This window comes from Cornus florida, unplaced genomic scaffold, assembly GCF_030987335.1.
Source record: "Cornus florida cultivar Cherokee Brave unplaced genomic scaffold, ASM3098733v1 CherokeeBrave_3.0.0_Hap2_Chr04, whole genome shotgun sequence".
Classification (NCBI taxonomy): domain Eukaryota; kingdom Viridiplantae; phylum Streptophyta; class Magnoliopsida; order Cornales; family Cornaceae; genus Cornus; species Cornus florida.
The window spans coordinates 39,525,419-39,597,507 of NW_026775574.1; the positions used below are offsets into that span (position 1 = coordinate 39,525,419).

At 38.3% G+C, this 72,089-nt stretch overlaps 1 protein-coding gene across 3 annotated transcripts; it reads left to right on the forward strand.

Annotated features, from left to right (window-relative positions):
* Positions 1–35,752: 35,752 nt before the first annotated feature.
* On the forward strand, positions 35,753–44,591 carry LOC132303176 (uncharacterized). 3 transcript variants are annotated; one of them, XM_059800328.1, is made up of 12 exons: positions 35,753–35,914; positions 36,536–36,661; positions 36,755–36,990; positions 37,093–37,380; positions 37,515–37,861; positions 37,992–38,340; positions 38,505–38,705; positions 42,178–42,579; positions 42,704–43,065; positions 43,175–43,457; positions 43,752–43,937; positions 44,026–44,591. In XM_059800328.1, exons 2-12 carry the CDS (start codon positions 36,544–36,546, stop codon positions 44,326–44,328), a joined length of 3,075 nt encoding a protein of 1,024 aa, XP_059656311.1. In that variant the 5' UTR covers positions 35,753–35,914; positions 36,536–36,543; the 3' UTR covers positions 44,329–44,591. The 3 variants fall into 3 exon arrangements, with proteins under 3 accessions (XP_059656311.1, XP_059656312.1, XP_059656313.1); XM_059800329.1 differs by having other exon boundaries at positions 35,753–35,865; XM_059800330.1 differs by lacking the exon at positions 35,753–35,914 and having other exon boundaries at positions 36,522–36,661.
* The last annotated feature ends 27,498 nt before the right edge of the window (positions 44,592–72,089 follow it).

The window sequence follows — 72,089 nt, forward strand, 5'->3', positions numbered from 1 at the left end:
ACTGAGTCCCAAGCAGAAAGTTATGCCCCAAACAAGTTCGACGGCAACCGGGGCCAAAACCCTAAAACTGGAAAACAACGACCAGGAGGAAATTCTATGAGTACACGATTTGAAGAAAAGTGAAAATGAATCCCGTACGAGGATTCAGGCTCAAAACAAGGCATTTAGCAATAACTTTCATTAATTGCACAATGGCCCCTCTAAAAAATGAAAACTGCACTAATGGCCCAGAATGAAAATATCTTCCAAAAATATTTTCTTAAAAACCCCTGAAATAAAATATCTTCAAAAGATATTTATGAAAAACACCCTAAGAAAAAGATTCTAAAAAACTATGCATCCATGCGCCTATGGACACCGGGAGCAACCAGAGTACTTTCTTACAAAAGTAAAGATACGTATTTCGTGGAAACCACTTAGAATAAAGATACAAGAAGTCAAAAACTAACTCTGAATGCAAGAAGTGTGGTTTGGCAAACAAAGTGACAAACGGGGATAAGGCAAAATAGGGAAAATGACGAAATCAGAAAAATGAGGAAAAGTGAATAGTGTCGAAAAACGAAAAATGTGGAAATGACTCTGTCCTCAAAGGAAGTTGTCAATCTAAAGAAAAGAGTCTCGAAAATCACTCCAGAGCACTCGAGACGACACTAAGCGACGAGGAACTGAACTCAGAAAGGAAAAGATCAACGGAAAAAAAAAATATCCGTGAAAATCTGAGAAAAGAGAAAGGAATGAAAATGACCGGGTCATTACAACCTTCCCACCTTAAAGGGATTTTGTCCCCGAAATCCAGCCCCAAGAAAACAAAAAGGCGAAACAAGGATAACTACGGAGTATATCTCCGAGTATCCCACAAAATATGCTACAAAAGCAATCCCCAAAACTGAAAGACAACGTACAAGCAAATGTCATTCGCACTCACGTGCTCATGACAGGACAACCTCTCAAAAGAAAAATGACCACACAGCCACACAACAAGCCAAGACTCACACATAGAATCCAAGGTCAGACAAGGGAATGGAAGATAATCACCACAAGCATCCCTCCTGACGAACCATCATACCGATCCAAAAACAACCACCAAAGGAACTCCAAAATATCCACGTATCAAATCAAGGTACCGAACAAAGATGACATGGAAGTATGAATAGCGACCAGGACCCGCCCACGACGTACTCAAATGTGTGGTAGCAATGACAGTACCTAGTGCCCGCCCACACTTACTCGTCAGTAAGGTAACATCTTCGGTAACTAGCACTCACCCACAACACACAACTTTATACGGTAGCATGACAATATAAGGCACTAGTTCATAACCTGCCCCCCACTAGGTCTACCCATAAAACCTCTCGATACAAATGACATCAATGTCAAAAACAATCATTACCAAAAGCACCACAGAGGCCAGACATTTTGTGAGAGTTGAGATATGGTCCAAGGACGTCCGGCCGGACCATCCTGTGATACCCCCGGATTTTCATATGCGGGTTGGCTAGGCCCATGCCCGATTACCCGAGGATATCAAACCAATTAGCATAATCGAACACAGAATACAATTAAAACAAATGAGATAAATAAAATTTGCTGAAATGAAAACTAAAAATGATAATCCAATAATTGAAACCTCAGAATAAATAATTCCATTGATAAATAAACTATTCTGTTACAACTAATCCTCCACAAATACAAATCGTTCTCTAAATTATACAACTCGGGAATCCATCTAGTGGACCCCTAAAATATCCCACTGAACTCAAATGACTAGAAATAAAACTAAAGCCTAAAACATGAAACAAAGTCTTACAACATTGGTGGAGTGAATGACTGTATCTGCTCAGCGCGATCCAGCTCTAAGACTAGAACTAACGAACACCTGTAAAAATTAGAGTGGGTCAGGCCCACATGCAAATTCTTTTTTAACTATAATCCAAACAGTGACCCGATATGCAGATACACCCTAGATGTCTCAACAATAGCTATCTAGTCCATATATATATATATATATCCACACTAATGGACATTCACTGGACTACAGTAGGGGTCTCAACCTGAATAGAAGGTAACATACGAAAACGCACCCAAAGGTGGGCATGAGTACCTAGACCTAACAGGGTACACCTCAACCTACTATAGCCAGCTACGCATCCACTGCATATACGCATCCTAACCAACAAGTCTGAGACTCAAGCTCATCTCGTGGTACCATAACCATATATTTAAAGTCGATTCATATCCATCCATAGGAACTCCAATAAATCGTTCAGCTTATTCAACTGCACAGACTTATATAAGAGATCCAGTAAGTCGTTCAGCTTATTCAACTACACAGACTTAAATATAAGGAGAATTATGTTTTTTTTTTTTTTTTTTTTAATTCGTATCCTTATTCCAAAATAGGTAGGACTGAGTATTTTGAATCAGTCTATCCCTAGTATGCCACCATCCCATACCGGTGCATCCAATCCACAAAATTCATATAATTGATCGAATAGGTAAAGTTGTTCACCAATTAAAATCTATAAGGTAGGAATTAATGTTTTGAGTTAAACCATACCTAGTATGCCACCGTCACATACCGATGCATACAATCCTCCATATCCATGTAAATTACAACATATAAATAATAAGCAAGTAATTTACAGTCCAAAACCAAATATCCATAGCATTGCAGAAAAGTATTTTAAGTTTCAGCAATTTAAATCCAAGAGTTAAACCATGTATTGTTTAACAGTTCACAACTAGCATCCAAAATATGCATAGATCAGTTTTAATGAATCAACTACTCTATCATGCATTTAAATAAGTTTTGTAATCATGTTATAGTCCAAACAATTGCTAAATTAATTTAAGCAATTTAATTCTTTCCATCCGGTAACAGCATACTAAGTTCTATACTGGTATGTTAACACGGAGCTATACACTATGCCCCAAGTCCAATTTGTTAATTAAAAGACTACCGTGTATTTAAATTTTAATTTGGAATTATGATATAGCACTTTAAATTTCAAACCAAAACTAGACAACAAATCTCCTTCCAGCCGTTAACCATACGCACAGTTGTTAAATTAGCGCACTGTTAATTTCATTCACTTAGAGGTCAACCTTACCCAATTTGAGGACTTAATAACACTCAAAACCAACCCTCTAATCCCTCTGTAAAACCCCAGAGTCAACAAAACAGTTCCCATGCTCCAACAGTAACCAAACAGTTCATAAAAAAAATAAAAAAAAATTTAGAAAACACTATTGAAAAGAGCCTTCTCTAAAAAAAACTGGAGAAGGCTCTAAACCACCTAGAGCCTTCTCCTAAAAACCTGGAGAAGGTTTTAAGTTACAAGAGACGTCTCCAACTAAAGGAGAGCCTTCTCTAAGTTTTTCAAGAGCCTTCTCTTTTCCCTACTACACGTCTTCTGCTTCATCTCCGGCACATCCGACCTTACTGTTCTTCCTCTAAATTGAACTTACAAGTCTTAAATTACATCTAATATTAATCTAGACTTCAATTTATTGCAGCAAAATTCAATACCAAAAATAACACAGTGGTGACTTCTATGTTAAAACAGAGACGATAAAAGCCATACATGACAGAACTATTGCAGACAAGTTTTCCCAAATAACAGATGATTAACGTCAAATATAAAAATCATGCATTTTAAACAAGATTTATATTTGTGCTATAATCCAACAAATTGTTAAAATTAAATTAAACAATTCAGTTCCTCCCATCTATTAACCGTATGCTAAATTGTTTACTTTTATACTGTTCCATTCTTTTACATAGGACATAAACCATGCAATAAGAGATTTTTAAAAACTCTTAAAACTTCACTTAGGAACCCCAGTACACACACAAAGCAGTTAAGGAACATTAAACCATCCAAACATTGCCCAGAAAACTTCATAAAACAATTCCCGTAGGAGAGCCTGCTCTAAAACTTGTAGAGCAAGCTCCAGAAAACAAAAGAGCAGGCTCAAAATTCTTGGAGCCTTCTCTAGATAGGTAGAGCCGGCTCTACAATGGGGGGGAGCCGGCTCCCTCCTCTTGGAGCATGCTCTCTCCCTCTCTGAGAGCCGTCTCTTGCGTCTGCACTTTCTGCGACCTTCTTCTTCAACGCCGGCCACTTCCAATCCTTTCTATCTGGTTTTAAATTGTTCCTAATAGTCTTAACTGTGTCCAGTACAATCCCCATGGTGTGTTTATTGCAGTTGAAATCCAATACAGAGATTACAAGTTCTACAAACTAAACATGCTTTATGAACACACTTTAAATCAGACATGCACGAACTATACTTGAACAGATTCAACACATACAGTGCATCAATATAGCATCTAATATAACTGTAAAACTCAGTTCATGATTAATTAAACCCTAGAGGCTACCTAAGTGCACAGAACACAAGCCAAAGGGAAGGAGGAAGAAAAGAACTTGCCTTTATAGTTTTGGATTCAAAACTCTATTGCCATCTTTCTAAGTTTTTCCCGACGATCCAATTCACTGTTCAAACTCTTATTGCTCCATCTTCCTCTCTCCTACGTCCGTCCTTCAAGCCATGGCCAAAACCTCACCAAAGTTGCTCTGTTTGTTTCTCACAACCTCTCTCTGTTCCTCTTTATTTTCTCTCAACAACTCTAAACGTAAATAGGGTCTATGTTTGCTAAAACCCTAAGGTGCCATACTGTTATATATATATATATATATATATATATATATATATATATATATATATATATATATCTAGACTTAATAAAACCCTACTCCCTATAGGATTAAAGATAGAGCCCTAATCTAAATCCTAGCCGGCCCATAGAACAAAACCTAAGTTATCATCCACGGCACCTAAATTATAATCTACAGCTCCACATACGTGACGTTCAAAAGACTGTAAGTAATTAAAGTAATTAAAATACAATTAATTAATGTAACCACCGAAAATCAAAATACAATTAATTAATTCAAATAAACACAATAAAAAAAACAATTCATTTAAATAAAACAATTAATTAAAATAAACCACTATTCAAAAAAAAAGAATTTGACACAAAGAATTAAATTTAAATTCCAATCTTATCCTTTGGAAAACTAAGGGTATTACACATCCTGGACAATCCCAAACTCTGACAACAATGCCATAGGTACCGCTATGCTTTAGGCCTTAAATCCTCAATACAACAAAACCAACAACTCCAATGTCTCAAAATACTTCTATTAACAACATCAATTAAGAATTCAAAGCCCGATAAGTGAATCAAACCTCCAAAAACCAAAATGAACCCTATCACAAGACATTTCATCGAAAGTCCTACACATCTCCTTGAAACATATCAACCACAAGACTACACTGAAATCAAACATCGGATCCACATCCCTATCATGGATAACTAAGTCCTCAAAACACAAGTCCACCAAGTAGCACACATATCAAAATTCTGATAACTATCAAAATCACAAAATGAGTCTCTCAAAACCGTACTTAGCAACACCAAGTTAAGTCAAAATTCCTCAATTCCATCCATAAACAATCACTGGAACTACGATTCCTTAAAACTATACCTAGTCACAACTAAGATGAGACGACTCCACAAACAAGCCATATCCAATAGCGATCCTTCAAAACTCCTCCTAAGAGTCAACCACATCAAGGTCTCCAAAACTGACATAAGTCTCCAAAAGACATTCTCAAAAGATTATCGAGCTCACCTCACGAATCAAACAAATCCTCAATCAAATGGACACAAGTCTCCGTAAAATGATCTCACACCAATCCACTCACTCTCAGCACCTCAATTCCATCAACAACCACTGCAAAAACTCCCCAATGGAAGACACGAAGGAAAAGGAACCACCAGTCCTAAGAAAGACAACACCACGACTTCATCTCTGAAATGAAGGACAGCAATGTCAAAGACTTTACCCCCTACATGGAAGTAAGTCGACCAAAATCAACCAAATCCTCACCAAGGACTCAAGACAACAATGGAGATCCTCACAGACCAACCAACCCCAAAACCGCGCACAAGGTGACGAAGAGAAGAGACTCACTCCTTGTGAAGTCTCTTACTCAAACCAAGAAAAGAGGAGAAACCCTATTCCCTCCCACAAGTGTCAACACGACAAACGAGAAAATAGAGCATTCTTCCCACCTTAAGGAAGTGGGTAGCTCAAGATAAAGCAAATGTGACAACTCCTCTACAAGGAATCTCACAACGAAACCCTTACGGAAACCCACATACATACTACGTGCAACCGAGGGGGAAACAAAAGGGAAAAACTGAACATGGAAGTCATACAAATAACAAGCAAATGCAACTACCAAGAAAGTAAATCCACTCATATAGATAAAATCAAGGGTACATGTGGCACATCTCCACGTAAACACAAAATCATATCACTAAAATACAGTAACAATATGGCATCTCTAAGCATATAAGGAAGGCAAGCTAATGCCACGCAACGAGAAAACAAATGTAGACATACCTCTACCTACTCATGCATCGGAATATCATATATCAAACTACTAACATGGTAGTAAACGAAACTACAGAAAATAAAAATGATGTAACAATGAACCCTATGAACATCGTGTCCTAGAGTGTCTAGGTGAAAGGAAGGACCAGTCCTAGCCATAAACTGACTCCAAAAACCAACGCGACTACAACTTATCTCAAAACAAATGTGAGCCCTTACCACAATGGTAAGACTCTAACAATTCATCTCCGAATCTAAAGGTGACACTACAAATGATACTAACAGTGCAATGCTCTCTCTACCCAAAGCATCAATCAATTGACTTGATCCCAAAAGCGTCATCAAGCAAGGAGAACTTAAAGAAATGGTAACTATAACCATATCAACAACAACCAAATCAATCACTATGACTGATCCCCAAAACAATCATCACCGTCATCGATCAAAACGACAACGCCTGTCAAAACAAAACCAACACTGATTCCATCCGAACTGCACATGTAGCTAACCAGTACGGTAGCATGACAGTGCCATGCACCCACCCACAACGTACCCACCCACGAAAATTGCAATCCCAGAGGAATCATCCCGAACAATAAAGGATCCTAAGAGGCCCATAACCTCATCATGGCTCAAAACCAACAAATCCAGCACTATGGCAATGCCAAATGACTCACCTTACAAGAGCCTAAACAAAAGGTGTCTCACCACCTACACTACCATAAAATTATGTGGACAATCACCAACAACCTCAAGGAAAAGTGCCTAAACAAAACCAAACACATCAACCATCGTACTAAGTGAAAACTCACCAAACGACTCAATCTCAACTCAAACATCCCATGACTAATCCCAAGTCCTGCCAAATATGCAAAACAATCATACATATATAAATCAGATCTAGCATACATCATATGTCATGCTCTTTACATAGAATTTAAATCATTCTAAACTAACGGCATACCACATGTAGCACATAAGCATATAAACATGTTATCAGACCAAAACATATTATCATGAAGCATATAAATACATAGAGTATGGCAACACAAGCATGACATGCACCCAAAACCCGTCGTCCTAAGGTTTTCAAACCTAGGAGCTCTGATACCACTTGTGACGGCCCAAGTTTTTCAACCTAGTGCGTCAGTGATGAACCGAAAGTTGACCCGATAAAGGATCCGAAATGCGGAAGCGAAATAAAAAACAAGACCTGTAGAGATATCAATCATCCCTAAGACACCCAAATGACTTTCCATGAAGTCATGATACTCAAAGAAATAATCAGAAGCAAAACTAAAGTAAAAAGGTCAAATGATACCCTATGGCACCAATGACGAGTAAAGGAATGAGATCTAGTTCAAACTAGACTACGTACACCATTAAATGGCTTAAACGAGATCGACAAGGTTATATTGGAACAAACAAATAAAGCCAACCAGCCGAAACAACTGACCAAGCAAAACCCACAAAACAGCTCCATTTTGGTCGACCGAAATAGAGCTTCGGTCTGCCGAAATGGACCAGGAAGATAAAAGAAATGAGCCTTTATTTCGGTCAACTGAAATGACAAATCGGCCGACCGGTTTGTGGCTCGAAGTGAAAAATGGCTACTGGAATTGGACTTTTACTATTCAATTGAAATTCAAAGGTCATCGGTCGACCGAAACAGGTAGAAATGCAAAGAATGAATCTGTTAAGCACCAAAACTGAAAAGAAATTCCTAAGTCTCAAATGGATCCCCCATTGTATGATCAAAATGAATTGTATGCAAGTGTGTGATGATGTGGACATACACGCAAGTGTAAAATAACATTTTAAACATGCTAAAATGGCCCATGGCCTTATTACAATTCATTTACAACATTTGACAAGTCAAACCTCCAAGTTAGAAAAATTACATTAAATAGGCAAAACTTAAACATTCTAACACTTGCAGGTGAACAAGAATGTTTCTAAAGAAACTTCAATTCTGCAAATCACCAAACCAAGTGCAAATCTCCAATCTTATATCCTGTACCTGAAATATGCCCTAGTAACTTCGGGGTGAGCAACATAAAGCTACTCGTAGGAAATGAGCATACATTGACCTAACGTTTTACAATTTTATCACCTTAAGGTGAAACATGCTAAAGGGGCTCATGCCACCTAATGTTTATGTCAATATGAGACTCAGGGAGCATCCTAAGCTACCCTAGATCATTTCTAGTATCAATCACATCATCCATGCAATTCAAACCACATAGGTGCATGCTATACAAAGCAACATGATATAGATTCTCAAAGTTACCAACTTGAAATCTAAAGTGCGAAAACAACCAAAGTGGGTCATGCCACCTAACATTTATGTTCCAAATGAATCTATAGGATCACTCCTAAGCTACATTTGAACAACAAAACACAATAACAATATCTATACAATTTAACTAACATAAAAGCATGCTATACCAAGTAATAAGATATAGATTCTCAAAGTTATCAACTTGAGATCTAAAAGTGCGAAATCAACTAAATATAGCAATTTAGTATAATTAGAATATCTAATACCACACATCAAGACATAGATTCTCTAGGTTATCAACTCGAAATCTAAAAGTGCGAAATCAACTAAATATAGCAATTTAGTATAATTAGAATATCTAATACCACACATCATGACATAGATTCTCTAGGTTATCAACTAGAAATCTAAAAGTACGAAATCAATTAGTGGAACACTTGGACATCTAAGCTTGGAATTCTGCCGAGACCTCAACGGCTATTACGGGTGTGATAGCCCAAGTTTTTCAACCCGGTGCGTCAGTGATGAACTGAAAGTTAATCCAATAATGGATTCGAAATGTGAAAGAAAAAGATAAAACAATTATCCCTAGAGGTAGGACACATCTCTAAGACACTAATATGATCCTCAATGAGGTCACGAAACCAAAAGAAAACAAGTGCCGAAATGACGCTTCAAAAATGGACAAAAAGGGACCTAGGGGTAAAATGGTCATTTCCAACATAGAAGTGAGTGTTATCAAGCACACCACTAGAAAGAAGATGAAAAATCAATGAACTTAGACTCAAGAATCACTTGATTCGGAGTCCGGATGAAAAAGTTATGGCTAACGGAAGAAAAAAGGGGCAAAAAGGTCAAAAGTAGCTAACCCTAGGTCATCTAACCGGTTACAAGGCCTATCTAACCGGTTAGAAGGCTAAAAATCACGTCCAACCCACTTCCCACACACATCTAACCATTTAGATAGCCCTATCTAACTGGTTAGATGCAAAAAAAATAGAATGGTGGACAAAAGAAACTAGCAGCAGGGGTTTCCAGCAAAAAATGAGATTTTGAGGGCCAAGATGACATTTTCTGAAAAAACACAAAAAAGAAACCCCCCTCAAAATTGAGTTTTATATGTGGCTATAAAGGAAAAATGAAAAAAACCATTGTTAAATACCTAAAATTCTCCTGGAACAGAATAGGGTAAAACTCCCTAAAAATGCTACTTAAAGTTTTTGTTTCCACAAGGATGGTGTTGTTTGCCAAAGTGAGCATGCAAGCATATGTAATATGATAAAAAAAGATGTGTTGCAATGGCCTATGGCCTCATGGTATGTCATATGCAAAATAAAACCCTTCAATGCATTAATCCCATAATTTCCATAGACAAATAATGAAGTTAGGCTAGCATACTTGTCATATAATTGTTCTTGGCCCTTGGCCTCATTACAAACACATCCATAGAGTATCAAAAGGTGCACTTAAGTACACACTACATGACTTGAACAATAAATACAAGTTTTTGACATAGTAAGCAAAATGGAACAAGATATGCTGACATGTGCATATTCTAACATAGCAAAAAAAATACTCCAAGTAGTCTAGCAAGTCTAAGATTGTTGTGCACCCCACATTATGGCTTCTTTACTTGAAAAACACCGAGTAACTTAGGGGTGAGTAAACAAGTTTACTCGTAGGGAATGCATAGGTTTATCTTTGTACCAAGTTTGTAATTCATTACAATTTAATTCATGCTATCAAAGTGACATTAGAACTTTCAACATAGCACAATGAGATGTAAATTCACAAAGTTAACAACTTGGAATTTAAATGCGAAATCAAGCCAAAGTGGATACTTGGATATTGCCCGGATTAAAACCGTACTCTTGAGATCACTTTAGGGCTATTAACCCATGGGTACCTTCCCCTAGTGCGCACTATAGTTGTAGAGGGACAATCCCCCGTACTAGAACCAAGTCCTATCCTAGTCATGTTCTTCATAATATCCTAAGTTTCCAAAATCAACAAGTAGAGCAACAAGTCATGATATGTGATAAAACATAATGAGTTTCATGGATTACATGACTAAATCATTAGTTTAACATGGTAGAAATTAAGTAGACCAACTAGGTAATTTCTCTAGATTTCAAGAATTGTCCAAATGATTCCAATTTAATATATGACATGGAGTAATTCATGGACATGCTTTATATCAAGTCACAAATGAATTACAAGCATGGTATAATTAATTTGAATTTAAATCAACATAAATCAATTAATCCTCTAGAATTAAAAGCTCATTTAAATCATGCCAAATTAATACATAACAAAGATTAAGTCATGATCATGCCATTTATCAAGTCTAAAGTGAATTTCATACAAGTTACAATTAGTCAATTATTTCTTATTTCAATACAAGATATGCATATAACTTGGATATCACTATAAGAACAATTAAATTACTTGGAAGATAAATGATAACACCTCCTACCTCACAAGAGGACTGTTCCTCTTGAATCCAAGGCAACCGAGCTTAAAAATGAAAAACCAAACAAGGGTTTTGTAGAGGAGAGTGAGAAGAATCTAAAGTGTTTTAAGCTTAAAGGTCTAGGGTGAGTGGAAGGTAGCCAAAAATGAAGGTCAAAGCTTAAGGCTTCAAGCTTCTTCCATAGAGGCTAGGGTTTTCTTTACATGAGAGGAAGATGATGGAGCCAAGTGTGAGAGAATGTGAGTGGAGGAAATAGAAATCCTCCACTCACTATGTGGTCTTACACCATGGTCAACACACACTAGTTTGGTCAATTGCACAAAAACCCTTCTTTAAAACCATAACCCAAAGTAGCCCAAAAGCAATTTGCAAGACTAAATGTGAGACCTACACTTGTCATCATCCTAAGGTTCCCTTCTAGGTTTAATCCTAGGCCTACACTTGTCAACCATCTAAGCCAACAAGTGATCCAATCTTAGGCCAACAAGTAGATGAATCTCCACCCTCCATGTGTCAATAGACTATGGTTCCAAGTCTCTCCACCCAAATGCCTACAAGTGGCACCATAGGAAAGTGACACTTGTTACATTTTTGGAAAATTGCAAAAAGGTCCTTTTTGAAAATATCTTCCAAATTAAATTGCGAAATGGTCCCTAAGATGAAAAATATTTACTTTATTTAATTACAAAAAAACCCCTCAAGTTTAGAGTAATTACCAAAAGTAATGCATTTTTGCCCTTTACAAGAAAAGTAAACATTTTACATGCTTTTCTACAAAAGTAAAAATGTAGATACCTTGGAAATTAAATATCATGGATGTGTGCAAGGCCGGAATCAAATCCGAGCACCAAAGATGAGGTTATGCAAGTAAAAGTGAAAAATGAGAAGAAGACGAAATAAGGAAAAGACGAAAAAAGAAAATTTCTGAAAAAATGAAAGGAAGTAAAATGACCAGGTCGTTACAACCTACCCTCCTTAAAGGGATTTCATCCCCGAAATCGAACCGTACCTGAAAGAGAAAACAAATGGGGATACCGAGAGCGAACCTCCTATTTGAGCTCCCAAGTAGCCTCCTCAACACCATGATATCTCCACAAGACCTTAATCAAGGGAATGGTCTTGGTCCGCAAGACCTGCTCTCGTGAATCAAGAATCTGAACCGGACCTTCCTCGTAGGTCACGTCCTCATCAACAACCTCATCAGTCCACAGCAGAACATGTGATGGGTCTGGCTCGTACTTTCTCAACATAAAGACTTGAAAGACATCGTGAACCCTATCTAGGTCTGGCGGCAATGCCAAACGATAAGCAACTTCACCAACGCACTCCAAAATCTCAAATGGTCTGATGAACCTAGGAGACAACTTGCCAGTCTGTCAAAATCTCAGAAGCCCCTTATGCGGAGAAATCTTAAGAAAGACATGGTCCCCTACCTCAAAAGACAATAATCGCCTCCTCCTGTCAGCGTAACTCTTCTGTCTACTCTGTACGGTAGCCAACCGCTGCGGAATTAACTTGATCTTCTCTGTAGTCTCAATAACAATGTCAGGACCCAAGGCAACAATATCACCGACCTCGGTCCAACAAACTGGAGATCTGCAAGGTCTGCCATACAAAGCCTCAAAAGGTGCCATGCCAATACTAGCCTGGTAACTGTTGTTTTAGGCAAACTCAACCAAAGGCAAGTAGTCCTCCCAACTACCCCCAAAATCCAAGATACAAGCCCGCAACATATCCTCCAATACCTGAATGATGCGTTCCGACCGTCCATCAGTCTGAGGATGGAATGCCGTGCTAAAATGAAGCCCCGTGTCAAGAGCCTCCTGAAAACTCTACCAAAAGTGAGATGTGAACTGCGGATCCCTATCCGAAACAATGGATACAAGAACCCCGTGAAGCTTAACAATCTGTCTCACATACAGTCCACTCAGTCTCTCTGAACTATATGTCACTACCATAGGTAAAAAGTGAGCCGTCTTAGTCAACTTGTTAACTATGACCCAAACGGCATCATTTCCTTCCTGAGACATCGGAAGTCCCATCACAAAATCCATAGTGATATGCTCCCATTTCCATTCAGCTACTAGTAATGGTTGCAATAACCCTGCCGGTCTTTGATGCTTTGCCTTCACTTACTGATAAGTAAGGCATCGAGCCACAAACTACGAGATATCCTGTTTCATGCCCTGCCACCAAAACTATCGCCGAAGATTATGATACATTTTCGTACCACCAGGATGAACTGCGAACCGAGAGTGATGAAATTCTCTAAGAACGTCCTCACGACAAGACAAGGGAACAAACATCATCCCCTTGTACCTGAGACCACCGTCTGAATGGAAGGTCCAACCCTTTACATTCTCGCCGCCTGAAATCCAAACATGGATGACCTTCATCTCCCCATCCTCCAACTGTGCCTCAATAACTCTACTAACAAGTGTCGGTTGAGCCACAAGGCTAAACAAAATAGCCGGTAAAACATCCTCATAACACTGTAAACCAAGATCTGCAAGCTCTTCGAGCATCTTCCATCTGTGAATGGAAATGCTAGCAAGAGTTCCCCGTGACTTCCTACTCAATGCATCGGCCACCACATTGGCCTTACCTGTAACGACCCAGGTTTTGATTCAACCCGGTACTACAGTGATGAACCGAAGATTGACCCGATAACGGATCCAGATGCGGAAGCAAGAAACAAAATGATGGTCTTCCAAGGCACAGAACACCTTTAAGACCCTAGGATGACCCTCCATGAGGTCACGGAACTCAAAGAAATAAGGTGCGGAAGCAAAGGACCGGAAGAATGACAATTTAAGCCCCCAGGGGCAAGGTAGTCATTTCTGAAAGTATGAATTCAGGTGTCACCGAGCACACCACTAGAAAGACAATGAAAAACTAATCAAGTTGGACTCAAGAATCACATAATTCGGAGTCTGGACGAAGGAGAAACAACAAGATGAAAAGAAGCAAGCAAAACCCTTTAGTCAAGGGCAAAATGGTCAATTTGAAATTAAGAAGGGATATTTGACTCTAAACAAGTCAAATAAGGTCCACACAATCTAATCCAATCATTGCACAACATTCCAAGAGGTTCTAAGAACTTTGGACAAGAATCCCACGAAATGCCCCTACTCGGTTTAAGTAAAAACTGACACCTTTCACTAAAACATGAATAAATTTCACCACAATTGGAGTTTGAATGTATGGTATGTGTCATTGGAAATCTAACTTCAAGCTCATGAATTTAGGCTCAAGAATCACCCCATTTGGATTAGAAACAAAGAATTTATGGCCATTCAAAGTCGGAGCAGCAGTGCTGAAACTGAACTGAGGCTACTCTCGGGATCAGGCTATTTCGGTTTACCGAAATAACCCATTGGACGATCGAAATGAACTAAATTCATGCTAAAAACAATTTTCTAAGGTGAGGTTGCTTCGGTAGACCGAAATGGACCATCGGTAGACCGAAATAGGTCCAAACAGTGAAGAAGGCTACTGGAAATAATGGTTGTCATGCTCAAATGAAACCCAAAGGGCTTTGGTCGACCGAACTAGCATTTCAGTCGACCGAAATGACTTGAGGAAGTGCAAATGAACCTGTTATGCACAAAAAGCTGAAAGTCTATATAAAATCCCCCATGGCATGTTCAATTTGCATTATATGCAAGTGTGTGATGATGTGAACATACACGCAAGTGTAATATGGATATTTAAACCTCTTACAATGGCCTATGGCCTCATTACATCCCATTTACAAAATTTGACATGTCAAACCTCAAAAGTTGACAATATACATTTTAATGGCAAAACTTGAAGTTTAAATTACATATATACGAACTTAAAGGTTTGCGGCCCTTAGCCTTATGTCATATATGTCAAATACATTAAAAAGAGTGTACTTATGTACACTTTACATACATAGAATCAAGAATACAAGTTTTGTCATATGAAGCCACAAATCACCCAAGCAATGAAATCTTCAAGTCTTGAGTCATGTACTAGAAATATGCCCCAGTAACGTAGGGGTGAGCAACATAAAGCTACTCGTAAGAGATAAGCATGCATCGACCTAGCATTTTACAATTTATATCACCTTAAGGTGAAACATGTTAAAAGGCTCATGCCACCTAACGTCTATGTCAAGATGTGACTCAGGGAGTATCCTATGCTACCTTAGAGTATAAACAACAAGAATCGTGATATATACTCATATGAAACAAGTCAAGATTTGGGACAACCAAAGAACACGACAAGAAGCATACTCGGAATCAAGAACTAGGCATAATATCTATACAAGTAAATAAGGATAGAATACACGACATGAATTATACTTGAATCACGAATAAGGCATAATATCTACACTAATGACAAGATTAGAACATTCTAATTTACACGATAGGAGTTATACAAGGAATCAAGAACAAGGCATAATATCTATGCAAATAACAAGATTGGGATAATCCAATTAGCAAGACAAGAGTTATACACGAAATCAGGAACAAGGCATAATATCTATGTAAATAACAAGATTGGAACATTCCATGAAACACGAAAAGAGTTATACATGAATCAAGACCAGGGCATAATATTTATGCAAGTAAACAGGATTAGAGCATTTCACATACACGATAAGTATAAATCTTCAACGAATAGCAACTTGAAATTTAAAGAGAGTGAAATCAACCAATGTAAAAACTCGGATATCGCCCGGATTAAAACCGTACTCTTGAGATCACTTTAGGGCTACTAACCTATGGTACCTTTCCCCTAATGCTCACTATATTGTAGGAGGACATTCCCCCGTACTAGAACCGAGTCCTAGCCATGTCAATTCTTGATTGATATCTCCAAGTCCCAAAATCAACAAGTTGTGCAAACCAAGATAGTATCAAAATACAAAAAATACATTAACCACGTTTCATGCACAACCAAGATGTTGGAACACACAAGTCATGCCCTAAGTCCATCAACTATAATGGCATGTGAAGTGTCAAGAAATTATAGTATGCATCTATATAGATTATAACTAAGATATATAGCGCATGGAGTTCATTGAAGTAAATATACCACAAGTATAAGATACATGATTCAAGTAATTACTAAGAAACACATGAGTAATTAAATTATTCCAAGACAAAGGTGCATGTTCATTAAGTACATTAATGAAACCTAGATATAAGAGGTCACGATGCTTGATAAAAGATAACAGTTTATGAAATTCAAGTCAAGTTCACTAGTTTAACAAGAATTCATATCAAGGCATGATTAACTTGATGGAAGCATATAAAGGAAATTTAATCTACTTAAGAGATTAAATTTTCAAGATTACAAGGTAAGTTCAAGTGTTCTACAAACAAGACATGTCAAGAATCATGTGAAGAACAAGTGTAATATCGAGTTACAAGTTCATTTCATTCAAAACACAACCATATGAATTTAGTTCCATAGAAAGGAATTGATTTGATATAAGTTTCAAAACTTATCCGTTTATTCTCGAATTGATACACGTGAAGGAACTTGTTAAGAAATCATGAAGACAATGTTAGAAACTTAATCTAGCTCATGGAACCATTGATTGGATTTTAATTAATTCATTTAATTAAAATCTCTTGATTTTAAAAGTCATCCAAGTGACCTCAATTAAATGTATGTTATACAACACGTCAAGACTTGTTTTAAAAACACGATACAAGTGAATTACATGTAAGATACGACCATGAGTATTAAACTTTAATACTAGAAAATAAATAAATGAAAGGTTTTAAAACCTAATCAAATATTCTAGATTTAATATATGTGAAACCATATAGCATGCATATCAAGAATGTCAAGTCGGAATTCCAATGGGGTGAATAGTACACCCGGAGCAAATTAATTAATCAATTTAATTAAAAATTACTAGATTTCAAAACATCTCCGATTAAGCTCAAATTAATCTATGTTGAAGAGCATGTTAGGGCCTAATTTAATATGCTAACACACATTGATTTCAAGCTAATTAAGGCCACGTGAATTAATCTTTCACTTAGGATAAATATTAAATAAAAGCTTTAATACTTATTCAAATGTTCCAATTTTAATACATGACAATGAGCATATCAAGGGGCAATAAAAGATCATGCTACATATTTAAATCAAGTTATGAGCAACCGGAAAAATCAGATCCCGTACAAGAAAAATAAATAATAAAATCTCTAGATTTCATATTTAAGCATGTAATCAAGTTGTATAAGCATCAATATCATGCTATATAACAAGAATTAAACCTATAACACCCCCTACCTCAATTTGAGATGAAAATCTCAAAGGCCCACCAAAATAAAAGTGCTCCGAATTCGATGATACCGAGAGGTTTTGTCGGGGACAATACCGAGAACAAGAATCCGCAAGAATCCCCATGAAAATCTCAACTTGACTCCAAACCCGAACTCGAAAAATCGTCGAAATGGATTCTAATAAGGGCATAAGGTTGAACACGTCGAGGGGAACAATAAACATTAAGGCCGAAGACTTTTCGCTAAGAAAAAGTAGACCAAAAGAGGAGAGAGAAGATGGCAGACATGGCTGCCAGGGAATTCGGCCAGGAGAGGGGAGGAAGATGATCAATTCTGACTTTTTGACTTAAGACCCCCCTATTTATAGGAAATCACAAAAACTGCCCTGAAAGGGTCCCGTCGGGTCTGGAAAAGTGGATTTTGAGCAGACACGCTCAAATGGCAAAACTCCGTGAACGAAAAAGATTCCAAATGAGAAAATATGAACAACAAAAGAAACAGTGTCAAAAACTAAGTATCGAGCAGAGAGATATGCCCCGAACAAGTTCAGCGCAAACCGGGGTCAGAAATTCTAAAACTGGAGAAAAATGACCAAAACGGAATTCTATTAATAAATTACTCGACAGAATGTGAAAATGAATCTCGTACGAGGATCCAAGCCCCAGATGAGGTATTTAGCAATAACTTTCATTAATTGCACAATGACCCCTACAAAAAGGGTTAACTGCAAAACTGCCCCTGAATGGAAATATCTTCCAAAAGATATTTTCTTAGATACACCTGAAATAAAATATCTCCAAAAGATATTTATGAAAAACACCCCAAGAAAAGAAAAGAATTCCAAAGAATTGTGCATCCATGCCCCTACGGACACCGAGAGCAACCAGAGTACTTTCTTGAAAAAGTGAAGATACGTGTCTCGTAGAAACCACGCAAGATCAAGATATGTGAAGTCAAAAAGTAACTCCGAGCACAAAAAGTGAGGTTATGCAAAAAACTGAAAAATGGGAAAAAGACAGAATAGGGAAAAGGACGAAATAGTGTATAGTGTCGAAAAACAAAAAAATGTGGAAATGACTCGGTCCTCAAAGGAAGTTGTCAATCCATGGAAAAGAGTCTCAGAACCCATTCATGAGCACTCGAGATGACACTAAGCAACGAGAAACTGAACTCAATGAAGGAAATTAAATGAAAAAAAATTCATTCGTAAAATTTCAAGAAAACGAAAAGGAAGGGAATTTTCTGGGTCGTTACAACCTACCCTCCTTAAAGAAATTTCGTCTCGAAATTTGGAACAAACCGGAAGAGAACAGAACAAGGACCGAACAAAGGTCGAACCAAAGGACAGCTTATAAAGCATCGAAGGATAACTTCAAAAGTCTCAAGATCAACTGGAGGAACGTGAGACCACGAACTGAGACAACACCTCATACGAATCGGCACGTTAACTCAATGTCGACTACCGAAAGAATCCTGAGACAACGAAACGTTGAAACATAATAAAAGAAGAGAGGGACAAGGCAGTATGAACAGCGACCAGAACCCACCCACACTTACTCGTCAGTAAGGTAGCATGACGGTATAAGGCACTAGTTCATAACCTGCCCCAACCAGGGCAACTCCGAAAAACCTATCGATATTAATGACATCAATGTCAGAAATGATCATTACCAAAAGCACCACGAGAACCAGGCATCTGCGAGAGTTGGGGTAGCTAATCCTAAAACTCAAACAACAATGACATTGGCACCAGTACGCTTAAGGCCTTGAATCTAGAAGCCGCAAAGGAAAAGGAAATAAAACGGTACCTCCCTGGCGCACGTCTCATTCCACCAGACAAGGATTGCGATCCTACGTTCACATGAGCTTTCTCGCATCAACCGACAGACTAAGGTCTCGAAACACCCCACCAAGAAAATAGACAAGAAGGTTCCCGACATAGGTCCTTACAGAATGAATATCTTCTATCCAATGAAGAAACTCGTAAAATAAGAATGCATCTAACGGATACAACAGACCCTAAGAGACAACGTCAAAACCTAACATAAAAGTAAACAGCTAGCATGCAATATAGCAATGGACTATCTACTCAAGATGCCACATAATCAAACAGACATGTTATCAAATCAAAAGATGTTATCACACAAGACATGTTATCAAACAATACATGTTATCAAACAAAACATGTTTCCAAAAAGAATTTAAACACGTAAAGCATGGCAACACAAACATGATATGCACCCAAAACCCGTTATCCAACGTATTTGAACCCGGACGCTCTGATACCACTTATAACGACCCGGGTTTTGATTTAACCCGGTACTATAGTGATGAACCGAAGATTGACCTGATAACGGATCCAGATGCGGAAGCAAGAAACAAAACAATGGTCTTCCAAGGCACAGAACACCTCTAAGACCCTACGATGACCCTCCATGAGGTCACGGAACTCAAACAAACAAGGTGCGGAAGCAAAGGACCGGAAGAATGACTATTTAAGCCCCCACGGGCAAGGTAATCATTTCTGAAAGTATGAATTCAGGTGTCACCAAGCACACCACTAGAAAAAAAATAAAAAACTAATCAAGATGGACTCAAGAATCGCATGACTCGGAGTCCGGACGAAGGAGAAACGACAAGATGAAAAGAAGCGAGCAAAACCCTTTAGTCAAGGGCAAAGTGGTCAATTTACAATTAAGAAGGGATATTTGACTCTAAAAAAGTCAAATAAGGTCCACACAACCTAATCCAATCATTTCACAACATTCCAAGAGGTTCTAAGAACTTTGGACAAGAATCCCACGAAATGCCCCTTCCCGGTTTAAGTAAAAACTGACACCCTCTCACTAAAACATGAATAAATTTCACCATAATTGTACTTTAAATGTATAGTTTGTGTCATTGGAAATTTGACTTCAAGCTCATGAATTTAGGCTCAAGAATCACCCCATTTGGATTAGAAACGAAGAAGTTATGGCCATTCAAAGTCGGAGCAGTAGTGCTGAAACTGAACTGAGGCTACTTTCGGGATCAGGCTATTTCGGTCGACCAAAATAACCCATTAGATGACTGAAATGAACTAAATTCATGCTGAAAACAATTTTCTGAGGTGAGGTTGCTTCGGTAGACCGAAATGGACCATCGGTAGACCGAAATAGGTCCAAACAGCGAAGAAGGCTACTGGAAATGATGGTTGTCATGCTCAAATTAAACCCAAAGGGCTTCGGTCGACCAAAATAGCATTTCGGTCGACTGAAATGACTTGAGGAAGTGCAAATGAACCTGTTATGCACAAAAAGCTGAAAGTCTATATGGAATCCCCCATGGCATGTTCAATTTGCATTATATGCAAGTGTGTGATGATGTGAACATGCACGCAAGTGTAATATGGATATTTAAACCTATTACAATGGCCTATGGCCTCATTACATCCCATTTACAAAATTTGACATGTCAAACCTCAAAAGTTGACAAAATAAATTTTAATGGCAAAACTTGAAGTTTAAATTACATACATATGAACTTAAAGGTTTGCAGCCCTTGGCCTCATGTCATACATATCAAATACATTAAAAAGAGTGTACTTATGTACACTTTACATACATAGAATCAAGAATACAAGTTTTGTCATGTGAAGCCACAAAATACCCAAGCAAGAAATCTTCAAGTCTTGAGTCATATACCTGAAATATGCCCCAGTAACGTAGGGGTGAGCAACATAAAGCTACTCGTAGGAGATAAGCATGCATCGACCTAGCATTTTACAATTTATATCACCTTAAGGTGAAACATGTTAAAGTGGTGAGCAACATAAAGCTACTCGTAGGAGATAAGCATGCATCGACCTAGCATTTTACAATTTATATCACCTTAAGGTGAAACATGTTAAAGTGCTCATGCCACCTAGCGTTTATATCAAGATGTGACTCAGGGAGTATCCTAAACTACCTTAGAGTATAAACAACAAGAATCGTGATATATACTCATATGAAACAAGTCAAGATTTGGGACAATCCAAGAACACGACAAGAAGCATACTCGAAATCAAGAACTAGGCATAATATGTATGCAAGTAAACAAGGATAGAATACACGACATGAAGTATACTTGAATTACGAATAAGGCATAATATCTACACTAATGACAAGATTAGAACATTCTCATTTGCACGATAGGAGTTATACAAGGAATCAAGAACAAGGCATAATATCTATGCAAATAACAAGATTGGGATAATCCAATTAGCAAAACAAGAGTTATACACGAAATCAGGAACAAGGCATGATATCTATGCAAATAACAAGATTAGAACATTCCATGAAACACGAAAAGAGTTATACATGAATCAAGAACAGGGCATAATATCTATGCAAGTAAACAGGATTGGAGCATTTCACATACACGACAAGTATAAATCTTCAAGGAATAGCAACTTGAAATTTAAAGAGAGTGAAATCAACCAATATCGAAACTCGGATATCGCCCGGATTAAAACCGTACTCTTGAGATCACTTTAGGGCTACTAACCCATGGGTACCTTTCCCCTAGTGCGCACTACATTGTATGAGGACATTCCCCCGTACTAGAACCGAGTCCTAGCCATGTCAATTCTTGATTGATATCTCCAAGTCCCAAAATCAACAAGTTGTGCAAACTAAGATAGTATCAAAATACAAAAAATATATTAACCACGTTTCATGCACAACCAAGATTTTGGAACACACAAGTCTTGCCTTAAGTTCATCAACTATAATGGCATGTGAAGTATCAAGAAATCATAGTATGCATCTATATAGAATATAACCAAGATATATAGCACATGGAGTTCATTGAAGTAAATATACCACAAGTATAAGATATATAATTCAAGTAATTACTAAGCAACACATGAGTAATTAAATCATTCCAAGACAAAGGTGCATGTTCATTAAATACATTAATGAAACCTAGATACAAGAGGTCACGATGCTTGATAAAAGATAACAGTTTATGAAATTCAAGTCAAGTTCACTAGTTTAACAAGAATTCATATCAAGACATGATTAACTCGATGGAAGCATATAAAGGAAATTTAATCTACTTAGGAGATTAAATTTTCAAGATTACAAGGTAAGTTCAAGTGTTCTACAAACAAGACATGTCAAGGATCATGTGAAGAACAAGTCTAATATCGAGTTACAAGTTCATTTCATTCAAAACACAACCATTTGAATTTAGTTCCATTCAAATGAATTGATTTGATATAAGTTTCAAAACTTATCCGTTTATTCTCGAATTGATACACGTGAAGGAACTTGTTAAGAAATCATGAAGACAATGTTAGAAACTTAATCTAGCTCATGGAACCATTGATTGGATTTTAATTAATTCATTTAATTAAAATCTCTTGATTTTAAAAGTCATCCAAGTGACCTCAATTAAATGTAAGTTATACAACACGTCAAGACTTGTTTTAATAACACTATACAAGTGAATTACATGTAAGATACGACCATGAGTATTAAACTTTAATACTAGAAAATAAATAAATGAAAGGTTTTAAAACCTAATCAAATATTCTAGATTTAATATATGTGAAACCATATAGCATGCATATCAAGAATGTCAAGTCGGAATTCCAATGGGGTGAATAGTACACCCGGAGCAAATTAATTAATCAATTTAATTAAAAATTACTAGATTTCAAAATATCTCCGATTAAGCTCAAATTAATCTATGTTGAAGAGCATGTTAGGGCCTAATTTAATATGCTAACACACATTGATTTCAAGCTAATTAAGGCCACGTGAATTAATCTTTCACTTAGGATAAATATTAAATAAAAGCTTTAATACTTATTCAAATGTTCCAATTTTAATACACGACAATGAGCATATCAAGGGGCAATAAAATATCATGCTACATGTTTAAACCAAGTCATGAGCAACCGGAAAAATCAGATCCCGTACAAGAAAAATAAATAATAAAATCTCTAGATTTCATATTTAAGCATATAATCAAGTTGTATAAGGATCAATATCATGCTATATAACAAGAATTAAACCTATAACACCCCCTACCTCAATTTGAGATGAAAATCTCAAAGGCCCACCAAAATAAAAGTGCTCCGAATTCGACGATACCGAGAGGTTTTGTCGGGGACAATACCGGGAACAAGAATCCGCAAGAAGCCCCATGAAAATCTCAACTTGACTCCAAACCCGAACTCGAAAAATCATCAGAAATGGATTCTAATAAGGGCATAAGGTTGAACACGTCGAGGGGAACAATAAACGTTAAGGCCGAAGATTTTTAGCCAAGAAAAAGTGGACCAAAAGAGGAGAGAGAAGATGGCAGACATGGCTGCCAAGGAATTCGGCCAGGAGAGGGGAGGAAGATGATCAAGTCTGACTTTTTGACTTAAGATCCCCTTATTTATAGAAAATCACAAAAACTGCCCCGAAAGGGTCCCGTCGGGTCTGGAAAAGTGGATTTTGAGCAGACACGCTCAAATGGCAAAACTCCATGAACGAAAAAGATTCCAAATGAGCAAATATGAACAACAAAAGAAACAGCGTCAAAAACTAAGTCTCGAGCAGAGAGATATGCCCCGAACAAGTTCGGCGCAAACCGGGGTCAAAAGCTCTGAAACTGGAGAAAAATGACCAGAACGGAATTCTATGAATAAATAACTCGACAGAATGTGAAAATGAATCCCGTACGAGGAACCAAGCCCCAGATGAGGTATTTAGCAATAACTTTCATTAATTGCACAATGACCCCTACAAAAAGGGTTAACTGCAAAACTGCCCCTGAATGGAAATATCTTCCAAAAGATATTTTCTTAGATACACCTGAAATAAAATATCTCCAAAAGATATTTATAAAAAACACCCCTAGAAAAGAAAAGAATTCCAAAAAATTGTACATCCATGCCCCTACGGACACCGAGAGCAACCAAAGTACTTTCTTGAAAAAGTGAAGATACGTGTTTCGTGGAAACCACGCAAGATCAAGATATGTGAAGTCAAAAACTAACTCCGAGCATGAAAAGTGAGGTTGTGCCAAAAACTGACAAATGGGGAAAAGACATAATAGGAAAAAAGACGAAATAGTGCATATTGTCGAAAAACGAAAAAATGTGGAAATGACTCGGTCCTCAAAGGAAGTTGTCAATCCATGAAAAAGAGTCTCAGAACCCATTCATGAGCACTTGAGATGACACTAAGCAATGAGAAACTGAACTCAGCGAAGGAAATTAAACGAAAAAAAAATCATTCTTAAAATTTCAAGAAAAAGAAAAGGAAGGGAATTTTCCGGGTCGTTACATTACCCGGGTGATACTGTAATTCAAAGTCATAATCCTCCATGAACTCAACCCATCTGCGCTATCTCAAGTTCAAATCCTTCTGAGAGAAGAGATACTTGAGACTCTTGTGGTCGGAGAAAACTTCAAACTTCTTCCTGTACAAATAGTGTCTCCACCCCTTCAGGGCAAAGATAACTGCTGCTAACTCCAAATCATGTGTCGGATAGTTCAACTCGTGAGTCTTCAACTGTCGAGACCCATAAGCAACCACCCGCTCTGTCTGCATCAAGACACAACCCAAACCTTCTCGTGAAGCATCACAAAAGATCACATAACCTAAACCACGTTCAGGAATGATCAAAACTGGAGCTGATGTCAACCTGACCTTCAACTCCTGAAAGGCAAACTCACATGCCTCGTTCCATACGAACTTGACCCCCTTACGGGTAAGTCGAGTCATAGGTGCCGCTAAACGAGAGAAATCCAGAACAAATCTCCGGTAATAGCCGGCTAGGCCAAGAAAACTCCGAATCTCAAACACTGTCTTCGGACGCTCCCAATCCATTACTGACTCAATCTTTGTTAGATCCACTACAACACCGCCCCTTGACACAACATGTCCAAGAAACTTCACTTTTGGTAGCCAAAATTCGCATTTCTCGAACTTGGCATACAACCGATTATCCCTAAGGATCTGCAACACTGTCCTCAAATGATACTCATGCTCCTCCACCGAAATTGACTATACAAGAATGTCATCAACAAAGACTACAATGAAATGATCAAGATGGTCACTAAATACACGGTTCATCAAGTCCATAAAAGCTGCTGGAGCATTGGTCAAACCAAATGGCATCACTAGAAACTCATAATGGCCATACCGTGTACGAAAAGCGGTCTTGGATACATCTTCATCCTTAACCCTCAACTAATAGTAACCCGATCTCAGATCAATCTTCGAAAAGCATGTCGCCCCCTTCAACTGATCAAACAAGTCATCAATCCTAGGCAAAGGATACCTATTCTTGATCGTGACATGGTTCAGCTTGCGATAATCGATGCAAAGTCTCAAAGACCTATCATTCTTCTTCGCAAAAAGAACCGGTGCTCCCCAGGGTGAAGCACTAGGACGTATAAAGCCCTTTGCTTTCAAATCATCCAATTGAGCTTTCAGCTCATCAAGCTTTCCCGGTGCCATGCGGTACGGTGCCATAGAGATTGGTGCAGTACCAGGAATGACATCAATGGCAAAGACAACTTCCCGAAGAAGAGGAAGCTCTGTCAACTCTTCCGGAAAGACATCCAGAAACTCATCTACAACTATTGAAAAAATGCGGCCCAAACTGCTACCCTCATCAGCTAATAAGCTAACCAAGTAGGACCTGTGGCGACTCCAATCACGGATACTGAAAATCATCGTCAAGTGGGAATCGCTCCGATCTCCCATGAAGTGAAAACAATCTCCCATGGGAGTGCAAACAAATACCCGCCCGCGGAAGCAATCGATCGTGGCATGAAAGAATGACAACCAATCTATCTCGAGAATGACGTCAAAGTCTGTCATGTCGAGAACAACGAAATCGAACTCTAAGGTCCGTCCAGCTATCTCGATAGCACAACCCCGACAAACACAGTCCAAAGACACTGGACCACCAACTGGTGTGTCAACACAAAGGAAACCATCCCGCTGCGTGACCTCCAGACCCAAGGAATGTGCAAATGATGTAGATATAAATGAGTGTGATGCACCCGTGTCAACAAGAACTCTAGCCCAAGAACTGAAAACTGGAAAGATACCTCGAACTGTAGAAGTCCTAGCGGAGGTATTGGCCTGTGGCAGTGCGTAAGCTCGTCCCTGAGCCCCCGACTGCTGTGAACTGCCCTGCTGAGCTGACTGATGTCCGGAAGTAGTAGGTGTAGGATTTCTACCCGAATACGAACTGACTGGTGCAACTGGCTGTGGTACTTGAGGCACTCTGAAACCTGACTGTGCAACTGTCTACTGTGCCGGTGTAGCCTATGGGCCTGCACCACTCTGTGCCCTGCTCCGTGGATGAGGGCAATCCTTCCTCATGTGACTGGGCTGCTTGCAATAGTTGTAAGTCCCCTGAAACCCCTTCGTCGAACCTATAGGCTTACTAGCCTGTGACTGACTGGTCTGTGGCTGAAGTTATGGGCAGCGAGGCTTGATGTGCCCCAGCTGCTGACAATGGTGACAAATCACTCCCCGGGCAGACCCCGAAGATACTGGAACTGCAGATGCAGATCAAGCCTGCTGTGACTATCCCTGAGTGCGTGAACTGTCCCCAGCCTTAGCCTTCTTCCACTGACCCCCAACGGATACTGATGAAGCCTCTCCACGTGGCTACTTGTATGAACCCTTGATCCTAAGCTGAACTCGGTCCTCTGCCTTAACCAGCATAGCCTTCTGCACTACCTCCCTATAAGCCCTCAAATCCAACACTGAAATCCGTGGCCTAATGTCAAGATGTAACCCATCTTGAAACTTTTTTGCCCTAAGCTCATCGGTGGCTACCATCTCCGGTGCATAGCGGGAAAGAGAAGTGAAGCATGTCTCATACTCAATGACACTCATCCTGCCCTGATAGAGACCTGTAAACTGCACTCTCATGTTATGCCTCATAGCCCTTGGAAAGAAGCGGTCAAAGAATAATGTCTTGAACTCCTCCCAAGTCATCACCTCCACATCGTGGATATTGGTCATAAACCTCCACCAGATATCGGCATCTCCTATGAACATAGAGGCTGTCAAGGAGATCCTCAATCGGTCTGTAGGTACTGCTATGCTATTAAGCTTGCATACCATGAGATCAAACCATGCCTCTGAAGCAAGAGGATCTATACTCCCTGCAAACTGGTCGATTTTAACCCTCTGTAACTTCATGAAGTAGTCCAATGCCTCATTAGCAACTGGTGCCGGTACCGAAATTTGCATCCCTACAATATGCTAATGAAACATCTGCTGGATAGACTCTGACATCCCTAGACCCACTCCCTGTGTAATTTGCTCCTCATAAGTCGAAGCTCGTGGTGGATTAGGACCCATGCCACGAACTGGAATCCTAGGCCTCCCCGGACCCCTCGTAAACTCAGTGTCGTCAACCTGTTCCTCAACACCTTGACGTGAAGACTCTCCACGCGTGACAACCATGATGCTAAACGCACGAAAAGGAAGAGGTCAACAATAACACAAGTTATTATGACCAAAAGCGACTCACACTATAAATGCATGAAATAAGAAGCATGTCAAAGTATGCAACATACAGTCATGCTAAAGAAATCAAAGAAAGATGTGTAAACAGTTAAGCATTTAAGCAAATAAGCATACATGTCAAACAAAATGCTCTTAACCACATAGGCATATAAGCATAAAAGCATGCCATACTACCAAACGTGCAATCAAGAAACACTTAAACATGTTATAAAGACAAAACATGTTATCAAAAGCATGTGAATATGTCAAAGTAGATCAACAAAAGCATGATATGCACCCAAAACCCGTCGTCCTAAGGTTTTCGAACCTAGGCGCTCTGATACCACCTGTGACGGCCCAAGTTTTTCAACCCAGTGCGTCAGTGATAAACCGAAAGTTAATCAGATAACGGATTCGAAATGCGAAAGCAAAAGATAAAACAATAGTCCCTAGAGGTACGACACATCTCTAAAACACTAATATGATCCTCAATGAGGTTACGAAACCAAAAGAAAACAAGTGCGGAAGTGACGCTTCAAAAATGGACAAAAAGGGACTTAGGGGTAAAATGGTCATTTTCAACATAAAAGTGAGTGTTACCGAGCACACCAATAGAAAGAAGATGAAAAATCAATGAACTTAGACTCAAGAATCACTTGATTCGGAGTCCGAATGAAGAAGTTATGGCTAACGGAAGAAGAAGGGGCAAAAAGGTCAAAAGTAGCTAACCCTAGGTCATCTAACCGGCTACAAGGCCTATCTAGCAGGTTAGAAGGCTAAAAATCACGTCCAACCCACTGCCCACACACATCTAACCGTTTAGATAGCCCTATCTAACCGGTTAGATGCAAAAAAACAGAATGGTCGACAAAAGAAACTGGCAGCAGGGGTTTTTTGGCAAAAAAATGAGATTTTGAGGGCCAAGATGACATTTTCTGGAAAAATACAAAAAAGAAACCCCCCTCAAAATTGAGTTTTATACGTGAATCTTGAAAAAAAAAAATGAAAAAACACATTGTGAAATACCCAAAATGCCCCTGGAACAGAATAGGGTAAAACTCCCTAAAAATGCTACTTAGAGTTTTTGTTTCCTCAAGGATGGTGTTGTTTGCCAAAGTGAGCATGCAAGCATATGTAATGTGATAAAATAGATGTGTTGCAATGGCCGATGGCCTCATGGTATGTCATATGCAAAATAGAACCCTTCAATGCATTAATCCTATAATTTCCGTAGACAAACAATGAAGTTAGGCTAGCATACTTGTCATATAATTGTTCTTGGCCCTTGGCCTCATTACAAACACATCCATAGAGTATCAAAAGGTGCACTTAAGTACACATTACATGACTTGAACAATAAATACAAGTTTTTGACATAGTAAGCAAAATGGAACAAGATATGCTAACATGTACATATTCTAACATAGCAAAAAAAATACTCCAAGTAGTCTAGCAAGCCTAAGATTGTTGTGCATCCCACATTATGGCTTCTTTACCTGAAAAACACCCAGTAACTTAGGGGTGAGTAAACAAGTTTACTCGTAGGGAATGCATGGGTTTATTTGTGTACCAAGTTTGCAATTCAATACAATTTAATTCATGCTATCAAAGTAACATTAGAACTTTCAACATAGCACAATGAGATGTAAATTCACAAAGTTAACAACTTAGAATTTAAATGCGAAATCAAGCCAAAGTGGATACTTGGATATTGCCCGGATTAAAACCGTACTCTTGAGATCACTTTAGGGCTATTAACCCATGGGTACCTTCCCCTAGTGCGCACTATAGTTGTAGAGGGACAATCCCCCGTACTAGAACCAAGTCCTAGCCTAGTCATGTTCTTGATAATATCCCAAGTTTCCAAAATCAACAAGTAGAGCAACAAGTCATGATATGTGATAAACATAATGAGTTCCATGGATTACATGACTAAATCATTAGTTTAACATGGTAGAAATTAAGTAGACCAACTAGGTAATTTCTCTAGATTTCAAGAATTGTCCAAATGATTCCAATTTAATATATGACATGGAGTAATTCATGGACATGCTTTATATCAAGTCACAAATGAATTACAAGCATGGTATAATTAATTTGAATTTAAATCAACATAAATCAATTAATCCTCTAGATTTAAAAGCTCATTTAAATCATGCCAAATTAATACACAACAAAGATCAAGTCATGGTCATGCCATTTATCAAGTCTAAAGTGAATTTCATACAAGTTACAATTAGTCAATTATTTCTTATTTCAATACAAGACATGCATATAACTTGGATATAACTATAAGAACAATTAAATTACTTGGAAGATAAATGATAACACCCCCTACCTCACAAGAGGATTGTTCCTCTTGAATCCAAGGTAACCGAGCTTAAAAATAAAAAACCAAACAAGGGTTTTGTAGAGGAGAGTGAGAAGAATCTAAAGTGTTCCAAACTTAAAGGTCTAAGGTGAGTGGAAGGTAGCCAAAAATGAAGGTCAAAGCTTAAGGCTTCAAGCTTCTTCCATGGAGGCTAGGGTTTTCTTTACATGAGAGGGAGATGATGAAGCCAAGTGTGAGAGAATGTGAGTGAAGGAAATAGAAATCCTCCACTCACTATGTGGTCTTACACCATGGTCAACACACACTAGTTTGGTCAATTGCACAAAAACCCTTCTTTAAAACTATAATCCCAAAGTGGCCCAAAAGCAATTTGCAAGACTAAATGTGAGACCTACAATTGTCATTATCCGAAGGTTCCCTTCTAGGTTTAATTCTAGGCCTACACTTGTCAACCATCCAAGCCAACAAGTGATCCAATCCTAGGCCAATAAGTGGATGAATCTCCACCCTCCATGTGTCAATAGACTATGGTTCCAAGTCTCTCCACCCAAATGCCTACAAGTGGCATCATAGGAAAGTGACACTTGTTACATTTTTGGAAAATTGCAAAAAGGTCTTTTTTGAAAATATCTTCCAAATTAAATTGCGAAATGGTCCCTAAGACGAAAAATATTTACTTTATTTAATTACACAAAAACCCCTCAAGTTTAAAGTAATTACCAAAAGTAATGCATTTTTGCCCTTTACAAGAAAAGTAAACATTTTACATGTTTTTTTGCAAAAGTAAAAATGTAGATACTTTGAAAATTAAATATCATGGATGTGTGCAACGCAGGAATCAAATCCGAGCACCAAAAATGACGTTATGCAAGTAAAAGTGAAAAACGAGAAAAGAACGAAATAAGGAAAAGATAAAAAAAGAAAATTTTCGAAAAAATGAAAGGAAGTAAAATGACCGGGTTGTTACAACGGGGACCAACCTGCTGGTAATACCACCCCTAGTGCGCACTATCTTGACGGGAAGAACTCATACCTCCCGTACTAGAGTCAAACTCTAACCATGTTATAGTAACCATGTCCCAAGTGACTCCAAAATAAATAAGTTAACAACTTAGATACAAAATATATATATATAGCACGAAACTACATTCTATGCACAAGTAGGTTGAAACCACACAATACATGCTCTAAATCCACAATTACTATAGGATGACAATTTCGAATCTTCAGAGCGCGATTCGTTACGCGCTATAATAACATCATATGTCGAATCTTCAGTGTGCGATTCGTTACCCACTATAACAATATAATTCAATATTGAAACATAATCGCATAAATCCATTACAAGTCTAAAATCATGCTTCAAACATAATATCAATGTTAAACACATGATTTAATCGATAATGCAATAGAAACGGAAATTAATTATATAACCTAATTAATTTATCTAAATTTCATATCTCAATTAAATAAACCTTAATTAACACATGTTAAACAACATAACTTATTCATTACATGAATCAAATTAAAAGATTACTTAGGTCATTGGATCAATATGATAGAATTTAATTAAAACATGATAATTAAATCCCTAAATTCTAAAACAACATCAAATGGTCCCAAATTAACATATGCTAGTGAATAAGCCCTAGTCATCACAAATATCAAGTTAAAAACTTAATTAGGCCAATGGAACCATTAAATGAATTTTAATTAATCATTTTAATTAAAATCTCTAAATTTTTATACTTATCCAAATGCTCTCAAATTAGAATATGTTAAGGAACATGCTAAGACTTAATTTAAAAGCAAATTACAAGTTCATTTCATATAAGGTATGACCATGGGAATTAATCATTCACAAAAGAAAAATATTAAATAAAAAGTGCATTTTTTATTCAATTAATTTCAATTTAATATATGTTAACAAATATATTAAATCCAAACTTTCTAGCATTCCACAATTTAATTCTAAGTTATAAATCATCATGAGAATTAAATTCTAACCATAGAAATTAATTAAATTAAATTGTAGGACTTAAACAAAAGCATGCATACAAGTTGTATAATCATGGAAAACACTCTATACAACACATATAAAATCTTAAAATATCCATTACCTCAATTTGAGATGAAAATCTCAAAAGTTCATCGAAAAAAAAGTGCTCCGGTACCGAAGGGTTTTGTCGGGGACAACACGATCTACATGAACTCCCAAGAAGCCCCATCAAAATCACAACTTGACTTTAAACCCAAACTCGAAATTTAGTCAGAAATGGGTTCTAATAAGGGTGAAAGATGCGTATTGCCAAGACGAGCAATAAACACAAAGGCCTTACTGTGTTTTGACAAATGAATGAAGTTCAAAAGATGAAAGAAAAGGTGGCAGCCTCCCTTGGGCTGCCATGGGAGCTACTGGTCGTGCAAGGAGAGTGGGGAAGATGAAAAATGAAATATTTCATCCCCCTTTTATAGAAATCTCAAAAACTGCCCCAAACGGGCCCCGCCGAGTCCGAAAAAGTGAAATTTAAGTAGACGCGCTCAAATGGCAAAACTCTGTGAACTAAAAAGATTCAAAATGAGAAAAGATTAATAGAAGAAACGGCGTCAAAAACCGAGTCCCGAGCAGAAAGTTATGCCCCAAACAAGTTCGGCGGCAACTAGGACCAGAAACCTTGAAACTGGAAAACAACGATCAGGAGGAAATTCTATGAGTACACGACTCGACAAAAAGTGAAAATGAATCCCGTACGAGGACCCAGGCTCAAAACAAGGCATTTAGTAATAACTTTCATTAATTGCACAATGTCCCTCCAAAAAGTGAAAACTGCACTAATGGCTCAGAATGAAAATATCTTTCAAAAATATTTTCTTAAAAACCCCTGAAATAAAATATCTTCAAAAGATATTTACGAAAAACACCCCAAGAAAAGAAAAAGATTCTGAAAAACTATGCATCCATGCTCCTATGGACACCGGGAGCAACCAAAGTACTTTCTTACAAAAGTAAAGATACGTATTTCGTGGAAACCACTTAGAATGAAGATACATGAAGTCAAAAATCAACTCCGAACGCAAGAAGTGTGGTTTTGTAAATAAAGTGGCAAACGGGGAAAAGACAAAATAGGGAAAATGACGAAATAGGGAAAAGGACGAAAAGTGAATAGTGTCGAAAAACGAAAAATGTGGAAATAACTCGGTCCTCAAAGGAAGTTGTCAATTCAAAGAAAAGAGTCTCGGAAATCACTCTAGAGCACTCGAGACGACTCTAAGCAACGAGGAACTAAACTCAGAAAGGAAAAGATCAACGGAAAAAAAATATCCGTGAAAATCTGAGAAAAGGGAAAGGAATGAAAATGACCGGGTCATTACAATGTGATTAGTCTTGGTGGCTTCCTCCATCAAGACATGGGGGGTGCTGACTTCCTTCTCTAAGATGGACTCAGGATCGCAACATCATTGTTATTCTAGGAAACTAGTATCGTTTCCTACAGATGGCACCAACTGATGATGTAGGATTCCGCGACGAGCCAAAGCGACGTCATACCTGAAAAAGGAAGGAAAAGATGATTGAGTACCGGAGTGGTATCGGCCTAAGAGCCTCCGACGATCAAGTTAGTGCTAGATCAGGAGGGTGGAAAGAAAGTTAAAAAGCTCTCTTAGGGATTTGTGTCGTACCTTTTATGCTAACCCGAAAGCCCTCTTTATAGGGGTGACAAGTTATATAGAAAGAGGAGTATTATTTCTCATACTTTTCCAACACGGAAGAGAGAACGTATTCTTATCCTTATCAAAGATAGTGGAGTTTATCTTGATTTACAGTCTTGTGTGAAGGTCAAACTTCCTGGGTGAAGACTCCTCATCAATTAGTATCTCTAGTTAGACAAGGAAATATATACGTCTTATTATAGATAATATAAGGTGTTTAGAAGATTTTCTATAAAACTCAAATTACCTATTTTTATGAGTTTAATTAGATAAGAAAATATATAAAGAAAATAAATAATTTAGTATTTCTAATTAGACAAGTAAATGTATAAAAGGAAATATATACTTCCTAGTATAGATAAATAAATTGTTCAATAATCATATTCATTGACTTGTTGAATTTCATTACTAAAATAAGTATTAGTGAATTGTAATAAAAAAAATATAGTTTTGATTTTGATATTGTTTTAGGAGTTTGAAAATACACCTATCAATAATTAAATTCTTATTGAAAAGTTTAATTAGTAATTATTATTTTTTTATCCCTTTTACCTTGTGTCATTTTTATTTTCATTGATTATTTTAGAATTTTTGTTAAGTATGTTTTATAGAATAATTTTTTAATTTATTATTGTAAAGATTTTGTATATTGTCATCATTACGGATTAGTTTTACCTATTTATTATGAGTTTTTTTAATTAAAGGAATCTATTTAGACAAGAAAATATATAAAGAACATAAATAATTTAGTCTCTTTAATTAGACAAGAAAATATATAAAAAGAAAAATATACTTCTTAGTATAAAAAATAAAAAAATAAAAAAATTCAAATGACTATATTTAGTGACTTGTAAATATTATTCATTACTAAATTAAGTATTAGTGAATTGTAATAATAAAAAAATAGTCTTGATTTTAATATTGTTGTAAAAATTTGAAAATACACCTATCAATTATTAGATTCTTATTAAAAAGTTTAATTAATAATAATTATTTTTATCTCTTTTACCATGTGTCAATTTTATGTTAATTGATTATTTCAGAGTTTTGTTAATTATATTTTATAATTTTTTTAATTTATTATTGTCAAGATTGTGTAAATTGTCATCAATATTTAATTTTGAAATTTGTTTATCTTAATTAATATATTAGTGTGATTATTTTAATTACTATTTGGAAAAATAGATATTTAATAATTTTATTAAATAATAATTTTAAATTAGATTTTACTTACGTGCAAAACACGTACACTAATATATATACAGAGATAGAGAGAGTACTAATACGTTTTAACTAAATTTACAAAATAATAAACACTTCTATTATTAAGTTTGAATTTTTAAAGGTAAGATCAAAAAGTTCAAAAGAGTCATAAATAATTTATTTTACAAATTATCTTTAATTATCACAAATAACTAAATAAGCAATAATAAATAAAAATTTTGGAAGGGTCAACTTTAATTTTTTTATAAAAAATTACCATTAATAATTACTGTTAATAGAATTCTGAAAAATAAAAAATTACCATTAATAATTACTGTTAATAGAATTCTGAAAAACATATTTGTAATATTCTATACAAAATTACCATTAATAACTATACATTATTATTTCTAGTAATAATTTTTTTTTTTTTAAAGTAGGCCCCCCTAGCCCCTGGTCCGCCCGTCGGCGCGTCCCTGGCACTGATGTATTAGGGTTTATTTGTAAGCCCTTGTGATATTCGTCCTGGCACTTCCATGATTATTCTTTGCTAATAAGTATCCGGATGTTTGTTGTGGCCTTCCTTTCGAATTCTCCTATACGATCGAGAAAATTCGTAAGGTAGATAAGTTTAGGGTTTTCATTCTGTTCCTCTCTCTCCTTATAGACGGTACGTCTGTATTCTCACCCTCAATTATTGTCTAATTGTTCTATTTATGAATATGAGCAGAAGTTTCATATTTAGGTCAACATGCGCGCACTCAAACTGTTTTGTATTTGTTCTTTCATTTTAGATTATAATATGATACAAATTGTCTTACAGTTGCAAAATAAATTACTGATAAAATGATATTTACATATATGCGATTCTTCACTAACTTAGAAATAATGATTAGTATCTCAATGAGTTGTAGTGTGAAATTGACGTGTCTTTGTTTTCCTTAGCGAGGTTATCAATCGAGATTCCAGAAGTTTGTATTTGCCCTCTTAATTAGAGGATTCGATGTGTATTGCATGTGTTATGTGTGTGCATTTGTATATAGGCATGTATCATATTGGAATTGGATTGATTCCTTCATTTAGTAGATTAGGATTTTGATGCAAATTGTCTTTTAAAAGCAGTAGAACTATTTGACATTGATATTGATATGTGGAGGCTTCTTCAGCTACCCAAATAGGATCATTGAATGTTACTCTTTGCTGATAAAATCAGACTTATGTATTGTCTTTTGAGCTTTTAATATCTGATCGTAATTATCTGTTCGTGACATAACAAGTGTTTGAGATACAGAAACAGTGATGTTAGAAGCTGTAATCCCACTCAAGGAGAAGCAGGAGTTAGAGATGAAATATGGTCTTCACATTCACATGGATTCTCTTAAGCTTGCTTGTGATATCGTTGTGAGATATTCTGACGGTTAGTTGGTTCCCATTTATGACTTCTTCTTATTTTGTTGTTGTTGGTAACATTTTCCCCCCTTTTTCCCCTTATAAAACGTTTCGTGTTTAGCTTTCTTGTCCAACGAAGGAGAAGCAGATGGCTGCAGCCCAAAGATGATGGTGCTTTTGCAAAAGAAGGCAGTTGAGCTGCTGCATGGAGCCTGTGCTAGAATGAGACATGATCTTGATGTAAATGTGGAAGAGAATAGCCTGGATGAAGCTGAATACTTGCTTTATCGCACTCTTCTTGAGTTAAATGAAACCAAAAGAGAGAAGGATTTGGGCAGTCAAAGTTGGATTCCTCGTGTAAGTGCTTGATCCTTTTTCTTTTGAGTTTTTCTCCTATTCTTTACAACTTGTGCTGCTTATAGGTGAATCATTAATTTATGTGGTTTGGGTGTTCTCCAGGTAGAAGAAGAATATGTTGGTTTAAGGGATTTCTGGGATGGATTTGCGGAAAAGTGGAAGCCACTACTGATGCAGCAGGGATCAGCAGAAAGAGCTCGAGAAATTTTCATCATGGAACAGTTGCGCTCAGGGCTAGTCTCATATTTGCAGGAGGTGGAACCTGCTAAGAAGAGCTTTCAATTTTCTTCGGTGGTTCTAGACCTAAGTGACGATTTATCTTCCCTTTTTAATTCAACTTGCAAATGCTTCAAGGAAAATGCAACTGTTAAACCATTTACTGTTGCAGAGGTGACTATATTTATCTATCATTTTCTTATTATTAGGCCATCACAGGCTATCGAAGGCTTTGTTTTCCCTGGCTTCTACATTTTCTGACATATTTTAGCAGTGAAACTGATGATTTTTCTGAGGTTTGTGTGTAGGTGGCGAGCCACATGATCAGCGCCCCTGCTTCATGGCTCCTTAATTCTTCAAAGCCGCCACTGCAGGGTATTGGACAGAGATTGCGGAAGAGGTTTGGTGGACAAGATCATGTTATTGATGCAGTCACCAATGCCTTGTTGAGGTGTCAGCCTCATGAAAGCGGGCATCGCCCTATTGGATCATTTCTCTTCTTCGGTGGTGCTCCTTATGGCAGGCCAGAGTTTATTGAAGCTCTCACCGAAGAGCTGTTTGACAGCAAGGACCTGCTGGTAAGGTTTGAGATGTCAGATTACAGCGATTCACACTGTTCTCAGTGTGATTCATTCTTCCTCGATGTTCGCACCAGGTAACTAAAATTTAAGTCTGTTATATATATATATATATATATATATATTTATATATACATATATATATTATCGTGCTTACTTTCTTTTTCCTTGCTAAGTATATTACTCTAATTCTGAATATTTTCTCAGAGACTACAACCATGGAGAACATGGTATCAGGGGAGAACTTATAAAGGTTGTTAAGAGCAGGCCTTTTGGTGTTCTTTTATTTGAAAATGTTGAGAAGGCCAATAATAATGCTATTGAAATTCTGCTTGACATATTGAGGCATGGTAGACTGACAGACAGTCAGGGTGGCAAAGTTGACTTCACCAATATGTTGATTATCATGACTTCAGATGTTGTAATGAATAATGTCCCCTTATGGTGTTGCGATTGTTTAGAGAAGGATCAATATCGCCCCATGAAGAGCAGGTTGAAACATTATTTTGACTCTTCAAGCGACCATATGTGTGGGTTCCTCCTTGCCTATATAGAGGTAAGGCATTGTTGGAAGAAAGGGATTTATTAGTTCTGTTTCTGTGGCATATCTAGCAGTCTGGATCACCTCTCTCTCGCTGTCTCTCTTCTCCCTCTCTTTATGTATTGTGTTTTATTTTTGATTTTTATGTTCTGATTGTCTTTGCACTGCATGTTTCCCAGGCAGATAAGTGGTTTAAAAGTGAGTTGCTTGAAGAATTAGATGATGTTGTTGTTTTTAATGGACTTTCTGAGCTACAGTGTCATGTTATTGCTAGGCTGCAGTTGAGGGAATTAACCGAGGCGATGAGACCAAGAAGGCTCATTGTGTACCCATCTGAAGCTGCATTGCGAAGTATTACCGGGAAGTCCTTTTGCCGTACAGTGAGTGGTTTTATTTTTATGCTTCTTATGAATGATGATCTTAACGATTAATGGTAAGATATAGTGTGCATGTTATTGAGCCACGACATGCTCTGTCTAGCTAGTGAATCTTGCCAGGTAGCCTGCATTGGCTCTTTAAATTAGTGGGCTTCGGCTAGCTAATCGTGAGAGTTCGGGCTTATCTTGGATCCATTGTGTGACTGGCTCTAAAGTCATTGCTACATTGGATAAATGTACTTGGCATATGGTTTTAAATTTACCTTATTATTTTTGGGTTCTTCCCCGAGGTAGGATGACCTTTTGGCAATGTGTAGCAAAAATGTTCTAGGTGCACAATTGAAAACCATACACTATGATGTGAATGGCAGATAACTGAATACACACCTTGTTGTATGATGGTGTACTTGTAAGCCTTTTATTGCATAAGTTCCAACTCTGCCCCGGTATTCATTGCGTTCAATTTGTTACAGGGTGCTCTTCCACGTCATAGTAATATAATAGATTTTTTTGCCATTGTCATTGCTTGCATTCTTGAAATTGTAATCACCTCCATCATCACAAAAGAAAGTCTGGATATAATCATTCTAAACCATATTTAGAAAATTTATAGCTGTATAAGTGAATCCATGTTTTTTTTTTTTTTTTTCCTTTCTATTCAATTTTCTATCTAGAAGTTTAGAGGGTGCACTATCATTATGGGCATTCCAATAAGGTGATGAATATTTATCTGTTTATATACTGCTGAACTACTAGCAAGATGACAAACTAGGAAAGTGACCACTAGGACTGGGAAGCAAGAATAAGTAGATAAACTTAGATCTTCTAGCTACTAAGTGTTCTAATGGCTGTGGTTTTGCTTTGTAATTATCTTTCTGTTTACAAATGTCCACCTCTATTTTGCCACTTTCATCTCCCCTTTATCCTTTCTCTCTCTTTTATAAATTATTATTCTTATAGGAGAATCGGCTAACTTGTTGCAGTTAAGGGTATGGTCCCTTTTTTTTTTTACTAAGTTGAACCTCACACACCCACTTTGTGCCTAAGGGTATAGTCAACTATTTCATTGTAAATAAACTTTGCCATGGTGAAACATTACCCAAATTTTTATCAGTTGTAATTTTGTTCAGTCTATCATGATTTATGAATAATTCTAATGCTGGCCCTTGGTTGAGTCTGAGGGCAACCACTTTCTGCGTATACGGTAAAAGGTTAGGCTTATACCTAGTTCATTTTTCCTAGCAGAGGCAACAAATAAGTTATGACCAAATGATCTTCTATGCATTGTTCTTGTACTTTCTAAATATTTCTGTATTTTATCAGGTTTGTTGAAAAAGCAATTAGTTGTAAGAAATCTAATTTGCTTCACCTTATCTTTTCAATTAATCTATGGGTTGACTGTAAAAAACACCCTTGAATTTTCACTTCTTTATATATTAGCCCTGTGCTAATGATTTTGCACGAAACCCTCTTGAACTTTACAAAAACCTCCAGGGGGCACCTGTTGAAAGTTTGGGGGGTTCTTTATTCTAAAATATCACTTACCTCCCTCGAGGTTAGACCTAATTACACATAATACCCTTAACGTTTCAAATATTACAGTAACCTTCCTTCAATGTGATCTCCAGCAGGTTGTCTTAGAAATCTATGTGAATGTACTAATATACCCTCCATTATATATTAATAATGATGACAAGTTATCAAATGACACTTATACCCTAATAGCTCTCTTTCCTGGAGCCCTAAATTTGCACGCGTTAATGGAGTTCTCTAACATTTTCATTGTTGCTTGGGGCTTGCTGGTTAAAACTGGGATTCGCCGACATCGTAAATCATTTCTTTCTCTCTCTCCACCGCGGCAACTGATTTTTGGTTTTCTAAAGCAAACGCAAATATGAATGTCTGTGTGTGTGTATATATATTTATATATATGTACGATTCAATCCCAAGCACCCAAATAGACCTAGTTCCTGTTGTTCCGGTGACAACCCAAGCTTACCCTCTCAAACGGCTCCTTTGCTTCTCTTCATCACCAGTGTACACCACCTTGAGAATCACCTTCCTCTTGGTACTTGGAGATTGCGGCAATTCCGGTGGATGTCATCTGAGACCTTGCTCAACAGAACAGTTCCAACCAGAAAGAAGCTTTGAGCCCCAAGCACCTAAAAGGAGAGAGCACTTAGAAGAAGACCATTACTATGCTCCAATATGAAGACCCAACCGGTGAGAGCGCAAACGGTTCTGTGAACTGACCACCATTGCCAGCGAGCTCTGATCCGAAGCTGCAGAGCAAGCATATCATCGACCTAGAAACCAAGATCTTCGGTGACTAAACCCAGAGGAACAAAGAAGAAAACCGGCAAGTTCCAGTTCAGTCTGGCGTAGCTCAACGCTACGGAGAGCTTTAGAGACAACCAGGTACAACGAGCTTCAAGATTCTGGTGGACGTCATCTGAGACAGTGGACGTCTGTCCAAGCTCACTTAAACTTCATGAACATGGCTTGCCGTCGGGTCTATCGAACTGGATCGAAACTCACCAGAGTTGGGTCTGTTGGAAGTACCATCAAGAAGTTTGTCTGACTGTACTGCTTGCCGGAGTTAGGTCTGTTGGATTCGATGGAACCTGCTGCAACTCAGCCACCATCTTCACCATTGCTGCCACAACACAGCTACCATCATCACCACCACCGCGACGACCATAGCCACCATCACCACTGCCATCGCGACACAGACGCCGATCATACGCCCACATCGGTGGTAACACTCCCAAAACCAAATGCGTTGTTTCTAAGAAATTGATGTATTATAAGTTCATAAAGATTTCCAGAATCGAGGGTGTAGATGATGATGATGACGACAACTACGACAATGTGGACAACAAATTGGGTTTCAGGGTTTTGAAGGTGGGTTCCAAGATTCGAGCTAGGGTTTCGGTATGAGAGGACTTAGACGGTGGTGACAACACGCCGAGTAGATTTAGTAAAGGGTGTAATTTTTTTCCATTTTCAATTAAAAAATAAAGGGTGTAAATGTATTTGTAATCTTTTAATGGGCAAAAGTGGTATTTCATCCTTAAAAAGGATGACATCAGAAAAAAGGGTTAGTTGACCAACGTTAACTACAAGGAGGAGCAAAGTGTCATACCTGAGCTAACCTTGAGGGAGGTTACTCTAATATTTGAAACATTAGGGATATTATGTGTAATTAGGCCTAACCTTAAGGGAGGTAAATGATATCACCCCTATTCTACAGGGGGCAATTTGTAACAGTGTGAAAGTTCAGCAATCTTTTTGCAGTTTACCCTTATTATTATTCCCAATTTTCTTGGCCTGCACAATTTTGACTACTAAAAATTGCCCTACCCTGTAATGCAATGCAAAGTCAATCCTATAACCATTATGACTCTTTAGGTTGTCTTTTATAAAAAATATCATTCAACATTTTTAATTGCATTTGTATCATTTGTATGCACAGGCACGCATAGAGGGTATGAAGATATGGCTAAAGGAGAATGTGGTCCCAGTGGTGTTTAATATGCTTTCAGAGAACAAGACAAGTGATGGTATTACCACCATTTACATTGATACCCTAGTGGGAACAGATGAACTATCTTACAGAATGGAGAAAAGTCCAGTGAATTTTTTAGTTTTCACGCACTTCAAAGAATCTTTGAATGAGTTGAGAATGATGTACAAGAAAGAGAAAGAACACGCCTGCAAGATATACACCTTAAAAAGAAAGTATTTTGAATTGATAACTATGGATTCTGATGAAGATTTGGTTCATTTCATGGAGGTGGTTCAAGATTTAGTTGATACAGTGGATGATATTGTAGCAAATACAGATGTGAACTTTATGTGCAAAAACTATAGACTGGTATTTCAATTTCTACTCTTCATTCATCCCTCTTGTTCTATTATAGTTTTGTCAAGTAAAAGATCTATAATTATGGATTTAATTGATTTTTAATATCATTTATCTTTCTCATTTCCTTCTATAGACATCAGTGAGCTTCTTAAATCAGGAGGCAGAGGTTAGGCAGCGGGAGTTGGCGTCTGAGAGGGCTAGGAATGAGGTGGATGGTCTTCAAAAAGTACTGGACATTAATCTTGATAGGATCTATCAAGCAGTTGATGTTGTGGCAGAGGCTTTATTGAGGACCATTCATGGACCTCATGATACGCTCCATTATCCTGCCAAGTCATTTCTAATATTAGGTCTTACAAGTGCTGGTAAGGCAGATCTTCTAAAAGGTCTTGTGGAGCTTTGTGCAGCCGATGGGGGGACATCTGTGATTCTAATCAATGCAGAAGAACACCAAGAATGTGACTCATTTTTGCAGCTTATGGATGGAGCACTCTGGTATTTGTGATGCATGATGCTAATATGTGTTTCTCAATAAGTTTTTAACCATGTATTTGTTGGTGTTGTCATCTTTGATGTATGATACCCATTGCTTTGTGACATTCAGGCATGATAGACATGAGCAACATGGTTTGGGGCTTCAAGAAGCTGTTAGGGTGAAACAAGGATGCATTATCCTTATTGATCAGATTGAAAAGGCTCACATGTCTGTATTCAGCACTATACTTTCAATGCTCGACCACAGTACTGTGGAAGACAGTCGAGGAAGAAAGATTGATTTCAGGGACACTGTTGTAGCCATTATTTCAGATTTGGGAAACAGACCAATTTTATCACGCCTTGCAGGACATGCTTATGGTGGTAGTGTTCCGAGAGGCCGCATGAAACAGGTGACTAATTGGAAATTGCAATTTAAATCGTTTCTGCTATTTTGTCTTTGCATTTCTTTAATGATCTGATGCGTAAGTTGGTTAAACTCCTTTAGGTTCTATTAGTGCCTTTAATTATTTTGTTTCTCTATTTGAGAGCTTCTGTAGAGTTCCCTTTCTGTTTATAATACTTACCCTTGCACTGAAAAGAAGGAAGATATTATCTTTTCTCCTTTTTAATTTTATTTTATTTGATCATGGTTTATTTTAAGTTACTCTTCGGTCAGTAGTGGATTGGTTGTGGTTATTTTACAGGATGGAAGGCCTTTCAGAACTGAGTTGCTGAATCGGGTAGATGAGACTCTCATATTTAATCCCTTTGCTGAGAAGCAACTTAAAGAATTTTCGAGGTTATCAATGAGGGTTGGGCGTCATCTGGAAGGAGAACACTACGCATTTTTCGAAGCATTTTTTTGTCTGTTTAACTACACTAGTCGTTCAGTAAGTATTCGTGTGAATAACCATTTTCTGGGTTGGACATCTTATATTATTTCATGGATTCTGAAATTTTCTACTCTTGCCATTATAGTTTTCTAAGAAGTGGCCATGGACCGCACGGTTTGCAGTGTCCCATCTCTCAAAGGAGCTCATTGGTAAACGCAGCAATATTGTTTTGGTTAACAGAGGCAGGCTTTTATCCTCTTTCAGTTATGATCAAGTCTGCGTGCAACCATCCACAAATTCAAAGGAGCTTATTGGTAATTGCAGCAGTTTTGTTTTCGTTAGCAGATGTGGGCTTTTATCCTCTTTCGGCGATGATCAAGTCTGCATGGAACCATCTACAAATTCAAAGGAGCTCATGGGTAAATGCAGCAGTGTTGTTTTGGTTTAACAGAAGCCATCTTTCATCCTCTTTTGTTGATGGTCAAATCTGCACGCTACATGTTACAAATTTGCGTTGTCAAGTCATATAAAACTGATACCCACGTAGAAGGTGGTCTGTATATAATATTAGTTCTACTATCTGCAGTGAATGTTTGAAATATACCTCTGTCAATGTTCTCAACAGTAAGAGGGAAGAGAGAAAATCATTATGATGCAATGCTTTATTGTCATGTCTCTAATGAATGAGTTTAATATTCAATAATTTTACCACAGGTTGGATGTCAGCGATGTCTATACTATGTACCACATAAACTTAGAAGTATGTGGTACTGAGAAAAAGCTACTCTTTGGTGGTTTTATTTAGTTCGAAGTGTTAGTTTAGTGGATTTCTTTTCAAGCAATTCGTGTCACTAAAGTTTGATAAACCGCCATCATGATCTTATAAAACCCAACTAACCATTGTCAGTATAACAATCTTTTTCTCTGTACCATATGTGATTGAAGAAAATCCACGGTGGTTGGATAGTTTGTGCGACTTGTGATATATATAGAGAAAGAAATAGAGAGTGAGATGTTGATGGGTTATATGTGGCTAGGTTATGAAAATATCATGTCATCTTTTTGTTTAGATTTCCATTGTGTTTGGATTTAGTTGTAGCGACGAGACATGTTTATGACTATCTTGGAAATGTTATTTGCAACATTTTTGTGTATCATATGGAGGTTATTTTTAAATGTCAAGTACTTAAGAGAACCATTTGCATAAAAAACCACGAGAAAAACCCAATGGGATATCACAAATCCCTCCGGTTACCTAAAAAAAAAAAAAATTATATCACAACAAAGTTTTTTACTCCTTATAAAATAAATAATCAAATAATGACAAAATTAGAAACAAGCTTGGATTGTTTGATATACCATGCCCAACCGAAACCCCAATAGAATCAAGATCTAGTTTATTTATTTTTCCCGTTTCCCGTAATTCAAGTCTAACCTAAAGGCAAATAATTTCAGAAGAATTGGATCTTGCACCCCTCATTTGTGTTCCTCTTTTTCTCTCCTCTCACTCTCTATACACATATAGAGAGAGAAGATTAAAGATTAGATTTTTAAATTGGGTTGTTAGTGGCACACGGGGTTCAATAAGAATAATGATTAGATGATCCAAGGCAACTTGTGAAAAATAATTTATAAAAATTTTTTTGGTAAATTATTTTTAGTCATTTGGGATAAAATAATTTCCTAACTCTGGGGTTTCCCAAACACAAAAAAATAAAAAAATGACTCAAAAAATATTTTACGGTGAGATTTAAGTTGGTCATACATAATTGCACCCCTAAGTGGAATTTAATTGTATATGAATCTTGTTCATTGTGATACCATGTCTTATTTTGTCTTTTAAAAAAATATATAGATATTTTATTGTTTAGATTTTTTTTTTTTCAAAGATACTTATTGAAGATACAAGATTTCGTTTCTTCTCTCTCTCTCCCTCTCTCTCTCTCTCTCTAGCATTCTGCCCTCACTTTCCACCTGTCATGGTCTATTTATAGGCCATCACCTTTATTGCTGTTAATCAATTACATTGAGCCTATATTCGAAAGCTCTCTTCCTTCTGGGCTTGGTCTTCCAATGGGCTTGACCTTCCTCGGTGGATCCCCCAGGTTCGGCCCATTCCAGGGCGCTTTGGCATTGATCCTACTTCAATCATTCGACCCGATCTCGTTCCTGCGAACCATATCCGGCCCATGCCACTTGCCGCATCCTCAACTGCCCCCATATACCCCTTATTGATTAGGGGGTAATTATTAGAGGCTGCTAATGATGACCTGACGGCTCGAGGAGATCGTGTGGGAGAATGGACGGTTAGATCTAGGGGTCGGCGCTTCGAGATTCAAAAAGACAACCCATCGCTTTCCTGACTCCTCGGCCCTTGGGCTCATCTCGTCTTTATAAGCTCCATTGATTCTCCATCGATCCTCTTTACCGTCTCCATCTCACCTTTTGCTGTTTGAATCCTCTTCGGCGATCTCTTGTGAAAGATCTTCCGTCCAGTGGCTTTGCAATACTTTCTGCCGTTTGCACTCTTTAAGGTTAGTTTCATTTGCATTTTTCTTTTGGAAGACTTCTTTCTCCTCCTCGGAATCCTCATCCACTCTCACCATGACAGTAGATCTAGACGTTCTTCGCATGAAACTTCACCTTCCTGACGATGTAGAAATTAGAAACTGCCCCCGAGAAGTGAATATTAGAACCGGTGCTGGCCTTCTTCCCGACGAGGCCCTGTTTTCACTCCTCCATCTCAATCTCCTTAGATTTCCTTTACATCCTTTCTTTTGCTATGTTTTTAACAAGCTAAATCTTTCCCCTTTACAAGAAAACTCCAATTTCCTTAGGATTTTATCTGTTATGTTAATCCTAATTCGTGACAGAGGTCTGGATCTGGACCTCGTAGATCTTCTCCTCTGTTACAAGGTCAGCAAGATCAGAACTGACGAACCATTTTACCACTTTTTCCCCATTGAGAAGAGGTCCATCTGCACGGATAAGATCAAATCCGAGAAGGGTTGGAGGAAAAACATTATTGGGGTTAGGGGAGCCCGGTTCTCTCCAGCTGTGGAGGATTTCCCTATCCCGAGCGCTTTCGGAGAGTGCTCTGTCTCTTTTTACAAGAAATATAAAAACCATAAGAGTGACTGTCTTTGCGAGATTTGCATTCCTCGTTTTTGTATTTTCTTGTGCCATTCCTTAGGCATTCCTTGTGATGACTTGAGCTACAGTGTGTGCAGGGATAGGGATAATTACTTGAAGCGGTACGTTCTGACCAACATTCCCTCTTGTTCGGACCTTCTCACCTCAGATAATCTCCTCGATATCTCAGTCCTCGGCAAGACAATGAGCCAACTCCAGATCCCTTCCTTCGGCAGGAAGAAAACTGCCCCCAGGCTTGCTATCACCCCTGCATCAAATTCCTCACCGGCTTCAGCATCTTCCTCCGCTACCCTTTCTGATACCACTCCTTCCACCGATCCATCCACGACGGCTGCTGACCCGGTCGGTAACATGGCGACTGCCAGTCCGAACGTTACCTCCTCTGTCAACAATCCTCCTGGTTCTACTATTGCTTCCGCATGGGAAAAGGCCAGAGGAAAAAGGCATCAACCTGACAGTGCCCTCAGCATGGATGACGTTCCCTTGTCTCAGAGGGTTAAGCCCTCTGGGCCGAATGTGATATCCCTGGCGAGACCTCATCAAGCTAGGCCCCCCACCCCTTCTGGGCATGCCTCCGCTTCAAGAACGGCGCCATGGAGCCCTCGCTTCATTCGAACAGACGGATCATCTGTGAAACCGACCGAGACCATGTTCAAGGATGGTCAGACCGCAATGGCTTACTACAGGAGTATGTGGACTCCCAAGGACATCGAGGTAGCCAAAGGTCTGTCTCAGAGGGAGGTGTTCAGCCGATTTCCCTTGTCTGCCATGGAGGTAACTTCTACCCCTTAGTCAATAAATCTTTACATACTCTTGACACTTACTTTCTTCTAACCATCTGCTCGGCTTAACCAGTTGTCCTGTATATCTCTACAGACCTTGTACGGGATGATGGCTATGCAGAAACAAGTTGAGCATGTGAATGCCAAGGTCCGCGTGCTTTCTGACAGCCTTAATGCAGCGAATAAGGAGAACGATGATTTAGCTGCTCCGAAGACCGGGTTGATAGTTCAGCTTGGTAAAATTGAAAAAGAGAGGGATTCGCTGAGGAGGGAGACTGATTCTCTTCAAGATGAGAGGAATGCTCTGCAGCTTGAAAAGAGCGTCTGGCAGACCGAGCGGGAATCCCTTAAGGCCGAGAAGGAAGAACTGCTACACCTTCTGAGTGATGAGCAATCCGCTCGGATGGCCTTTGAGAAAAGGGCCTTCGACGAGCGCAACGCTTTGCTTGATACCATCAGCAGGGTAAATGGTGGTATGCTAGCTCTGCATGCTCGGTTCTCTAGAGTTGGAGCCCTCAGATATGCTCAGGGGTTCCGAGAGGGATACGCCGATCGTGTCCCGGATGAGGGTCAAACTGGCTCTACCCCTGATGATGTTGATAAAGACCTGGATATTGACCCTCCTGGTGTTTATACCGATCCAGACTCCACCGCTGCCGAGGGCATATTTGATGAATGTCAGGAGATTGCGTCTTCTCGGATCACTCCTACTCTTCCTGCTGCTCTGACTTTGGACATTCTTCCTCTGTCCACTTTGACTCCATCTGTTGTTACTGTTGAAGATAACCCTCAGCAGAATGATTCTTCCAACGTTATTGAGGGTAGGACTCAACAGAACGATTCTGTCATTCACCTCGACTCCCCACCTCGTGAGGACGGCGACACCACCAATAATAAGGAGGTAGCCCAACATCATCAAGAGGCCAACGAGGCAAACGCCTCTTAGTTAGAACTTTTTTTTTTTTTTTTTTTAAATGTACTGACTTTGGTATATTCGCCATCTTTACACCTCATCTTTTGTAACCTTCTGAACCTTATTAATGAGATGGCCAACTTCTAATCAAACTTTTTATGTAAACTTCCTTTTTTTTTTTTTTTTTTTCTTTTTTTCTTTTACAAGTGTTTGGCGTTCGGCTCATTGTGCCAACTGCCACTTACTTTGCTCAGGCGCCTGGCGTTCGGCTAGAATGCCACTTGCCACTTGGCCCTCTAATTTTTCTTTAGCAAGTGTTTGGCGTTCGGCTCATAGTGCCAGCTGCCACTTACTTTGCTTAGGTGCCTGGCGCTCGGCTGGAATGCCACTTGCCACTTGGCCCACTATTTTTCTTAGCAAGTGTTTGGTGTTCAGCTCATAGTGCCAGCTGCCACTTACTTTGCTTAGGTGCCTGGCGCTCGGCTGGAATGCCACTTGCCACTTGGCCCACTATTTTTCTTAGCAAGTGTTTGGCGTTCGGCTTATAGTGCCAGCTGCCACTTACTTTGCTTAGGTGCCTGGCGCTAGGCTGGAATGCCACTTGCCACTTGGCCCTCTATTTTTCTTAGCAAGTGTTTGGCGTTCGGCTCATAGTGTCAGCTGCCACTTACTTTGCTTAGATGCCTAGCGCTCGGCTGGAATGCCACTTGCCACTTGGCCCACTATTTTTCTTAGCAAGTGTTTGGCGTTCGGCTCATAGTGCCAGCTGCCACTTACTTTGCTTAGGTGCCTGGCGCTCGGCTGGAATGCCACTTGCCACTTGGCCCTCTATTTTTCTTAGCAAGTGTTTGGCGTTCGGCTCATAGTGCCAGCTGCCACTTACTTTGCTTAGGATTTTAAAGAGGAATGCAATCTTTACAAATCTCAGAAACTTATACATTCAACTGTTTTCAATTTAAAATAAAAAAAATTCAGTACTGAATCTCAACTTTTTATTGATAATACCTCTTTAGAGAAGTAGCATTCCAAGGCTTGTTAACCAGCCTTCCGGCCATGGTTTCTAAGGTATATGCGCCTTTTCGTATGGCCTCTGCAATTCTGTATGGGCCTTCCCATGGTGGCATCATCTTTTTGACTATCCCTACCTTCTTTTTCAGAACCAGGTCACCTGGCCTAAAGTCTCTGCGCTTTACTTTCCTGTTATGGCTGTTCGCAAGTGTCTGCTGGTAAGATGCGAGCCTTACTGCTGCTGCGTCTCTTTTTTCTTCCAGCAAATCGAGGTTAAACCTTAGCATACTGTCATTATGCTCACGGTTCCATGCCAAGCTTCGAACAGTCGGAACTAAGTGCTCGACTGGTATAACTGCCTCGATTCCATATGCCATGGTGAATGGGCTTTCTCCGGTCAGTCGTCTAGGGGTCGTTCTGTAGGCCCATAAGATGTTCGGCAGTTCATCTAACCACCTTCCTTTCCTTTTCTCTAGTTTCTTCTTGATACAAGTAAAGATTGTTCTGTTTATAATTTCCGCTTGTCCATTGGCCTGTGGGTGACTTACTGCTGCCAGCTTTTGATTAATTCCATACTCCTCCAACAGCTCTCTTACTTGCTTACTGTCAAGGTTGGTACCATTATCCATGACGATTGCCCTCGGAACACCAAACCGGCAAATAATATTACTCCAAATGAATCGTCTCACATGAGTTTGAGTAACACTCGGATATGGCTCTGCTTCCACCCACTTAGTAAAGTAGTCTGTAACCAGTAACACATACTTGTTCTGAGCTCGGCAGTTGGTAGAGGACCAACTACATCCATCCCCCATTGTGCGAAAGGCCATGGTGTGGCCATTACATGCAAGTCTTCAGGCGGTTGGTGAATCAGTGGTCCGAACCTTTGGCACTTATCGCACCTTCTGGACAATTCTTCCGAATCTCGCGACATGTTTGGCCAGAAGTACCCTTGAGCCATTGCTTTGTGTGCTAATGATCTCCCCACTGAGTGGTTTCCACATACGCTTTCATGAATAGCTCGTAATATTTGCCGAGCCTCTGTGGGGGTAACACACTTTAAGTACGGTCCGAAAAAAGATCTTCTGTATAACTGGTTATGCACTACGGCGTACTTTGCAGCATTCGCTTTGATTTTTCGGGCCTCATCTCTTTGTTCAGGCAGAGTACCATCTCGGATGTAAGTTATGATCGGATCAATCTAACTTGGCTCATATGGAATAACATTCACTTGCCAAGGATCCGAGCCTGAAGGTTCTTCGAAAATGGATGGCTGGTTTAATATTCCCACTGGAACCACCCTTGCCAATGTTTCTCCAGAACCCGAGGCGCTACATGCTAGCCTGTCGGCATCTTCGTTATACTCCCTTGGAATTTGAATGAATTCAATTTTTTCGAAGTTCTTCGCCTCCTGCATAACAGCAGAACGATATGCTTCCATCGTTTCATCCTTGGTTTCATACTCACCCCTCACCTGCCGAACGACTAACTGTGAGTCACTAAAAACATTCAAATTCCTAACCTTAAGTTCTTTGGCAAGCTTTATTCCTGCCAGCAACGCTTCATACTCTGCCTTATTATTCGTGGCTGCGAATTCAAGCCGAAACGCTTGGCTTAAGGCTGTACCTTCTGGCGTCTGTAATTTGATCCCAATGCCTGCACCCATCTGATTTGAGGATCCATCAACGAAGAGTTTCCATAAGCACTTACAAAGATCCTCCTCCACGTCCTCTGAATCACATTCTAGTAAAAAATCTGCCACCGCTTGCCATTTGACTGCTGTTCTAGGTTCGTATGTGATATCAAATGAGCTTAACTCTATGGCCCACTTCGTCATTCTTCCGGAGAGATCCGGTTTGTGCAGGATTATTCTGATAGGGAAAGTGGTTAGAACGATAATAGGATGGGATTCAAAATAATGCTTGAGCTTTCTTTTCGCATGCACTAGCGAGAGTATCACCCGCTCTGCCTTTGAATAACGTCTTTCAGCCTCAGTCATTGTCTTGCTAACATAGAACACTGGATATTGCTTCCCTTCTGCGTAGCAGACCAGAACACCATTTGTCGCGATACTGGACACTCCGAGATACAAAAATAGCTTTTCGCCTGATTCTGGAGCTGACAGTACCGGAAGGTTCTGCATATATTTTTTCAGAGCAGTTAACGCTAGGCATTGTTCATCTCCCCAGACCTGCCTGCCGTGGTTCCGGATTGTGTCAAAAAATGGTTTGCATCGATCTGACAATTTGGAAATGAAACGGCTCAGTGCAGCAATCCGTCCCGTAAGTGTTTGCACTTCTTTGATTGTCGTCGGCTCGGCATTCTTAGTCAGAGCATCTGCTTGGGCAGGGCTTGCCTAGATGCCTCTGAGATTAACCACGTGCCCTAGGAATTGGCCTGAACTTACACCGAACGAGCACTTGGTCGGATTGAGCTTCATTCCATATCGCCGCAAAACATCAAACACGTCTCAAAGATGCTGCACATAATCAGCTTTCTTCTTACTTTTGACCACCATATCATCAATGTAAGCCTCCACTGTCTTCCCTATTTGTTCCTTAAAAATCTTGCTAATAAGTCTTTGGTAAGTTGCCCCGGCGTTCTTCAGTCCGAACGGCATAACTTTGTAGCAATACGTCCCGCGTTCAGTAACGAAAGAAGTTTTTTCTTCATCAGCGGGATCCATGGGGATCTGATTATAACCCGAATAAGCATATAAAAAGGTCAAACGTTCATATCCAGTAGTTGCATCCACCATCTGATCAATCTTTGGCAGCGGGAAGCTATCCTTCGGACAAGCTTTGTTTAAATTGGTAAAATCAATGCATACGCGCCATTTCCCATTTTTCTTTTGCACAACGACCACATTCGATAGCTAGTCAGAGTAGTACACTTCTTTTACAAACCCCGCATCAAGCAGCTTATCAACTTCCTCGGCAATAATTCGGTTGCGCTCGGGAGCGAACCGTCGCTGCTTTTGCTTTACAGGTTTTGCATTGGGGTTAACGTTCAAGGAGTGACAGGATACCGAAGGATCGATCCCTGGCATGTCTAGGTGACTCCATGCGAACACATCTGCGTTTTGAGACAAAAAATCAACTAATTCCTGCTTTTCCTCCTCAACGAGTCGCTCCCCTACTCTGGTTGTCCATTCTGGTCGGAACTAATCGATCTGCACATCAAGCAGGGGTTCTTCAGTCAAGCCTACTGGTTCCTCCTCTCCATTCTGCTTGGAGGGAGGCTCCTGTAATTGCTATCTCGGACTTACTGAACGAATGGGAGCTTTCCCCTTTCTGGCATGTTTCATCGTTACAGAGTAACATTCTTTAGCTGCAACTTGGTCTCCATGAATGTCAATCACTTTGGTTCCGTCCGGTCCCAGGCATCTCATCACCTGATGCAGAGTGGAAGGAACACCTTGAACTCTGTGGATCCACCCTCTGCCCATCAGGAGATTATAAGAGGGATGAATTTCAACAACTACAAAGGTTTCCATCAAAACCCTCTCGGCAGCATGTACCGCTACCTCCACCGTGCCGACGGGCTCCACTCGCTTTCCATCAAACCCTAATAGTGGATTCCCGGTGGATTTCAGCTGATCCTATTTGATCTCGAGCCGATCGAATGTATCTCTTGGCATGATGTTCGCACTACTTCCAGGGTCAATTAGAACTCTGCGCACCAAACATTTGGCCACTGTCAAACTTACGACCAGCGAGTCCTCATGAGGGATCTGAACACGCAACAAGTCTGTTGCGTCAAACTTTATCTGCGTTGATGCGCTCTGCTGGTGCAGAGTGTTTACACTGCCTATCATTCTCTTCATCCGTGCCTGACGAAGGCGTGTTCGAAGCAATTCATCTGATTCCTTAGTAGGTTCTGGCCGACCGTAAATTGCATTAATTACTCGAACTGGTTGCGTGTTGTGAGAATTCGACTTCTGATTCTTCTTCACATGCTCCATTGGTTGGTTCTGCTCCACCGCTGGTCCTTAAATATAACTTGCGAACTCCCCTCTGGCTATCAGCATCTCTACCTGTCTCCTTAGGTTCCTGCATTCGTTAGTCTGGTGGCCAAAATCAGAATGAAATGCACAGTGCTTAGACTGATCCCTCTGTTCGAGAGGTTGCCTGATTGGTAAAGGAGGTTGGAACTTATCTTTATTTTCTTGGTACAGTCTCGCTAGGGTAACTTTCAATGGAGTAATCAGCTCTTCCTCTCTAGGCCTCTTCTCGGATTTCCACGAGGAGCGTTGCGGTTGAACCTGTTTTTGCCTGATCTTTACTTTAGTCTTTTCTTCCGTGGATATAACGGATGTCTTCCGAGCGTTTGCCGCCTCTTCTTCTTCCAAGCGCACAAATCCATCGGCTCTTTCGTTAAGTTCATCCATAGTCCTCGGCGTGTTGACCACCAAGCTTGTGTGGAACGGGGTGCCACGATTCATGGCCAATATGAATGCTTGAACTGCCGTTGAAGGGTGACATTCAATAACCATACTCTTGGTAAGGTTAAACCTGGTTAGGAAAGCCTGGAGACGCTCTTCAGTGTGTTGCTTCATTGTGAATAAGCTCGAAATATCTTTCGCTGGACGCTTGTTTCCATAGTATTGGCTTATGAACCAATCGCACAGGCTTCGGAAACTATCCACTGAACCCCTCGGCAGCTTCTTAAACCAATTCAGAGCTAGTCCGGCCAGACTCGTAGGAAAGCACTTGCACATCAAAGAGTCATTCTCAGTGTTTAGAGCCATTTTCAGCTGGATGTGATACACATGATCGATCAGATCAGTCGTTCCGTCGAACAGAATGAAAACGGGCATGGAAAATTTCCTCGGACTCGGAGCATTCAGAATCTCATCGGTGAACGGTGAATCCACCGTTCGAGCTGCTGAACGGAGTGCTTCATTTTCCCTCTGGAACCCCGCGGCTGCTCTCTGGTCTACTGATCTCCTCTCTGAGCTGTGATAGTCGAACGTCGTCATGGAAGGCCGATAGGTCGGATTAAATGATCTATCCTCAACGAAGTCTTTGCGCCATGGAGGCATAGCTTTCTGACGAATCAGCTCTGTTGCTTCACCTCGGCTGAGCGTTTCTTAATGTGGATCAAAAGTCATTGCTTCATTTCGCCTGATCTGTTCACGCCATGGATCCATGTGAGTCGATCCTTCACGATCATCCATACGACGAAGATTTGGCGGCAAACCATCTCGCCGGATTTCCTCGCGGTGAGGATCTACCAGATTGTTTCCAACCTTCTCACCATGATGTCCTGCATCGGTACGTGCACATTCTTCTCCTACCGGGAGTGGTCGTGGAATTACTGGAGCTTCCTGACGCTGCATTTCATTCCTTAGATCCGCATTTTCTCTCCGGAGAGCTTCGATCATGTTCACCAACTCATCAAGTTTCACTTGCTGGACGTTCTTAACCGTATTAGAGTTGTCACCCCCTATCATGATTCCGATCGAAGCAAAGGCATGAATTACAAACTTCGAAACAGATCTAAGCGTTACCGATGCAAACTCCGCTAGATCTGGGCTTAACTTCACCGAATCGTGATCACTGTTTGCTAGATCTGAACTTTTCTAGCTTCAAACTCGTCGGATCTGACTGCAACTGAGTAAATCACAATTGCGTCATTCCAAAGCAAATGCCTCAGAATCCTCAATAAGCAAGAATTCTCTCGGAACAAACTACAATCTCACTGATCTGGATTCAACTTCCAGGGCGTTTTGGCATGGATCCTACTTCAATCATTCGACCCGATCTCGTTCCTGCGAACTATATCCGGCCCATGCCACTTGCTGCATCCTCACTTATGGTTGCTTATTACCCCTAAATTAGTTTTTGAAGCAAGTTACTCTCCTCAACTATCAAAATAGAGCAGAATGCTCCCTTAAACATTACGGGAGGGGATTTTTCGACCAACAGAAGGGCAAAATGAACATATTATCCCTAATTATTAATTTATTAAATATGAGATGTGTAAAATACCTGTAATAAGCTCAATAAAGAGTTAATAATTTTATTCAAAATCATCATTTAACTCCCTAAGGTTTGTTTAATTTAACTTCACCTCCCTAGGTTTGTTTAACTTAACTTTCACCTCCCCATACTTTTAAAATTATGTCCAAACTACCCACCACCACAACCGGTGAAAGCCACCGCCACTGCCACCACAGCTGGAGAAGCCACCGCTGACAGCCACCACTACGACCCCCACATCGTAACCCCAAATCAAAACCCCACAGCGGCGTATTAAACCCAACACGTATACATGCACTTGTATAATCCTAATCGATCTCTGTCACCATCATCATCGATTGTATAGCCCTAATCGAACCCAATACCACCACTATTACCGATTCATTCAGCTCGTTTGTTGAACCGGGTCAGTACGCTTCACCGGACTGAAGCGAAACTGGAATTAGAAATTTTGGGTCTCGCTGAAACGGTTTTCACTTTGAAGGTATCTCACTGGAGCAGTTCATGAAGCTAATTGGATTCAATGGAAGTTATTGGGTCTCATTTGGTTGGAGTTTCTCATTGGTTTTGGTCACAACAACAGATTGGCTCTTCAACATATCTCCGGACAAGATGGGTCTTCAATGTAGCTCCGGCTAGATTGGGTCTTCAACAGAGCTCTCGCTGGAGCTTCTATAGAGCTCTGAATGAAGGGAATCCATTCAATCAATTTCGAGGCCCGACGGCCTTCCGAGCACATCCTTGCCAACAATATCACGCATACGCATCACGCCGTTGGGTTTTTTTGCTTCAGCTAACCTGGGCTGTGTCTCTCTCCGCTCTACCACCAACTTCTTCCCGCAAGGATCCCTCTCTCCTTTCATCTAATCCCACTTTTGGTGTGCAGAATGAAACGAAATGTCTATTCTTTTGTTGGTATGCAATTGTCATTTTAGTGGAATGAAAATCCATTCCACGAACTAAACTTATGAAATGGTCATTCATTTCCCAAGTAATTTTTTTAAAAAATTAACTTCCTAAAAAATCCTCATTTTCCACAAAAACCATTATCTTCCACCACAACCACATCTAACTTTCACCACCACCACTACCACCGCCACCAACTTTCACCATCACACACCGCTTTTCACCACCACCACCACCACCACCTCCTTTCACTACCACCATCTCCTTCCTTTGCCGCAACCACCACCACCACCGCTATTGCCTTTCAACACCACTGCCACCTTTCACCACCAACGCCTTTCACCACCGCCACCGCCTTCCACCACCATCGTTTTTTTTTTTTTTTTTTTCTTTCCTAATTGGTAGTCACACAGATATTTTTCCACTGAGGCCCGAACCCCTGACCTCTCTTTGAGAAATAGGAGCTTGGTACTGCTAGGCCACTGGCCTGTTGGGCACTACTATCGTCTTTTACCATAGCCACCACCTTTCACCACCACTACTACCACCTCTACCTTCCACCACCGCCACTGTCTTTCACCACCACTACTACCTTCCACCACCGCCTTTCATAACCACCTTTCACTGTCACCACTGCCTTCCACTACCACCACCGCCGTCGCTGTTGCCTACCACCACCAACACCATCGCCTTCCAACACCATCACCTTCCACTACCACTACCACCGCCGCCACCGACACCACCTTCCACTACCATCACCGCCTTCTACCATTGCTACCACGTTCTACCACCGCCACCACCACCATCGTCACCATCACTTTCCACCACCACCAGCACCACAATCACCTCCATTGTCTTCCACCACCGCCACTTATGTAATGACCCAGTTATTTTCCTTCTTTTCCTTTTTTGGTAATTTCTTTTTTTCGTCTTTTTCCCTATTTCATCTTTTTCCCGTTTATCATTTTTCTTTGCATAATCTCACTTTTTGTGCTTGAATTTGATTCTGGCTTTGCATGCATCCATGATATTTGATTTCCAGGATATTTATATTTTTACTTTCGTAGGAAAGCATGCTAGTTGCTTACTTTTTTCATAAAGGGCATGGATGCATAGTTTCTTGGAAACATTCTTGATTTTAGGAGTTTTAGTGTAATTATGTAAAGTAATTATTTTTCGTCTTAGGGACCATTTTGTAATTTAATTTCGAAGATATTTTGAAAAAGGACCTTTTTGTAATTTTTGAAAAGTGTGACAAGTGTCACACTCTCATGGAGCCACCTGTTGGCATTGGGGTGGAGTTACTTGGAATCTTGTGACATGTGGAGGGTAGAGATTCACCCACTTATTGGCCCAGGATAGGTGCACTTGTTGGCTTGGATGGTTGACAAGTGTAGGCTTAAGATTAAGCTTAGGAAGGAGTCATGTATTGGTGACAAGTGTAGGTTCCAAATTTAGTCTTGCATTTATGTGTGTGTGAGAGGTAGTGTAAGAGCACACAGTGAGTGGAGGAATACTAGATCCTCCACTCACCATATTTCATTTTATCTTCCTCACTTCCTTTGCTCTCAAAACCCTAACCTAGCCATTATTGAAGAAAAGCTTGGCTCAGAGCTTATTACTTCATTTTGGCCTCCTTCCACTCACCTTAGACCTTTAACCTTGGGAAGTAAAAGTTTCCTCTCACTCTCCTTTACAAAACCCTAGTTTAGTTTTCCATTTTAAGCTTGGTTACTTTGGATTATAAAAATTCAATTCTCTATTGAGGCAGGGGTGGTAGTATATTTATACTTTAAGTGTTTTATGTTCATTTGGGGTTTAATATATATTGTGTACATGCTTTTAATATTATAGTCTTACATATTATAGGAAACCCCCATCTTTCGACTTAAGGTTTATTGATTTAAGCATGTATGATATGTATATATCTTATGTAGAAAGATTATATGATTCAGTAGTATGCTAAATTCTAGTATTTTTACATGTCGTAGTGATATAGAACTCTTGTAGAATTATTAATGTTATATACAATTCTTATTGACTTGAATTGTTATATTTATTGCGATGATAATTCTATATTCTTGTTGATTACTATTTGTAATTATTTTAGAAGCTTGTTACTATAATGTTAAGGTTTAGTATATAAAGCTTATGGTTGATGCATGCTTTAAATAGATAAGTTGATTGTATTATATTATACATTATATCATGATAAAGACTTGTCATTTGGTATGCCATTTTAGACTTAGAACCCTAAGACATGGTTTGTGTGGTTTTAAATTACTTGTGGATGGAAGGTGGTTTATACGCCTTAATTATTGTATATAAGTTTTGAATTTAATTATAATTTTGGATTCTCTTGGGACATTGTTACAAAGACATGGCTAGAGTTTGGCTCTAGTGCGAGATGTACGAGTTCTCTCCATTTTATAGTGCGTACTAAGGTGGTATTCCGAGCGGGTTAGTGCCCGGAATGACCGTTTAGGTCTTGGTTTACTCCAGGATTTGATGTTCAAGTTTTCCACTATTTGATTTCGCATTCAATTCCAAGTTGACAACCAATGCTTAATTGTGACTTATAATTTTAGTTATTGGTGATTTGATGTTGTTAAGTACATTGATATAGATATTGTGTTGTGATAGAATCATTTAAGTTAGCTTAAGATGATCCTTTAGAACACCTTGAACATAGATGTTAAGTGGAATGATCCCTTGTATTCGTTTATATTGATCTTGCAATGATATTAAAACTTTAGGGTATACGCATATGCTTCTTCCTACGAGTAACTTGATTACTCACCCTAATTGTTTGGGTTATTTTACAGGTAAGGAGACTATGTTTTCGGATACTCATCATCCTTAGTGGCTTATGAGCAATTTGGAATATTTTTGTGTATTGACATGCAAATGTTTAGCATGCTTACTTTTGATAATATATTTTGTATACCATGGGTGTATGGTATTTTAAAAGCTAAGGTGGCTTCCTTAATGTGTAACGTGTATCTAAATACATTTTTTTATGCTTACTTTGTATGTATTACATGAGGCCAAGGGTCATTAACTTTAAAGGTTACAAGTATGTTTTCTTTAAAACTCAAGTATTGTCATTGTAGCATATTTTGTGAGAATTGGAGGTTTGATATGTCAAAATTTGTAAATGGATTGTAATGAGGCTGTAGGCCATAGTAGCACGTCTACTTTATCTTATTACGTATGCGTACATGTTCAATTTGGCACACAACACCATTTTTGATGAAATGAACACTTAAAGTTGCATTTTTTTTTTTTGAACTTTTATCACTTTTTCTTCTGTTAGCCATATCTTCTTCGTCCGAACTCTGAATCAAGTGATTATTGAGTCTAAGTTTATTAATTTTTCGTTGTCTTTCCAATAGTGTGCATGGTAGCACCCACTTTAATTTTAGAAATGACCTTTTTTCCCCTAGGTTCATTCTTGTCTGTTTTTGAAATGTCGCTTCCGCATTTGTTTTTCCTGGGTTCTGTGACTTCATTGAGGGTCACATTGGTGTCTTAGAGACGTATTGTAACTCTAGAGATCGTTGTTTTAGCTTTTGCTTCAGTATTTTGGATCTGTTATCGGGTCATCTTTAGGTCATCATTGACACACCGGGTTTATAAAACTTGGGCCGTCACAACCTAACCACTATCTCATTCGACAACAACCACCACATTATTGTCACCGCCTTTCACCAACACCACTACCACCTTCCACCACCACTGTCACCGCTTTCCACTATTGCCATCGCTACTTGCCTTCCAACATCATCACATACACCACTACCGCTTTCCACCTCCACCACCTTCTACCACCGCTACTACCGCCATTTATTTTAAAAAAATTATTAGAATATGTCATTTTGTTAATTTAATTTATTTTTTACTAAGAGGGATATTTTGGAGAATTCAATTTAAAATTTATTGCATTCTAAATTTTAAATTGGTCCAACTAAATACAAGAATGGTTATTATCATTCAATTCCTACACATTTCATATTTACAACCAAACAATATAATGAAAATGGTTATTCCATTTTATTTCCATTCCTATTCCATGTGATGACCCCGTGGGTGGGTGCGAGACACTGACAAGCTACCATATTGGTGAGCTACGGGTGCACAATCCCATATCGCCTGGGAAAGGGAAAGGTGAAATCCTGATATATATGTGTGTCACTCTAATTGGTATGAGACTTTTTGGGGTACAGTCCAAGAGCAAAAACCGTGCGGGCTCAGGCCCAAAGCGGACAATATCATACCATATGGTGGAGTGGATTGTTATATTCCATTCTCACTTACAGTCCATTCTTGCACGTATACCAAACGCCCTATAATTTGGTCGCAACAAATGGGTAGGTTACAATGATGATTTTGGGTAAAATTGTTAACCTAACTTCATTGAGATTATCATAAGTATTTTACCCATCTAATATTTAATAAATTTAAAAATAAATTAATAATTGGGAGTAATATGGTCATTTTGCCTTTCTATTGGTCGGACAATCCCCTCCGGTAGCCTTTAAGGGGGCATTTTGCTCCCTTTTGATAGTTGAGGGGGACAACTTAATTGCTTAAAAAAAAAAAAAACAATTCAGGGGGCAATATGCAACCATGATTATAGTTGAGGGGGTATTTTACTCTCTCTTTTTTCTTTTTTTTTTCTTTTTTTTTTTTTTTTTCAATATACTTCATTCATTGTTTCTTAGATCCTTCATCACAAAGTGTCTATTTGATTAGACGGAAACTAATATTGAAGAGTGAAAATAAAAGAAAATAAAGTGAATCAAAGGGAAAAAAAAAAAAAAATTCCAACATCATTTTATTTGTAAAAAAAATTAAAAAAAAATAATGAAAAATTACTATTTCATAATTTGAAATTCGCAAAACTTACAAGAAAATAAAGAGTATTGTTGTAAGTTCATTTAACTTTTTCAAGTAATCAATATATATATAGAAAGGAAAGGAAAATAAAATTTTCAACTTGCATTTGTTTAGCCTTAAAAAATTTAAGGAAATTATGAAAATTTATCCTTTTATGATTTGAAAAGCACAAAACTTACCATAAAAGAAAGATATTATTGAAGTTTATAAACTTTCTCAAAAATCAAAATTTATTGTGTTTGTTTTTTCCCAAAAAAATTTATGAGAAAGTTAGGTGGTTATTGAAAGTAATTTTCCTTTAAAATTTATTTTTTCTGCTAACCAAATTTATAAAGAATTTACAAATTTTCCAATTCCCTCTTGTGTGTGTGTGTGTGTGTAATACTCATCTAATGAAACCAAACAAATCCCAACAAATTTTTAGGAGAAAATTGTGATTATGACAATTACTCTCTCTCAAAACCTATCTTCTATCTATTTAAACTTTAAACTATTTAATATTTGGCCAAAGTTAATTAAAAATTATGATTATAATTGTTAAAACATTTTGTTCTCTTTTACTCTATTTTCCAAACATTGTACATTAATAAATAAAGGGTTAAGTGCAGAAAACCCCTTTGTAATATAGGTTATGTACACGATACATCCTTCCTTTTTTAAAAGGTGTATTTTAGTCCATAATTTTCTTTATGTCTTTTTGGTCAAAATAGACATAAAGAAAATTTAAAAATCATAATTTGCCCTTTTCTCATATCACCAAGATCAAAGAATATGTTTTCTTTTACTTTGTCTTTTTTTGTTTTACTTTTAGTACGAATCATATTAAATGGGAAATTAATGTTATTTTTGACGACAAATATATACTGACAAAAAACCGACTTTCACTTGGCAATTGACTATTTGCCCACAACACTCTTTCTTTTCCTCTGCTCAGAACCCTTCCCTCTTATTCCTCTGCAAAACCCTCCCTTCTCTTTTTTCACTTGTTTTTCGATGATGGGCAAACCGCCATTCTACGATGAAGTAGACTCTGGCAGTGGACTAAAACAGCGCTAATGAACTATGACGAGGTCGACGGCAGATTGAACTTTGAGCAAGGAGTTCAGCGGCGACAAGGAAGAATTGTGTGATAGCCCAAGTCTTTATGATCCGGTGCGTCAGTGATGACCAAAAAGTTGATCCATTAATGGATCCTGAATCCGGAAGCAAAAATAGAAACCAAGTCTCTAGAGATACAATACGTCTCTAAGACAACGAAGTGACCTTCCATGAGGCCACGAAACTTAACCAGAAATAACGCGGAAGAAAAAGATCAAAAATAGACCAAGTATGCCTCCAAGGGCAAAATGGTCTTTTCACATGAAATGAAAGTCTAGAGAGACGTACGTCATCTCTAAAACACAAAAGTGGCTTCCCGAGACTCAAAGGAAGCAAGAAGGGAACAAGGGTTTCAAAACCCTACAAGAAATGAACCAAGGGTAAAATGGTTATTTTACCAAGAAATTGGCACTACCATGCACACCATTGGAAAGAAAACGAAAAATTAATAAATTTAGACTCAAGAATCACTTAATTCGGAGTCCAGATGACAAAGTTATGATGAAATGAAGAAAAAGGGTCAAAAGATGCAACTCAGGACCATCTAATCGATTAGATGATCTATCTAATCGATTAGATGCCAAAACATAATACTAGAAAATCCATGGAAGACCATCTAATTGATTAGATGGGGCTGACAGTAAGAAAAAAAATTTATACTAGAAAAATGAATTTGAAATGGGATTTCCGAGACCGAGACGACATTTTTTGGAAAAAATCCATGAAGAAACCCCCTTAAGATCACATTCTCTACATGACCATGTCAAGAGAAGTTTTTGTTTTTCAAGTGAAAGACCTTAAATGCCTCTAAACCATATTATGCAAGAAATTTTTTAAAATGAGTCCATAGGAGGCTTATTTCACCAAGGAAGAGGTTTTTCTTGAAAATGATCATGCACGTAAACATAACTTACCTATTAGGACGTGCTACAATGGTCCACGGCTTAAAAATTCTTCCGACGGCTAAAATGACAAAAATGAACTAGAAATGAGAAATTTGAAAACCAAAATTAACAAAGATTTCAAATTACTGTTTGGCCCTTGGCCACACTTCATACATGATTAATGAGACCCTATGAAAGAATAAAAATGGAATTCCCACACCCGATGAAAATATGGTGAAGCAATGATATGCCATTTTTCTATTTTTTCCATAATATAACTTGAAAGTAAAAGTGCTTAGGATACAAGGTAAATGTCATTAGCCTATGGCTTTATCTCATACATGTCAAATACATCACAAAAGGTGTACTTATGTACACATTACATATTGTTTGAACAAAGCTTACAACTCTTGACATAATAAACCAAAATGAAACATGATATGTTAACAAGTGCATATTCTAGTATAACAAAAATACTCTAAGTAGTCAAGCAAGCCTAGGAATGTTGTGTATCCCATAATAACGTTTCTTTACCTGAAAAATAACCCGATGACTTTGGAGTGAGTAAATAAGTTACTCGTAGGGAATGAGCATCCATAGTCCTAACTTTTTACAAAGTTTTCACATCAACATGAAACAATTCAAAGGGGTCAAGCCACCTAACATCTATGTTCCAAATAAGTCTAAGTGATCATCCTAGGCTACATTAGAACAATAAAATTATAAATTTCAATATCCATAATGTTGAACCGACATTGGAATTTCCAACACAACGCAATAAGATATAAACTCACAAAGTTATCAACTTGGAATTTAAAGTGCAAAATCAAACAAAAATGGATACTCAGACTGTCGTGACCCGGATTTTTATTCAACCCGGTGGATCAGCTATGAACCGAGGAATGACCCATGTACGGATCTAGATGCGGAAGCAAATGATGAACCAAGACCTCTAGGGGGTATTACACGTCTATAATACACCAATGTGACCCTCAATGAAGTCACCTAGCCCTAAGAGAACAAATGCGAAAATGATGTTTGAAGAAGGGGCAAAAATGAGCCTAGGGGCAAAACGGTCTTTTCTAAAATGGAAGTGGGTACTACCAAGCACACCATTGGAAATAAAATGAAAAATTAATGAAAATAGACTCAAGAATCACTTGATTCGGAGTCCGGACAGAAAAGATATGAATTTAGTAAGAAGTGGCATCCTCCGTTTAAGAGTTTCCAAGACCCTATCTCACTAAAACTACAATAACTCTTACTAAAGTTGGATTTTTGATGCACGGTTGGTTCCATTGGAAATCTGACTTCAAGATCATGAATTTAGGCTCAAGAATCACCCTATTTGGGTTAGAAATGAAGAAGTTATGACCCTTTGAAGTTAGAAGAGCAGTGCTGAAACTGAACTGAAGCTACTCTCGGGATCTACCTATTTCGGTCAACCAAAATGGAGTTTCGGACAACCAAAATGAAAGTACTGAGAGCTAAAAACATGAAGGAAAGGTTCTTGCTGCTTCGGTAGACCGAAATAAAGGTTCGGTCGACCGAAATGGACTTTGAACAGTAGATTTGGCTACTGGAATGTGATTTTACTGTTCAAACACAAAACCATTAACCATCGGTCGACCGAAACACCTCGAAATGCTGCTGAAAGGTCTGCTGAATGTATAAAGTTTTAAGGTTCAACCTATGCTTTGAATCCTAATGTGTTTTGGTTCAAAATGGAAGTTTAAAACTGATTTTCAAGAGGATTCAAGTGTGTGAGCATGCTAACAACTTTAACATGGATGAATGAATGCAATTCATTGAATCTTGGCCTCATACACTTCATTTACATGTTTTTCATATATCAAACCTCAAAAGTTGGTTTAAATACAATTTTGATGCAAAGGTTGATACCAAAAGAGTACAAGTACAAAAGTATACATGCTTGGCCCTTGGCCTCATTACAAGCACATCCAAAAAGTGTCAAAAGGTACACTTAAGTGTACATTACATGGTTGAAGTTACAAATACATATTTTGTCATACTAAGCAAAGTAAAGTAAGATATGCTAACAAATGCATATCAATGTCACCAAAAATACTTCAAGACTTCTAGCATGTCTAAGAGTGTTGTGTATCCCACAACAAAGCTTCTTTACCTGCAAAACACCTAGTAACTTCGGGGTGAATAAACAAGTCTAACAAGTTTATTCGTAGGGAATGAGCATGCATATGCTTAATTCATTTACAAGGTTTACAAATCAATATTGTGTAATCCATGCTATTAAAATGACATGAGAACTTTCAGCATAGCATAATAAGATGCAATTTCACAAAGTTATCAACTTGGAAATTAAAATACAAAATCAAGTCAAGTGGATACTTGGATATTGCCCGGATTAAAACCGTACTCTTGAGATCACTTTAGGGCTATTAATCCATGGGTACCTTTTCCCTAGTGTGCACTATATGTAGGAGGACAATCCCCCGTACTAGAACCAAGTCCTAGCCTAGTCAAGTTCTTGATAATATCCCAAGTTTCCAAAATCAACAATTTGAGCAACAAACCATGATATATGTTACAAGCATAAAAGCTTCATGAATTTAATGACTAAATCATTAAAACAATGGAATAGAAACCAATTAAGCTAATTAGTTAATTTCCTCCAGATGAACTATGTCATGGCCATGCCATTCATCAAGTCAAAAATGAAATACAAGCATGGTAGAATTAAATAGAATTTAAATCAACTTAAATTTTTCATGTCTCTAGAATATAAAACTTGTTTAAATCATGTCAAATTAATACACAACAAGATTCAAGTCATAGCCATGCCATATATCAAGTCCAAAACAATTTATATGCAAGCTACCATTAGTCATTTATTACTTAAATTAACATAGGATATGCATACAATTTATATATCATTACAAGAACAATATTATTCACTTAGGAAAATCAAGTAGAACACTCCCTACCTCAATAGAGAATTGAATCTCTATAATCCAATGCACCTAAGCTCAAAAATGGAAAATTAAACAAGGGTCTTATGGAGGAGAGTGAGAGGAAGATAAAGTATTCCAAGTTTTAGGTTCTAAGGTGAGTGGAAGGGTATGAAAATGAAACTCAAAGCTTTTATTCAAGCTTAGCTCCAATGGAGATTTCTTAGAGTTCTTGAGAGGAAGATGGTGAATGTATTAAAATGAAATAGAATTCCTAAGTTAAAATGGTGGGCTTCTCCACTTACTAGGTGTTCTTGCACTACCTCTCACACACACACTAATGCAAGACTAAAGGTGAGTCCTACACTCGTCATGAATCTAAGTGAGCTTCCAAGATCAAATATTGAGCCTACACTTGTCAACCATCCATGTTAACATGTGCTCCAATCCTAGGCCAACAAATGATTGAATCTCCACCCTCCATGTGTCAAAGGATTAAGCCTACAAGTGGCTTTACTACAAAATCAACAAATGGCACCTTAGGAAAGTGACACTTGTCACTTTTCCGAAAATTGCAAAAAGGTCCTTTTTGAAAATATCTTTCAAGTTAAATTACAAAATGGTCCCTAAGACGAAAAATAATTACTTTATTTAATTACACAAAACTCCTCAAGTTATGATTAATTACCAAAAGTTATGCACTCATACCCTTTACAAGGGAAGTAGACATGTAACATACTTTTCTACAAAAGTGTAAATGTAGATGTCTTAGAAATCAATCATCATGGATATATGTAAAGCCGGAATCAAATCCGAGCACAAAAAGTGAGTTTATGTGAGGAAAAACGAAAAACGACAAAAAGACGAAAAAATGAATTTACCGAAAAAGAAAAGGAGGGAAATTTCCGGGTCATGACACGGACATCACGTCGGATCAGACCGACAACGTGGTTACTTTAGGGTTACTAGCCCACGAGTAATCTCCCTATGTGCGCACTAGACTTGTAGGGGGACAATCCCCCGTACTAGAACCATGCCTTAGCCGTAGTTATAACAACAACGTCCCAAGTTTCCAAAATCAACAAGTTGTGTAACAATGTGTATATATTAACATATATATATATATACACATACAAGGTAAAAACTACCTACCATAGATAAACCAATTTTGGAAACACAATACATACTCTAATCATTAATACAATAAGAATGGAAATTAATTAAATAAAATAATTAATTTCTCTAGATTTCATTTCTCATCCAAATATTCTCAATTTAATATATGTTAAAGAACCTATCATGATTATTACATATATTACTTCAAAACTTGATTTAAATCATAGGAACATATAAATGAAAATTAATTAAATTAGTTAATTAATTTCTCTAGATTTCATAACAACACTAAATGACTTCAAGTTAATCTAAGTTATGAATCAAGTCATGGCCTTTCCAAAAATCATGTCTTAGCTTAATTTCGTGCAAGGTACTATTACCTACCAACTTAAAATTTAGATTAAAGACATGTATTCAATTTATACTAAGTTATAAAACATATATATATAAACAAAATCATGAACATAAATTGTGATACCCCTCGGATTTGAGACACGGGTTGATCAGGCCCAGGCCCAAACCTGAGGGAATATCAAACAATTAATATTTTAAAACGAACACAGATTACAAAAATTGAATTAAAAGAAATAAATAAAGCTGAAAGAAATTCTAAATATAAAAATCCTCCATGAGTACAACTAGGGATGGCAACCGGGGGGGGGGGGGGGTGGGGCGGGGATCTCATTCCCCATCCCTATCTCTGCCCCCATTTTCAATCCCCATCCCCGCCCCCATCCCCGCTTAAAATTTCGCCACCACCCCTATACCAGCCCCCGCCCCGCCCCCGACACCCTATCCCCTCCCCCACCTCGCCCCGCCCCGGCCATGTAATTTTTCTTAGTTTCAAAATTTTTGCGCAACCAAGTTATAACAAAGCCAAAAACATTTTTTTGGAGCAGGAAAACAACATAAATTGATATCATTTGATTTGGTATTTCTAACTAGCTGATATTGATATATAAAATTCTTATTCTTGTTGTTGAAAAATAAAAAATTAGGCCAAACCCAGATCATAAAAGATAAAACTCATCAATTGTTCCGATCATCAAGTCAAATTAAAAAATAAAATCAATTCAATTCAAATGCAAATTAAAAAATGAATCAGTTGAATTTAAATCCAATTGGAATAGAGGAGTGGAAGAATGAAGAGGCAACTAATATTTAGAATAGAATAGAGAAACCTTGCAATTTCAAAGAGATGACACCGTCCTCGACAGATACAGCATCGACGTTTCCACCATCGACGATCAAATAAGGGCGAACATCATCTAGAACAATGTGGACGTTGTCAGCTGTGAGATCGAATTGTTTGGCGGAGTAGAGTCTACCGATGCCTGAAGAGGAGGCGACTTTAACAATGGTGATGGATCTGTATCTGCATCTTTGTTTGAAAGAAACCAACAAAGCAACTGGCCAATCATTATGTGTATATATATATATGTATTTATTTTACGCAAGAGAAGACGTTATAGATAAGGAGATAGAAAAAAGTCTAGAGAGAGTGTTTTGTAGAGTGAGAGAGAAAACTGAGGGGAAGAAGAAAATAATCATGACCCACACAATATACAGATAATGAAAACGGCTAGGGTTAGACAACTTAGAATGTTCTTATATATACTAATATAATTTAGTAATAAATTATTATATATAAGGGTATATTAGTAATTTTATATTTAATCGGGGCGGTGCGAGGTAGGTTTATCCCATCCCCAGCCCCGGCAGGGATTCACAATTTATCCCCATCCCCATCCCCGTTTAGCTAAAAGGATCCCCATCCCCGCTATAAACGGGGCAGGGCGGGGCCCAGCGGGGATGGGGAATTTGCCATCCCTAAGTACAACTCGGAAATCCATCCAGTGGACCCCTAAATGAAATCCCAACTGAATAATACACAACTGAAAAAAATCCCAAAACTAAAACACAGAATGAAATCCTACATTGTCGGTAGAGTGAATGACTGTCTCTGCGCAACCCGAGCAAGCCCTAAGACTGGAACCGTCCGATACCTGAAAAATATAAGAGTGGGTCAGGCCCACGAACAAGTTCTAATCTAACTACAATCCATACAGTGACCCGATATGCAGATACACCCTAGATATCTCACAATATCTATCTAGTCCATAAATACATATATATCCACACTAAGGGACATTTACTGGACTACGAAGGGGCCTCAACCTGAATAGAAGGCAACATGCAAAAAAGCACCTAAAGGTGGGCATGAGTACCTAGACCTAACAGGGTACACCTCACCCTATCGTAGCAGCTACGCATCCACTGCATATACATATCCTAACCAACGAGCCTGAGACTCAAGCTCATCTCACGGTACCATAAATATATATTTAAAATCTTATCCTGTCCATCCATAATACATCCAGTTAACCATTCAGCTAGTTTAGCTGCACAGACTTACGCATCCATAGCAAGCCGTTCAGCTTGTTCAGCTGCACAGACTTATGTATCCATAGCAAGTAATCTAGTTAGTCATTCAACTTTGTTGCAACTGATCTGACTTAAATATAAGTAGGATATATTTTATAATTCATTCCCTTATTCCGTATAGGTAGGATATAGTATTTTGAAACTAATCCGTCCCTAGTATGCCACCGTCCCATACCGGTGCATACAATCCATCCATCCAGTAGTTAATAATATAGATAATGCATGTAAATATCAACTAATCCATAACTCCAACAATTGATGATAAAGTATTACATAAAAAATATCAATTGTTCCATAATAAGCATAACAAAGTATATAAGTTAACATGCTTATTTGATACTACTCTAATAATGTACATATGATTGATTACACATATAAAGTATGTAAGCATCAATTATTTCCTAATAAGCATACAAGAAATTATATGAGTCAACCTGCTTATTTTGTACACAATTCCAACCAATAATTGATGAGACCAATAACGCAATTCCACAATTTAAAATCCAGCATAACATCTATTGCATTAATGGAACAGAATTTTAACAGTTCATTAATTGCAATCCAACCTAAGTACAAGTAAAATCTATCCTGTACATGACCCTATTATGTATCCAATATAGATTTCAAAATCCTCCTCTAGTCACCTAAGTTGCTTAAATAAATTTAACCAACTAGATATTTTATATCCGTCAACAGTGTGCAACATTGTTTAAAACGTCCACACTGTGAACACCATTAGCATATATAGATAAATTATGCATTGGGGGTCCTAATACAGCTTAACACCATGTTTAGAGTCCATGCTACAATCCGTTAAAATTTTAAAACAAGATTTAGCAATTTAGTCCTTCATATCCGTTAGCAGCTTGCAAAGTTGCTTATTTTTACACTGTTTATTCTATTTGCTCTATGGGTCAAAGCATACAATTAGAGAACTTAGAATCCTATGAAATTACATTTAAAATTCTCATTCCAATCCCTGAAGCCATTTAGAATCCCAACACGTCCCAAACAATGCCCGAACAGTCTCAAAACCTATCCAAACAGAGCTAAACCAAGGGAGCCTACTCTCTAATCAATAGAGTAGGCTCTAGACCACTTAGAGTCGGCTCCATAGCCCTTGGAGCTGGCTCTATAAAGGGGGAGCCGGCTCCCAACTTCCTGGAGCCGGCTCTCTCCTCCTTTGAAAGCTCTGCTTGTTTCCTTCTTGGTCTTCGACCATCCGCTTGGTCTCCGGCCCTTTCCTACCCCTCTGTTCTTCCTTAAAACTGGTTCTAACTGTCTAATATATATCCAGAGTCAACCCCCAGTCCTTAGTTTACAACAGTAATAATTAAAACAACAATTTAAACCAACATCAGTTTATATGCTTTAAAACAGACGAAGAAGAAACAAAGGTGCAAGAAATATTTCAGACAAAGTTTAGCACAGACAGACGATTAAATTGATATATATATAAAACATGCAAGATTCAATTTATATCCAATTAACATCCTAGAGATCCTCTAGGTATGCACAGAACACAGGCCAAGGGAGAGAGGAAGAAAAGAATTTGCTGGTACAGTTTTGTAACCAAAACCTTGTTGCCGTCTTTCTAAGCTTTTCCGACGAGGTCTGTCTACTGTCAACTCAACCTCTAACTGGTCAACCTTCCCTCCTCCTAGGTCCGTCCATTAATCCATAACCGAAACCCTAACTATAACCTCTCGGTTCTTCTCACAACCTTACTCTGTTTTCTCTCAAAATCCTAGGTACGTGAATAGAGTTTTGCTAACCCTAGTAGACCGTTCTATTCTATATATATACATGCTAAAACAGAACCCCAGTCCATGTATAATTAGAGACAAAATCCTAATTAAATCCTAGTCGGCCCATACAAACAAAACCTAAGCTAAAATCTATGTCAGCTACACATACGTGACTTCTAAAAGAACCCTAAGTAATTAACGTATTTAAAAAACTCATTTAACTAAATTACATAATTAAACAATTATAATAAACCACTTAAGGACACACAATCAAACAATTTAAATCCAATAATGTAATTAATACAAACAACTCAAGTAATTACAATTAAGTCAATTAATCAAA

Excerpts from the sequence above, each read along its gene's own strand:
- LOC132303176 (XM_059800328.1), top strand. The coding sequence starts at position 36,544 with ATGTTAGAAGCTGTAATCCCACTCAAGGAGAAGCAGGAGTTAGAGATG. Across the intron at positions 37,862-37,991 it reads TTCCTCGATGTTCGCACCAG|AGACTACAACCATGGAGAAC; the intron begins GTAACTAAAATT and ends ATATTTTCTCAG. Across the intron at positions 38,706-42,177 it reads GGAAGTCCTTTTGCCGTACA|GCACGCATAGAGGGTATGAA; the intron begins GTGAGTGGTTTT and ends TTGTATGCACAG.